Here is a 60,866-nt window from a genome sequence, read left to right on the forward strand (position 1 = left end):
GCTAACAGCTTTTCTGGTTGGTGTTTGGAGAGACCTCCTCCCCATGTGGAGATTCCTCTCAAGCGGTGATTTACAACCTTTTTCATCTCATGGGACACATAAACTAATTACTAAAATCCTGTGGCACACCAAAAAAATATATTTTTGCTGATCTGACCAAAAAAATAAGTATAATTTTGATTCACTCACAACAGACAACTATTGTATTGGCTGTTGTCATTTTTTATTTGACACATTAAGAGAAAATAGGTCAATGCTCCTGACTAAATAGTCAAGTACTGCATGTTTTTAAAATTCCTGTGGCACACCAGTTGAAAATCGCTGCTCTTGAGTAGTAACCTTCCTTGTCCTTGGGTTTCTTTTCTTTAAGGAAAACACTCCTTTACACATATCATCTCCCCTTAAAACCTGCAAAGTGTACATTTCCATCATCCCCATTTTTACAGATGAGAAACTGTGTCCTTGAGAGGCTAAAAAACACACCCACTGCCATGAGGTAGCAAATGGCAGGGCTGATGAATAAACTCATACTTTGTCCACACAGACTCTCTATAATAATTGTTATAGTAAAGGTGCAGACCAGTAATTTGTTTAAATGTGTAATGCACAGAGTAATTCATAGAAAACTATATTGTATTTCGTTATCTTGACCATCAGTTCTTCACTTCAAAGAGGCTGGACTTGTTCAGTGAATATAAAATGAGATCTCTCTTACGACTGCATCTAATAGAAATAGCTAATACCAAAGGCTTGTGGTAGCCTCGCAGCACAGGCTTTTACTTTGATTTGCTTTTTTAAAAACAGATATAATTTACATACCATAATGCCCACAATTTTAAAGTGTACAATTCAGTGGTTTTTAGTATTTTATCTTTGTGCAACCATCACCACTATCTAATTAAAGAACACTTTCATACTTTGATTCACTTTTGAAGCATCTTTTCTTACAAGTATAAGAGAACAACTAGGTATGTACATTTGAGAACTCTAAGAAAGATCTAGAAATCTCAAACACAACTGGAGCCAGCAAATGTAGTGCTGCTACTGTAGTCATAAAAAGGTAGTCATAAAAAGGGAACTGCATTGCATGTAGTAAGAATATGACATAGTTACCATCATACCAGTGGTCAGGTCATAGCGGACACTTGAATTTTGTCCAGTTTAAGAGCTGCTCTCTGAAAGTAGTAAGAGGAAAAGGGTTCAAGGAGGTAATTAAAGAGCTGGAAAGTCAGATTCAGGATGACAGCTTTAAAGAGTGGACAGTAATTTAGTCTAGAAAAGTTATTTCAGAACAAGCTTACAGTATATGAAAGTATTGGCATACAGAAAATGGTGATCTTTTCTTTCTCCTTCTTTCATTAAGGAAAAGACAAAGAAAATGGATTCGTTCTGCAATATGAAGGATTAGCGTAGAAAGTTGTGAGACAACCTTGTTAAATAACAGAATGATGGTGGCAGCAAAAGTCCTCTGATACTTTTTAAAAAACATTTAAAAGTTGCAAAGAAGAGGATAAAGAATTCCCTCCCTCACACTCCCCATTGTTAACATTTTACCACATTTGCTTTGTCCTACCTCTCTCTCCCCCCTCTTTACACACACACACACACACACACACACACACTCTTTTTTAAATCAGAATCACTGGAGTGTCATGGACATGATTCTCCCTTATTCCCAAATACTGGGTACTTCCTAAAACAAAGAACAGTCTCCTGCCAAATGACAATATTACAAAAATCTGGAAATTAATACTGTTATTTAATCTACAGATCTTCCTTATTCAAATTTTTCCTATCGTCCCAATAATGTCTTTTAAAGCAAGAAAAAAAATATTTTTTCTGGTCTAGAATCCACGTGGCCATGTTTAGTTGTGATGTCTCATAAATTCCTTTAATCTGAAATAGTTCTTCAGTCTTTGTCTTTCATGACCTTCAAAGTTTTAAGAATACAGGCCAGTTACTTCAGCAGCCTGTTCAGCAATTTGGATCTCTGTTACCAAAAAAAAAAAAAAGAAAAAAAAAAAAAAAGATTCACATTTGTTCTTGAAGTTTCAGGGGTGGTTTCCAGTGAAGACCACAGGTAGAATGAGCTTCTCTTTTCAAGGTTCCTCTCAGCCACCTCATGCTGATTATTCTTACTAAATTAGAATTTTTTAGACGGGATAGATAAAACATTTTTGTATTCAGAACTGATCTACTTGTACTACCTAGATTTTTTTCTTGGCATCCCTGCATCTTACAAGAGTTGAATTTCTTCAACAAAAGTAGGTTTGTCTCAAAGAATTAGCACCTACTCTTTTTAAGTATTTGAGATTTAAATTACCTGTAGACTCCCATTTTCAGAATCTCACCTTGGCAGTGATGAACTCTGCGCTAAATCAGGAGAGGAACTACAAAAACAGGTGGGTGTTATTCATTAAAATCAATATACAAATATTTGTCGAGTGCCTAGTGTACGGCCGGCTCTGTTCCAATCCCTGCGAATACCTTTGAGAACAGAGCAAGACAAAATCCTTGTCCTTGTGACCTAGTTGGGCAAATTAAAATTTAAATGAGAAAAATCAGAAACCAAGGATCAGACTTCCTTAAACAGGAAGAAGGCAAGCCTGTGTGAAAAGTGGCGGGGTGGGGTGGGGGGGAGCCCTGAGATCCGATTCTCGTATGGATAACGCTGTGGAATCCCTGGCAAGTGCGCTGATAATAAAGTTCTCGGTTTCTCCAAACAAGCTTTACAAATGATTAATCAGAGCACGAAAGGCTTGCGAGGAGCGGTGGGGCAGGTCTACCTGAGCTTTCTAATCACTTTCTCAGCCACAGTCGCAGAGCGGCGTTGGACCTCCGGGCCTCGCAGCACGCATTCGGGCGCCCCCAGCCAGTGCTTAGAACCGGGTTCTGCACCCCTAACCAGGCGGCACTTCCCAATCCAGGAGGGCCAAGCACCTGGGAACCGCGCACGGAGAAAGCCTACCAGGGAGGAGGTCGGGGAAACCGGCTCCTCCGGGCGGCCTCGCCCACTGCAATGCAATCTGGGGGGGTTTTCCAGGTCGCTCCCCTCCTTGTTCCACGCCCAGTCCCAGCCCCCGCGGACCCTGCGGGCCTCGGAGGGTGGCTCCGAGGTAAAAGGACTCGGCGGGGCGAGGCCACCGCTGGGAGCTAGCCTGGGACTGCAGGGACCTCTTCCGACCCCTCACCGCGCAGTCCAGGAGATGGAAGCACGCGCTGCTGGAAGTCAAACTGCAGAAGAGTGTGGTCCCGAGTACCCCCGCCGGCCCTCGGTCCCCGCATTCCGGGACGCGAGCTGCTACCTGCCCCGCAGGAGGCAGCGCCGCCGACCGCGCCGCCGCAGCCCAGAAACGCGGCGACTGGGCCCGGCTCTCAACCCCCCTCCTCCCCGCCCTCCCGGCCTAAGCGTCAGCCCCCCCTCTACTCGGACCGCGCTTCCTCCCCGTCGAGAAAGCTCGATCTGCAGCTTCCCCTGACTTGCGCCCTGAAAGGTTCTCGGTTTTATACCAGGAGTGGGTTACTGTAGCGATATCTCTGTTTCTTTCTCTCAGATTAATACATTTTTAAAGTAAAAAAACCAAAAAACAAAACCTGTCTGATTTCGTATCATTAATATAAAGGGATGGACACCTGGAGTCGAAATGGTACTACTTCAGACGGAACTGTGCTCCCTAGACAAGTTTGAAATATAAAACTCAAGGAAACTTCCCCTCTAGCAACTTTCTTTCTACACTGTCAGCAGGACCCGCCACATTCCCGTCCGACTTGGTGGCACTGGTGGGCGCACAGCCTCTGGGCAGAACTAGCCGAGCCAGAGTAGGGCAACTGCTTGGACACTCGGCCGAATCGACACCAGTACAAAGGCAAAGGTATGCGAAGAAGGCGTGGGGTCAGAGCCGGGACCTGATGAAAATGCTGCTTACCTGGAGTACTCGGCTTCATTCGGTACTCCAGGTAAAGCTGTATTTTCTTAAGGATCCAGAGCAAATCAAAGGAAGTGGGCCCCTGTCCTGGAGGAGGTTCCAGTCTGGAATTAGCAGCCAGGATCAAACAAAATACAGCAATTAAGAGAGTAGCTGAGAGAAAATGTTGTGGGGTCCATTGTGTCTGAATTTCCTGCCAGGGACCCCCTGCTGCCTTTGCGCACAGCGACTGCTTCCACGAGCGTCCGTGGTGGCTGGGCGTCCAGCCGCGGGAGCCCGGCTCTGCGGCGCGCGAGGGCTTCACTTCCGAAGGTGGGCAGCACCTCGGGGTTTGGAGGAGCTGGCGCCCAGGCTCCAGCCGGAGGCGGGCGGGGGCGGGGGGGAGATGGACCACAGGTCCAGCTGTTTGCACTTAAAGGTGTGCTGGGCTCCGGAGCAGCCTTTCCGGTGCTTGGCAATTGCCCCCGCCACCTCTCTGCCGCAGGAGGCTGTTCCTCCGCAGTTGTCCCTCTCGGGGCGCCGCGCCCTGGGAAGCTCCGCACCCAGGGCCTCACCTCTGGCCTCCTTTCGTCTCCCCGCGCCAGGCCTTTGCGCTCGGCCCTTTAGAACCTCCGGCTCCGTCCCCCCCAGCCGGCATTTCTCCAAGACCCCCACACCTCTCCGTTACTTCCAAAGGCGTGAGCCCCCCCGCCCCGCCCCTCACCGCCCCGCCCCGCCCCGCCCCGCGCCCTTTACCCCTCACCCTTTCCCCATCTGGCCTCCGCTACCTTTCGGGTAGCGACTGGCTCTTCCCCGCCCTGCGACTCTTCCCCCTCCTCCCTTCTCGCCCGCCCCTCTCCATTCATCCAGCCATTGTCTCCCGCCCCCTCCTCCTCCTTTCCCCAGGTGGCCTCCTCCCCCACCGCTGCCACGTCGTGGTTTAAAGGAGCCAATGGGCCGGCGCCGCCAGGTGTCTCTTACCTGCACCACGTGGGGGAGGGGGAAGGGGCGGGCAGGTAGAGCCACATCCCAAAACAGAAAAGCTTTCAGCCATTGCGCGCGCCTCCCGGGGGTGCAGCCCTGCTCCAGGCTTTTTGCATAGACTCTAGGGCCATTGAATAGAAAAAGGGCAGGTCTGCTGCGCCCTCCTTCCCACCCCCCTTCCCGCCCAGGGTGTGGAGCACTGGCCAGGTGTCGGCTTGGGTGGTTGGTTACCGCCTTTTGCACCAGCAGCGGCGAGGAGGAGGGGGGGTGGGCGCTCTTTCCTTTTCTTTTAGGAGAGGTTTTAGCACAGGTTTTCTCTTCTCACTTCCACTCCACCTCACCGCCTCCCGACCCCCCTTTCCCCCCTCCCCACCTATCGTCATGACGGCGTCTCCGGATTACTTGGTGGTGCTCTTTGGAATCACTGCTGGGGCCACTGGGGCCAAGCTGGGCTCGGATGAGAAAGAGCTGATCCTGCTGTTATGGAAAGTCGTGGATCTGGCCAACAAAAAGGTATTTCTCCACATTTCTGCCCAAATGATAGGGGTGGGGCAAGAAGTTTGTTGTAGAAGTTGGCGGGGGGGGGGGTCGGTAAACAAGTGCTCTAGTTTGTTCACTTGTGAGGAAGGACCTGGGGCCTAGAGAATCCAGAGTAAAACCAGACTTGTCGGCCAACAGCCTTGGAGCCATTTCAGCCCTCCAAAATCTGGCTCAGGTGGGGGGGCCGGGCGCCTCCGAGCCAGGTTCTCGGCCGGTCGGAGGACGCCCCGCGGAGACCGGCTGGAATCCCTGGGGCCCCAGTGTCCGCTTCCAGGACTTTTCCGTCCGGATCCTGGTGGGGGTGGGGTCGGAGGCAGGGCCGCGCGGACCACTCCGCCGGAGTCGCTGGCGAAGAGCGAGCTTTGATTTTTGCGACCAGACCCCTCCCGAGGCGTGGGCCGCTCCGGTAGGGGAGCGAGGGAGGAGGGTGTAAAAGAGGCCCCCAAATTGAGGAAGGGGGAAAATGACTCCTGTGTCTTTTCCTCGGAGGTGGGACAGTTGCACGAAGTACTAGTTAGACCGGATCAGTTGGAACTGACGGAGGATTGTAAAGAAGAAACTAAGATCGACGTCGAAAAGCTGTCCGCGGCACCGCAGCTAGACCAAGCACTCCGACAGGTGACAGCCCCGGGCCGCGCTGCCCTCCCCCAGCCCAGCCGCACTGGCGTCCCCGGCAGCGGGCCCAGCCTTACCAGGCCCCACGCCCTCGCCCCGCGGTCCACGTGCATTCCCGGGGTGGGAGACTGGACGTCCGGCCGCGTGGGTGGAAACCCAGCTCCGAGGGCCGGGTCGGAGGGAGGAGATCGCTATTTCTCTTCATCTCCCAAACTCCAGGGTTTTGGACCAAAATTCACTAGTTTTCGAATTGTTTCCTGAGTCATTCCCTGGGCCAGAGAATCAGCCGAGCTTTACCAATTGAGTGATGAGCGGAGCTGGAATCCTAGCGCCCCCATCCCCCGGCCCAGACCCCAGACGCCGCTGTGCTCTGCGGGGGTTTGGGTTTGTGGCTCAGACCCGGGGCAGGGGGCGCTGTGGTGTAGACCCGCGGGCGGGCGGACCGGGCACCGAGTGCCTGCTTTCAGGGGTCTGGAGTCCCAGAGGCTCGGTTCCGGTTCCCTTAGTACTTCTTTAAGTGGCCTTGGTCTTAGCGCCGGGGAGGGTTTGTAGGCCCGGACGTGCAGAGCTGCTAGCTGGGTCGCTGTGAAAGTGGTGGAATCCCCTTTTTGGAATCGAGGTGACCGGCTGCCTCGGGGTGCTGACCAAATGGGAGTTGGGAGGAGGTGCTAAACACCTGTGCACAGTGAGTTTCCGGCGCTCTCACAGTCCCTGCCCGAGCACACGAGTTGTGAATTACAGGGCAAAGTCATAATTTCTGAGGTGTGTTTCAGGGAACGCATTACCAGGCTTTCCAGAGGTCTGTATACCCATTACTTACGTCCCCCAACTGGCATCTTTCTTAATAAGCCTACAACAAAAAGTAACACCAGGGAATGATGTAATCTAAAGGCAACCTGCTGATGAAACGAGACCTTTGATTTAAAAGTTTTGTATTTTTCCCGGAAATGCAAGAATGGTAGAATGTATTTTTCTGAATTCTCCCGTTCTTTAACCGCGGTTTGATTGGAAAGCTTCCCCGTTTTAAAGGAAACTAGACAGTTTCTGGGAGTCTAGACTTTCTAATGTTGCCCCCAGCGCCTGTTTCCCTTTTCACAGTACTTTTCTCGGTTTTCTCTGGTTATCACCAAGTGGGGCCACTTTGCAGAGTTTGTAAATCCTGCGTCAATTGCATCCTGTGTCTTGTTCTTTTCAGTTTAACCAGTCAGTGAGCAATGAACTAAATATTGGTGTAGGAACCTCTTTCTGTCTCTGTACTGATGGGCAGCTTCATGTCAGGCAAATCCTGCATCCCGAGGCTTCCAAGAAGGTAAGCAAGCGTGCAGGTTTCCCAAAAACGATGGGATCTTTGGGATGACTGGAGGCTTTTTTTTTAATGGGTTATCTAAGTTTCTCGATTTTAAATAGATGCACATGGGAAGTTATTGTTTCATGGGTAACACAGAATTTCGGTTTCAGAAGATGACAAAGGAATAGTGGTGATGGTTTTGCAACAATACGAATGTACTTAATGCCTCTGAACTGTATACTTAATTTATTGAAGCATTAAATATTGTGTTATGTATATTTTACCACAATACAAAATGCATGACACTTCCATAGAAATGTTAGAGATTGCAGTAATTTTAGAGATAGCCCTTTGGTGACTTAATGAACTTTTTCTTGTTTATGTTAAGTTTTTGAAATGCATGGCATTCTCCCATTTCCAAAGCATATTAGCTGAATTTTTGACACTTAAAATAACTGCAAGGAGGAGAGAACTGTATTTTAATACAGTGTAATATTCCTATTTGAATGGAACATGCTTTATCCTAGAAAGGAAGGAGCAAAGAAAAAAAGTTCAATGAAACCTTTTAAATTGTAATTCTAATAATTCCATTTAAAAGCTTGTACTGGAAAAGTAAGACTTTACCATATAACTAGTGGAACATTGATTATGGTATACTGTGCTTTGTTTGACTTAAAGTAAATATTCAGAACTGATTGAATCCTGTATCAAAACAACAGGGTCAGCCCCATCTTTTACCTTTGCTTATCTTTCTGATACTGGAAAAGAGTATGGAGTGAGAAAAATAGAATCTTACTGTAGGTGTAATGTGATTTCTGTCCCTGGGAAGAATGAGGGAGGAGCAGTGGGAAAACCGAGAACATAGATAGCAGACCTAGTGTAGCCAATCATTGCTAATATAGTTCATTTGATCAGCCTAATTAGTTTGAGCTATAACTTGCAAGGATGGAAGTAAAATATTTTTAGGGAAACTGTATGAAGCAATTCTTGGAGTGAAAGGTTTAGACAGTTGAAGTCACAAGTGAGTAGTCATTGCAGATCTTTCTCTTTACTTCAGTAGGTAGAGGGGAAGAAATGAAATAAATGTATAATGATAATTTTAAAAGTTTGAAGGAGAACCTCAAGTTCCTAAATCGTGAGGGAGGAAACTCACTCCCTTTATAGGAACACTAGTAATTATTTGAATAAAGGGAGGAGTTTTGTTGTTTTCGTTTTTGTTGTTGTTGTTGTTGTTGTTAAATGCTAGACCACTTGCTATCCCCTTGATCTGGAAATAGATATATATGGGTATTTTTCCCCCCTCAAACTCATATGAGGAAGGATAAAACTTAATTCTTTCCCTGTTGAGCTGAAGGAAAACAGCTGGTTTTGTTATTTTAGATGGGCTGCCTTTGATATGGGAAAACCTCCAGAGAAAAATTGAGACATTTTCCTGAGTCATTTATATTAGGATTTTGGTTAAGAAAAGTGAAACAATTAATTTAGTATCATAAAACAAGAAACTAAAACAATTTATTATCATAATGAAAGCTACTCTATTCATTAAGGAAAAGTAGAGAAAATGGTAAAACAGAAAAGTAATCCTGCCACTCAGAAGATAAGAAAGTGTTTTTCTCTAATGTGAACATATTTGGATATCTTCTTTCAGATTTTTGTAGAAAAACTTTATTTTTACAAGGAGCATTCACACTACACAAACCTTTTAGCCTACTTAATAATTTAATATAACATCAGTATCTTCTGTAAGCACTAAAATATTCACTATTTTAAATGGATACAGCTATTTCAACCAGCCTTTATTGTTGAGCATGTGAGTTAACGTCATTATAAATGGCTTTCAAATTAACATTTTCATAAGTAAATGTGAGGATGCATGATTCTTTTGGTAACTATTGTGGAAACTGACTATGGTAAATTAACACCTATCTCAAATATAGCATGAGCAGGTTATATCTGACAGAATCCAATAGAGGAAATTTATATAGAGACATTATTGCATAAAGGTTGTGGGTTACAAACTTTAAAAAAGCCTTTATTTCCTTGACTTTCTAATGTACAAATGAGTAGAAATTCCCAGTAAGTGAATACAATGAAAGATTTTGAGGTTTTAAGAAGAATCTAAATTCAGTTTTAAAAAATCTTTGAAAGTTATTCAATAAGGGTTTTTTTTGTCCAGAAAAAATAAAAAGTGATAGTTTAATATTTGCCCAGACAGTTGCTTTGTTTAATAACTGTAAGAGTAGCACTAGTAGCTAAGAACAATAGCTAGCTATTTTTCCTTTGCCTTTGAGATTTTTGATTTTTTTTTTTTTTAATGAAGTCTAATTTGACTGCTCAGGTATAGCCAGAATAATGGTCAGAAAAACTAATGCAGGACTCTAATTTGGCGCAAAAATAAATCCTTTTCAGGTAATAAGGAATTCACTACCTTAGTCTGATTTTAGTAAGGAAAATATGCATTATTAGAACCTAGTATTTAAAAGTACTGTGTTTTATAACTGAATCCTATTTTTAGGTATACATTGTAAATGTATGCATCTATATGAGAACTGAGAGCTAATTTGCTGCTTGAAAATGCAGGTAGTGTAAAATGATGACAGCTAGAAAGAATGTAGTTTTATTAAACAAAATATAAAATACAAATGTATTTACAGCTTCAAGAAATGTTTTGAATGGAATGCGTAATGGAAAACAAACATTATAATCAATTGCCTTAAAATAAGATGAAATTTTTCCAATGAGACTTGTATACAGGATATAATACTATAGCAGAAAATAAAAACATCCTAACATTCAATTACAAAAAACATTAAAAAATTGTGGTAAAATATACTTACATTCAATTCTTAGATTCCTAATCATTAAGGAAACAGTGAACTAAATTCATCTAGTTAACAATGTATACCTTGTCCTCCCTCAGAATGTATTATTGCCTGAATGCTTCTATTCCTTTTTTGATCTTCGAAAAGAATTCAAGAAATGTTGCCCTGGTTCACCTGATATTGATAAACTGGATGTTGCAGCAATGACAGAGTGTATCCTTTAAGTGATGACTCTAGAAACATTTGAAAAGATAGCTGCAAAAAAAACCCCACGGTAATTCAAGAAAGATTTTTAACTTTGTCGGTATATGGATGAAAATGGCCTGTCTAAAACTTATGTATGTGCTATGAAGACCTAACAATACAATTATAAGCTTTTTTTTTTTTTTTTTTTTTTTTTGACAGAGATGGGGGGAGGAAGGGAGAAAGAGATGGGGAGAAACGTCTTAGTCTGTAGCCTCTTGCACGCCGGGACCTGGCTCTCAACTCAGGCATGTGCCCTGACCTGGAATCAAACTGACAACTTTCCTGTTTGCTGGACAACGCCCAACCCACTGAACCACACCAGTCAGGGCCAATTATAGGCATCTTTTAAAGTAGTTATAATTTGCTGAATTTTAATGGTGATTTAGTTAGATGAATTTTTGTGAGTTGAATAGATCTAGAATAGAATTCAATTTCACATTAAGAGAATGGGTTTGGGGGGGGGGTTTGTTGTTATTGATGAATGTGAAGACTAATTTATTTGATACCAATTCCAAGGCCACTTGTTCTTGATTATCTTGGTTTTAGGGTTTATTTTGGCTTTTGAATGGATAAGAATTTTTTTTTTAAGTAGTGGATATATTCTCTTTACAAACAGCTATTCATTGGTAATCCTTTTAATCTTCCCTGGGACTGTGGAATACACCAAAAATCGTGTTGGTTAAAATTGACAGTCTGCGAGATCAAGTGAGGTTGGGATTTTTCCCCCCTGTTTTTTATTACCAAGATAGTATATCTAGCGCATTGTGTATTTAAAAGTAAATTTAATAATCACAAATCTTGTAGTCATGAATGACCCATCATCTTTCATCCAGTGAGTCTTTAAAGTACTAATTAATAAGCAGTCATGTGCTAACGTATCAGATGGAATACTGAGTAATGGAAAGGTTAGGTGACACGCCCAAAGCCACTACGAGAATCGTCATGAAGTTGGATTCCAGTTGCTTTCAGGAACTTATGGGTAAGAGATGTTTATTCTTAAACATTCCCATTCTTTTTCAGGAGTGAAAGCCTGATTTTTGTTTTATTTCAAAATTTCGTTTCCTGATTGAAAAGGTTGCTCACATATTTTTCCTAACCACTTGTAAACAGGTAAAACCCATGTTAGTTGCTTTCTTATTGGAAGCAGTTAGCTGCAATTTTGGTTTAGCAGGTTTAGCAACTGGTTAGTTAGTGGTTTAGCTGCTAGTAGTGCTGGGAGAAGGGTGGAGTAAGTACATTTTGAGGGGATTCTTAATAAGAATTTCATTAGAAGTTTGGGATGGCAGAAGAATTCTTACTTTTTGCTTGGTTGGTTTGAATGCTGTATCAGTTAACTCAGGCTGCCATAACAAATATAGACTGGGTGACTTAAAGGACAAATTTATGTTCTCACAGTTCTGGAATCTGGGAAGTCTGAGATCAGGATGGGAGCACGATCAGTTTCTGCTGAGGGCTCTTCCTATCTCCTCACTGTATTTCCCATGGGCGAGGGGAGAAGTGGAGGAAATACCTTTCTTTTCCTCTCTCTGTCTGGCCCCTCCCTTGTGGTCTGAACCTCCTCCTGAATACTTTCTCCAGATACAGTCACATTGAGGGCTAGAGTTTCAACATGAATTTGTGGGAGGGACACAGATCAGTCCATAGCAAATGCTGAACTGTTAGATGCAGTGGTACAAAATAGAGAGCCAAAAATTCTAAAAAATGAATCAGAGGTAGTGGAGGGAAACTCTCATAAGTTATCTTAATCTAGAAAAAGACAATTTGAGCAGGGAAGGCAGTATTTTAAGAATTTTTTATCTCTGACTATTCAGTTTCCTCTTCTAGCAAAGAAAATCTTTCTATAGTGATTACAGGTCAGATTGTAGTAAAAATTTCAGCGTTTCATACATGTAAGATTTTGGGTTATTATTAAATATTTTCAAGGTGGTAAACTTGGCTTTTTACTCACTCCATGCTGTATTATCTATACGCCCCACTGTATGTTACTTTTTAAAATAAAAAGTTGCATTATCTGACCTTTAGGTGAATGGGTAGGATGCTACACTGATTATTTTTTGTCATTCCCTTTAATCCTAGTTCTAAAACTATTTGTTGGTAGTTCTTTTTGAAATGTCATGGAGATGAAAATTAAATATAACAGATGAATTGTGAATAAAGCTAAGTCAGGCTCCATTTCAGGTACATCACACCTGAAATTTTATGAAGCGTCTCATAGCCATTAAGTAAGGTGTTCATTGAAAAACTAGGGAATTTTATATTTCTTAAAAAATAGCCTAATTAATGCCTACTTTCTTTTTGGCTTACATAGGGAGAGTCTTAGATTTAGAGTTTTATTGCCATTCAAGAAGTGGATTTTACTCTTAAATGTTTTTATTGTGTGCATGTTTTTTTCCCATTTAGCATGTAAGAAATATTATTCAGCTTTCCTAGCAGTGGTTTTTGTTTTATACTGCTACTGTGATCAATTGTTTTATGACTTCTATTCAGGGGAATCATTATTTCCCTGAGTAAGCCACCAAACGAATTCCTCAGGTCAAAAGCAATTATACTAAATTTGATTATCAACTTGTGCTTATCTATGCAAAGGATTTCTACAGTGTGTCTGAACTGAAGAGTTGTCCTTTTCTTTCAGGCCACTAAACATTTTCCTTTGTAATATGGAATTGGCACTAAATTTGAAAACAGAAAGATGGTCATTACACATCCTTGGTGGTTTTGCCAAGTAGAAGGAGAGCCCCTTGCTCCTGAGGGGACTACTTGTTCCACCAGGTAAACCAGCAGGGGAAGGAGGCTCTTTGCCGACCCCTGGAAAGGGACAACGAAGAGAGTGTGCCGCTGTGCTTTCCTAGGAAAGTCACTTTACGCCTCAATTTTATCTCTGGTATTCCCAAATGGAAGCTTTGCGTCAGGTGCTATGTAACCGAAAAGTATGACCTCTTTAAGAAAAGAATGGGTTTTAGGAATTTCTTGAATGCAGTTCTGGTTGTTATTTTAGCACTTATTTCCCTCTCTTGTCATTGCGTTGGTTCTAAAACCTTTGTGGGGTCAGTGCCGGCCTGAGTTACGCCGCTGTCAGTGCTGCTGCCTGCGTTTTGAGTTGTGCAGTCCCAGTTGGAAAGAAGACCTCAGTCAGTAGGTGAGCCGTGGGTGGTGTTTTGTAAGCTTTTTACTTAACCAGGTGAGGTGGTGAGGGCGTGGTGACAGGGATCGGGGCCCCTGTGAGTTATTGTTGTTTGTTTTGAGAAAGAAGTTGTCTTGGATCCCTTGTAGAAATTAATACTAATTGTCTCCTGATGGAAGGACATTTTGATTATGGGACTATTTATATAAATGACTTAACCAGTTTTTAAATCGAGTATGTAATCCTTTTTATCCTTCTCAAGTTGGATGGAATTAGTTTTTTCTGCTTTCTTGACCTATTTTTGTTAGCTTTGTTATTTGGGAACTGATTTATTCTTTTTAATAAATCAGGACCTCTCGTATTTTAACTCCACTTTGCCACGCCTTTACTAAGGACTTATTTTTAATAAAGTATGGCCTTGTCAGGAGGGCAGGTGAAAGAACTGTCAGTTGAGTGCTGCCTCCACATATCCCGTCAGTACTCGCAAGAGCCTAGTGGAGGTGGTACCTCTTTTTACAGCTGGGGGAACTGAGGCGTGGAGGTTTCATCTCATGTTAGTTAGGAACACCAGCATTTGATCCTGTGTCCAATGTGAATGTAATGCTCATTAACTAGGGGGTAATATTCTAGAGCTATAAAGATTATTTGAGGGTGCGGCTGGCATTTAGCATAGATTATCGCCCTTATAAATTTACATTCTGTGTTTCCTCAGTGCATATTGAGTAAACTGTTGATCAGGAAAGGGAAGGTGATTTTGTAAAATTTCTAGCCAGTTATAGGGTATTGTATTGCATCTGTATGTACTGTTTGACATTAGCAAATACCATTTCTATCCTTTCCTTTATCAGGATAAAAAAAAAATCACTAAACCACTCTTGCCTGCCCATCTAAAGATTAGTAGTGGGAGGGGGGGTGCGTTTATGTGTTTCACCAGTTCTTTCATTGGCGAGGTAAAGGATATGTGGGTGTGTATGTGCTGCTAACAGTGATGTGTTACTGTGTGTGTGTGTGTGTTCTAAAGATGTTCATATATACTGAAGTGCTTAAGAACATAAGCTGCACTGTCAGATTTATTGGGGGTGAATTTACTGCACCTCTACCTCAATTTTCCTATCTTAAAATGGACATTACTATTGTAGGGAAAAACGAGACAGTATATGCAACCACTTAGCCAGTACCCAGCCTGCTGCACACTCTCCAAAGTTGATTGTGATTCTTCAAGCCTCACCAGGTTGTTGGGTGTCGCTCATGAAGGAAAACAGCTGCCAAGGACTTTGAAAAGGACTTCCTTATTGATTTAAGACACTATTTAAACTACTTTACACTTGAAATTCTTTTAACTTTGTGCAAGCCTGGATGTAGACCTTTTAAAGCATCAACTACGTGTTAGTACAGGTAAACATCAAGATTAATTTCACTTCTCCATTTGTAAAATATTGTGTGCTGTCAGTGTGGTTCATTCTGCTCTTACGTGCTTATTTGTTGTGATTAACTGAACTGGGCATTTGCAGTCTCGCAAAGCTTCATTGCCCTGCTTAAAGAGTGGAAGGAAGTGCTAAATTCTCTTTGGTACCTTTGTGCGTATGAAAGGGATTTTAAATATTACCAAGTGTACAGTAACGCTGGTTAGTGGTTGACCTTGTTAGCTAGAAGGGGGAAGAAATTATCTTTGGCATCACATCCATATAATGTGTGCCAAATCGGCAAATACTCTGGTTTGTGGTCTATAATAAGTTAAGGGACTAGAAATGCTGTATATTCTTGGCTAGTACTCAGATACGTTGATTATTTCGTGTGGTGTAATTATAATTTATTTTTAAAATATAAACTGGGAATTCCAGGATAATTTTTTACTTTAGAAGTCTTGTTTTATTGTCATGAAATCTCCCTTCCCTTATTTATCCCATATAAATGTTTTTTTCTAAAGTAAATTTGTCATCTCTTTTGTCACATTGGCCCCTACTTCCATCTTATTTCTTCTAGGGCAGTGGTCCGCAACCTTTTTGGCACCATGGACCAGTGACAGGTTTTCCACCAGGGGTGGGAGGGATGGTTTGGGGATGATTTCAGGATGATTCAAGCACATTGCATTCAAACTCACCTTCTGCTCTGCAGCCCTAACAGGCCCAGACCGGGTCTGGTCCGGTACTGGTCTGTGGCCTGGAGATTGGGAACCGCTGCTCTAGAGTATAGTTGACTTGTCAGTTTGTTAGACATTCATGTGGCGCTGCATTACAATATTTGTTAGAGTAGATTTTTTTTTCCTCTTGGAAAGAGTAAGTAAGCCTCTGAGGAATAGAATTAAAACTATGATTTTAGATGATTTTCCCAGCATGTATTATTGGTATAAAAATGTTTTTGTTGCCTTGGCTCCTGGTTATGTTCTTTTATGTAGGCATTCTTGATTGCTTCTTTCAAAGCTCACTTTAAAGTATAGCAGATCATTTATAGAACCTATTTTTAAATTATCAATTCATGTAAGGGTAATTTGTCACTTGTTTCATTTCTCTACATAATTGTAGGAAATTCAGTTCTTACGTGGAACACTAGTTCAGCTTTTCTCTTGCCATGTTTTGTTTGCTATTCCTTTGTTCATTACCATAGATATTTTTTTGTAAATAGATATTATGTGTAGCAATATAGGCAGATGTGTTATACTACAAATAAATGAGTGAATGGAATAGAAGGGGAAGAAGCAAACGTCATTTGAGGGGTCTTTGGCAGGAAAAAATGGCTTTGAGTTGAAATTGTGAATTGGGATGCAATAATAATATATGATATTTAAATTGTAATGTAGTATAAACTTATTTATTTGTTATTTCATATATGTGACCTTCTTAGGTATAAACTAAAAATCTGGTGTAAAAAGAGATGTAAAAATGGAAATTGGTTCTTCGGAACTAAAAGTGTCAATTTTCAGGCAGTTGGGAAAGCTAACTTTTTGAGTGGATAAGCTAATGAACTTTGTAAAATTTCTCTCTGTGAATTCTACTTACAGCTAGTAAAAGTGTGGGTTAAACCCTGAATCTGTTTTGCTAGAGGTGGCACTAAAGGAAACACTTATCTTGTTCTAATATAGACAGTCTCTGGAATTATAAACTCTGTAGCATTTTACTCATTTGTAACCTGAAATGTTAGTTACGTTCCCACCAGCCTGGCTTTACCCTTCTTCCTTTCCTCATGGCACTTCTCATTTATAAAGCTGGCTAAGCCTGTTGGTGCTGTTGTGGCTGCCTCAAGGGCAGGATGAGTAAGTTGCATGAGGAGCCATAAATCAGGAGGCACAGACTCATCTTGCCTTCCCTCAAGATCAGACGTGCAGCAAGTAATTCAATATATAATTATAAATTGATAGAGGAAAGAATTGGTACTAAGACTTGTTTTTTTCCTCACTTTCATTTGTTCATGTTAAATTCTGGTAAGGATTATGAATTGAACAAACCTTTTGGGGGGGGTGTGGGGGTATGTAACGGGGAGGTTTGGGTATGCAGGAGATTAGGTGATTTAAAGGTTGTTGGGAGCTTAGAACTGCTGATCCTTTTGGTGTGTGATGACATGAAGAGAAACATGTTGGGACTTGTTATGTGGAACCAAGTTAGCCAAATGTCTGGAACATACTCTTTTCAGAAAATTTTTTCCAATTACATTTTACTTCAATATTATTCTGTGTTAGTTTCAGATCTACAGCATAGTGGTTAGAAAATCATGTACTTTCCAGAGTGGTCGCCCTGATATTGCAACTACCCACCTGGCCCCATACATAGTTATTATGATGTTATTGACTGTATTCCCTATGCTGTAATTTACAGCTCTGTAGAACATATTCTTAATTAAAAAGTAGAATTCAGTAAAAATAATTCTTCCTCTACAAATCTATGTCTGCACAGACAGGATACTTTACGTTTTTACTTTTGATCTCTTTTACTTGGCTCTTATGTAGAAAGCTTCTCAGAAGTATCGCTCAAAATAAATTAAGGAAAGTTACTTGGAGCAGGAAATTATGCACACATCGTCAAATCAGAGCTGTATTAGAATTCCAGCTCCATTGCTTACAGCTGGGAAACTGAATGAGTTAATCGCACTTTTCTGAATTCAAGTTTCTTCATCTGTTTGGCTTTACTATTGACCGGGCTGTTGTGAAAATAGAAGGAAGTAGATGATGTTTGGCCAATTTTCTTTAAAAATCTATATCCAATAATAGTCTCTTACATGTAAGAGCTTTTTCTGACAGTCCTATAGATGGGTAAAGGGTGAAATCAAAGCTATAGGGAACTGTAAGCTTTCACCAGTGGTTTTCAACCTAGCGTGGTTTTTGCCCACCAAGGGATGTTTGGCAATGTCTGGAAACATATTAAATCACAATCAGGGTGGGTAGGGGCCAGCATGCTACAAAAAAAAAATCCTACCGTGTACAGGAAAACCCCTCCCAACAAAGACCCATTTGCCCTACATGCCAGTAGTGGCTTATACAGTAGGATTGTTTCCCATTTTTTGGATACGTTTCTCTCTACTCCATTTTCTTTGTTACTTGAATTGCCAGGCTCCAAACGATTATTCAGCAGTAACAGAGTTTGCACGATAAACTATGACTAGTCAGAGCTAATCTTCCTTAGTTTTGTAAGGATCCTTAAAGGGCTCTCTCCCCATTCCTCCACAGAAAATTTAGGGCAGTTGTCTCCCCGGAGTATCTTTATCCTTTGGTTCTGGTTTTCTGTCCTGTCACCATATTCTTTGAAAGTGGCACTGAATTAACAAATATGTCATAGTACAGCCTTCCCAGAGGTGACCATTTTAATGACCCCAACGTGTGGTAATTGCTCCGTTGTTTCAATATCTCCTGGGACTGATTTTTCTAATTCTTCAGTGAGCAGCACATTGCTTTCATCACTGGAAGATACAAAGGATGTGATATTGTGTATATGTTGCAGAAATTATCTACCATTTTAGCCTGGTGATTATCCTGTGAGTATGCAAATAGGCATCTGGTGAATTCAGGTTTTTTAGCCATAAATGTAACTCTCAGTGTGATTATCTAATGGGTTATGAAAGTTGGTCACTGGAGGATTCTAGGAAGATGGGGAAGGACATCACTTATTAAATACCTGTTTTGTGTGCCCTGGGCTTATTTTATCTTATTTAATCTTTATAAGAAAACACCCCAGGGAACTAAAGATGATCACCATTTAGGCTTTACAAATAAGCCTGAAATTTAGTGGGGTTAAGTAGTCTTCCAAGGAACACATGGCCACATTTGTACATATGGTATATTAACTGCAGAGACATGTAGCTGGTGAGGGACCATACAAAATGGATTTGACTAGTACGGTTGAAAAGTGATACAAAGTCTCTGCTGCAGGAAGGGAGGGGGCAGGGGGAGGGCTGAAACGGAAAGGAATTTTGACTTGAGAATGGAAAGGGGTATTACTCATTGACTTGACTCTTCCGATGATTGGCTGTAATGTTTGGTGGAAGGGAGCTCTCTGAAGTGTTTTAACATTGTATATCCTCCTCATTTGAGGTAAAACATTACTTACGAATGTTTTCTTAATATCTGCCTTCATTTTTTATCCTTATAAAAATACCAGTCAGAAAATTATAAAATAAGGCAAACATGCTTATAACCACCACCCAGATGGCTGTTCATTTTATTTTTTAAATTGTGGTAAAACTGGTACGCAAGCCTACATTTATTTCAGGGCACACCATTATAATTCAATATTTATATACACTACATAGTGTTTACCCCTGTAAGTCTAGTTACCATCCATCACAATACAATTGATCCCTTTCACCCCTTTTGCCCTCCTCCCAACCCTTTCCCCTACAGTCTGTTCTCTGAAACCTATGTATGAGGGGGGTTTTGTGCTCATTTATTTTGTTTTGTTTTTGTAAGATTCCACATATGAGTGAAATCATATCGTACTTGTCTTTTGTCATCTTATTTATTTCACTTAGCACGATACCCCAGTGTCCCTCCATGTTGCAGAGGGCAAGACTTCCTTCTTTGTTATGGCTGTGTAATATTCCATTGTATATACAGGGGTGGGCAAAGAAGGTTTATAGTTGTGAGTATGTGAAACATTTTTTATTAGTTATTATTCATAGTACAATTTTAAACCTACTTTGATCTACCCCTATATGTACTACTCTTGTTTATCCATTTACCTTGGTTGTTTCCAAATAATGCTGCAATAAAAACAGGGTTGCATGTATCTTTTTGAATTAAAGTTGAGAAACTGGAGTCCTATAGTATTATTTTTGCTGATTTTTAAGATATTTGTGTATTAAGGGCAAGAGGAGGCAAGCAATATAAAAATAAAAAACTTGCTCAGATTTAATTGGCTTTTCTTTCTCTCATCAAATGGGAGTGGGATTTCACTTGTATGTGTTCTAAGGGTCCCAATCTGTTCATGAAATCCTTCAGCAGGGGGAAGCTGTGGGGCAGATAGTCCCTAAGTGCCTCATTGGGAGAAATGTTAATCAGGGTGGGAGTAATTGCTCAGTGCTGCCTGCTTCTTTCCCTTCTGCTTCATGTGTATGACGAAGTAGGCACTGCAGGCAGTGATGAGTCCAGCAGCTAGAAGCTCCAGATGCCCACTTTGCCAGCTCGGCACCAGTCCAGCTCCATTATTTTGTTCACCACCTTTTTGATTTTCTAAAAAATCCAAGGAACTCTTTTTTTCCATGAGTCCTCTCAGGTCCTTTGTTAAGTAGCCTTTATCCTCAGCAAATCTGTGAAATGTGAACATCATGATTTCTATGGCGTGTTCCATTTGAGATAGCATTTTGGTGAGGCCTTGGCTGGAGGCGTGGCAGTATCAGTCGCTGGGCTGGCTGGAGTGTGGGGCCAGTCTGTATTGTTATATGCATTATACTACATTATAAAATTAATGCAAATTTATACAGAATACAAAACATGATTATAGCATTGAAACTTAAAATAAACACTTCAATGACTGTTAGCTTCTTAAGGTAACTATCCTGACAAAGATACACTCTTATTTTAGCGAAATTGCAAATTCATAAAACTTGATGAAAATTTCTTTTGGGTTTCACCCTCAAACCCAGTTTGCGCCATGCATTTCTTATGCCTGCTTAACAAACAGCGTATTCTCTTGATCAAGAGCTATGTAGGCCAGTGTTGGCTCCGTGTGCTTGAATTGTCTTACAAATTTACTCTCAAAGAGCAAGCATTTGTTGCCAGCCAAGATGGCCGGATTGTGGGGCTCTAAAAATCTAGAAGGGAAGTTCTGAGTTGAAGTGGCATCACAAAAATAGTGTCATCAGTAGTTTGAGGTGTCTTTTTCCAATATTAGGCTAAAAAAGGCCATTTACTACCTTATGGTCTTAACTGATGTTAACATTATCTTTAAGCCAGCATGGCCATTGCCTTGTGCATGCTGTAACAATATATCGAATAAAGGATTCTGTTAACTTTATGGACTACTTCATGGTTTGAAACAAAAGTCTCAGTATTCATGCATTTACTACTGCTCAACAAACAGAATTTTTATTGCTGGTAGAACCTCAGGACGCGGTTGATTTGGTCATTTTACCTAAGAGAGCGTTGGAGACCGTAGGAAATGTGGGTGAAGTCCAGACTGATGGGACACAGCCATGCTGAGATTTCACAGAATTGTCAGAGGTACATTTTACTTGGTTTCTTAGGCCTGTGTGAATTTAATTTGAGGTTATAAGCAATGTCGTTTTACTTTCCCGAAATGTTTCCTTGACTTAATCTCCCAGGTTTAAATTTAGAGAATAGTTCAGTCTCCCGGTATGGAGCCTCTCAAGTTGAAGATATGGGGAATATAATTTTAGCAATGATTTCAGAGCCTTATAGTAAGTATCACTGTTGTAACAATGCAGACCTAGAATTTGATCCCACCCTCTTTCCCTCACCTATACTTTTGAATTTCCTTCCACAGCTTTGTCTCCCTACGAGCAAAAATGATGATTTGTGTGTTCTCATTTTCAGATCACAGGTTTTCAGATCCAGAGAGAGTGAATTACAAATTTGAAAGTGGCACTTGGTAAGTACTTGCGTACTATTCCATTTGAGCTTTTTTATTTGTTTTATTCACTTTGTGATATTTAACTCCCTTTATATTGTGGCTATCCATTTTTCACTCTTAGGTCTTGTATAAAAGAATGTTATATCTTAAAGTGTGCTTGGATGCCACGATTAACATTTAATGAAATATTTGTATCCTTAGTCACTATGACCTTAATGAGTACATTATGTGTTTGTGTCTATGATTCTTATTTTAGCCTCTCTGAACTATCCGTCTTCTCACTGGAAAACTTCCAAGGAAAAATGATAGGCTTTAAAAGAGTTCACAAGATCTTTACTGAGATAGTTTAAAGTGTGCTCTATCAGCTTCTACTTCAAAGCAAAGGAAATAACTGGGGAGGAGTATGAAATGGTGGTATCTCTGTTTGTGATCACAGGTAGAACTGCATGAGTTTGTAAATCACTCTAGTGAACTCTGTAGAGATTGCCTGGTGCCTGATGTGAACAGAAACTTCTGACATCTTTGCCCACAGAGAGACTTTGAGGCCTATTTAGTTGTGGAGAAAGTGACTCATTAGGGAAGTGACCTAGGAGTACTGAAAATGTGAATATAGGAGGAATAGAACATCAAAAGGTGTCAAAATATATTATACGTGATTTGCAAATGACTCATTAAGGTGTGGGCACTCCCAAGCATTTCCATAAACACTCCCTGTGATGGCTCCGGTTTGATAGAGGAGATATTTGAATGGCAGACTGGTGAGCGTGAACACACATTCCTGATGTGGGTTAACTGCCAGCTTCACAGGTCTTAAACATTGCTGTCAAACTGGGTTTAAAACCTGCTGGTACTGCCCAGTTTGGAGAATGAATCTGAACCTATCCTTGGTTCTAGAACTTAACAGCCATCAGGATATTGGGAGAACTCTGCTTCCTATGAATTGGTACCGAGTCCTTTTGAGTTCATGGCAAGCAAGCAGCAACTCAGCAGATAGATGATTTGCTGGGTGTGTTGGATCTGCAGAGCCAGTTGTCTTTCTATAGTGAACCACTTAAAAATAACTTTAAATTGTGCCCAGATAATTTTTGAGGTTACAAAATAAAACAGGCAGTATTAAAAGTCTGTCTGAACTCCAAATAAATAATACCGCGTGTGTAAATAAGCAAATTGTCTTATGGGGGTAATAGGTTGGAGCCATTAGCATTAATCATGCAACCTGAAATTTTGCTCAATCCACAGCAGCAAGATGGAGCTTATTGATGACAACACAATAGTCAGGGCACGAGGTTTACCGTGGCAGTCTTCGGATCAAGATATTGCAAGATTCTTCAAAGGACTCAATATTGCCAAGTTGGTTTTCTTTCATCTCTCTTTTATGTAACAATCCCAAAGGGACAATGGGTTTCCTATCATTTTTTTCTCACTGTATTATTTTTCTTACTGCTCTCTGTTCTGTTCTTTTCAAAGGGGAGGTGCAGCACTTTGTCTGAATGCCCAGGGTCGAAGGAATGGAGAAGCTCTGGTTAGGTTTGTGAGCGAGGAGCACAGAGACTTAGCGCTACAGAGGCACAAACATCACATGGGAACCCGGTACATTGAGGTATATCTTCATAACCTGAGATCCTTGACATCTTGAGAATGAACATAAGAAGGCTCAGAAACTATTTTAATTTCCCTTTCTTTTCTTAGGTTTACAAAGCAACAGGTGAAGATTTTCTTAAAATTGCTGGTGGTGAGTGCCTTTTATTAAATGTGGCTATAATAAGATCCTAAAATTTTACTTAAATATCAAGGGTAGATAAATAGTCTTGAATGGTTTTTATTTCCCAATGAAATATAGGAATTGACCTTTTTTTTTTTTTTAAATAAGAGGAAGAAAATGTCCAATAGTATCAGTAAGTATAATGTGTAACACTTGCCCTAACACTTGAATCAATCAACTGTAGTTACATAGCCATTAAAAATAGTATTGTTCAAAGGTGAAAGGGTTATATAAAGTCATGTACAAAGAGAAAGAGTAGTTCTTGAAAGAAAGTAAACAGTCTGAAAACTGCTTTCAAACAGCAACATTAGAATGCCTGGAAGTGTTGCATATCTGCTTCTAGTTTTTCTCTAAATTTCCTTAATTCATCAATGGCCATCAATATGGTAACTTCCTGGCTTCTAGTATTTTAGGATAGGTAGTGTTTGGAGTAATATCGTCTGAAAGAAGCAGGAACATATAAAGTCTTTATTCAATTCTTGAGTGATTTATAACCTTAAAACCTAAAAATAACAGGTGCATAAAAAACTTAACTATGATTCGTCCAACAGATTTTTTTCTATACCTATAACTAAGTACTTTGTAAGTTTCTATTGGAAGTTTTCCCTTGCTCCTTTTAGTATAATGAACATCTTCCTATGTTACTCAATTTTCTTAAGTGTTAACTGCTGTTCAGTATTATATGTACCATAAATTTTTATTAAACATCGCTGATGGGCATTTTAGAGCTTATTTTCAACTCTTCACTCTAAGTATGTTGCAGTGAATATTTTTGTATCTCTGTATGTGCCGCTTATTAGGATAAATGGCTAAAAGTAGGATAGCTGAATCAAAGAACATGGATGGACCTTTTAAGAGACTGTTGATACCTGTTGCCAAAATATACTGTGGTGAATTGTGTACTACAAAGAACATTTTTATTCCTACATTATAGGATAGCCCTGATAAAAATCTTTGTAGTTGTAGAACTTGTAGTAACAGCACCCTGTTTACACAATTTTCTGGTATAATTCTGTTCTGGCTCTTATTTCTTGAGATAAACCAGGGCTTCCAAATTCATAGCTTCAAGTTTAATAGTGTTTCCAGAGTTCCCAAAGTCATGTTTGATATTGGTTGGGGATAAAATATATTTTGAATTGCCATATGATCCTGAGTGTCCATGATTGATAACATTGTAAATTGTAGGTGGCAAAGTTAATTAATGTTCAGATTAATGTTTGGGATTTCATGGTATGTGGGCAGTATGATTAAGAGAAAATGTTACTAGTGTATGAGCTTGAATGATATGCATTTGAATATTTGCTACATGGCCATACTGTACAAAATGCTTTGTGTTAGGCAGAATATTGATAAATGTTGGAACTAACTGCCAAATAGATTCATTACACTATTCTCTCTATTTGAGTATGTTTGTATCTTACTAAGAAGTAATAAGAAAAATAACTAAAATCACTAAAGTACTTCATATGTAATAACTTGTTCTCATAATTTATGAGGTAGGTAATTTTACCCTCATTTACAGGTCAGGAAACTAAGGCACAGAGGTTATACTTTATTAAAGTGGTACCCTAGTAAAATGGTAAAGCCAGGATTAGATCCAGGCATTCTAGCTTCAGCACCTGTGCCCTTAACCACCATGATGATTAATTGCTTCTCCATGAGAAGAATATGGTCTTTGGTCCATAATTTAATTGTCTGTTTACCCTTCTAATTGAGAAGTGTTTTATGAAAATGGTAGCAGAAGAGTTTTAAGTCTGTGGGAAGAGAATTCTTTTTTTCCCCTGGGATGTTACTATAAATTCAGTTGGGAGTATGGGTCTTACTTACGAATTCCAGGCATTGCCTAGAATTTTACCATTTTAAAGTTGGTAAAGTTGATGTCTTAATCATTTATCCCCATGCTTCCTAATATTTGTGTTCCTTAGGTACATCCAATGAGGTAGCCCAGTTTCTCTCCAAGGAAAATCAAGTCATTGTCCGCATGCGGGGGCTCCCATTCACAGCCACCGCTGATGAAGTGGTGGCCTTCTTTGGACAGCATTGCCCTATCACTGGGGGGAAGGAAGGCATCCTGTTTGTTACCTACCCAGACGGTAGGCCAACAGGGGATGCTTTCGTCCTCTTTGCTTGTGAGGAGTATGCACAGAATGCACTGAGAAAGCATAAGGATTTGTTGGGTAAAAGATACATTGAACTCTTCAGGAGCACAGCAGCTGAAGTTCAGCAGGTTGGTTTTTAATAGCATGTTGGTGATTTTGCATGATTTCTGTTTTCTATTTCTGAGAACAACCCTACACTATTCATTGTTAAAATGAAACTTGGAAAATACAGAAAGTGTAAGTGCATGAGAAAAATCTTACTCCTTAACCAAATAATAAAACCACTGTTAGCTTGTATACAGACAAAAAAAATACCATGTAGTTTTTGTATTGTTTCAAAACTGTATCTTGAAAGTTTACTCATGTCCATAAAAATTTATATTATAATATTTAATATAGTTCATAAAGGCACATAATTTATTTAGAAATTCTGTTGTATATTTGGATTTTTTTCTATCGTAAGGAATTTCTAGACAAACATAAGACTCTCAATTTCTCATTGATTTCTTTAGAACTGAATATAAAGCATCAGCTTATAAGGTTCTTAATTTTAATGTCTTGCCAAATTTATTTCCCAATAAGTTTGATCAGCTCTATACTGCTGGTGGCAAAGTTTTCTTTTGTCCTGTTACTTTCAGAATTCAGAGATGTTTTTGAGGCACAAATGGGATAATCATCTCCTAAAAACATTCTAAGATCTAGGCCTGGAACCCTTTCTAGGGTCTCGGGACTTTTGGCTTTTCTTCGTGATTTACCAGCTGAACATTTCTCTGCAACGTCAGTTAGTGTGTCCTTGGTAACTGAGAGCACGTAGACTGCTTCATAAGGCTCTTTCAACTTATTCTATTTGGGCCCTGTAGTAGAACATAGTTTTATGATTCCTTTGAACTTCTCTGCAAGCAGTTAGGACACTGACTCTACTATTATTTCTGTGAGTTTATGAAATGATTTTGTGTAGCATCTACAAAGCCCATTGTATATTATAATTTAGAATAAATAAGTCTGTACCTTGTTGAAAATGAGTATCAAATTCTGAATCTTTAAAATATGCTGCACGTGCTTTGGGCTTAAAACATTATAGACATCCTTCCCAAACTGGGGCGGTGGGGGATGAGATTTTTTTAATTAGATTTTTAATTGGAAGAACTGTTTCATGGAAATCATACCTCAGAATGGACTACCCCAAGGCCTTGGCTACTTTGTATTGATTGGTTTGGGTGTAGAGTATGCTGCCTTTATGTTACTTTACCATAAAGTAGTTTTGTGTGGGGGTGAGCTTCCTCTCCAGCCCTCTATTTCTAATGACTTGTGTAATAAGGTTCAAAGTAGTCATAGGCTCTGCACTGTCTTCTTTTTATTACTAATAATATTTCATTCAATAACGATTTGCTCACCTCCTATATGGCAGGTTCTATAGATGCTAGACCATTTCCTGCCCCAAGTTTGTCTATAACCTCACTTATTTTCTATTGTGTTCTTTCCCCTATGTTTGTGCTGTTTCTGTATTGTATAATTTTTTAAAGCCTTGCTGTCTTGTGGTAAAATTTTTTTGGCTGTGTTTATTCTTTGATTTGTTTGTTTGGTCACTTCTTACTCAGATAGCAGCTGGACAGGGTGGGCATAAGGAAATGAGGGCAAATTTTGGGGAGTTCCTCAAGTGTTCTATATTTTCAGTTTACGGGATGATAAAGTTTGCATTGGTAAATTGTTTAGAAAACCCAGGGATACCACACATGGCATTTGCACAAGGACTTCCTAGTATTATCAACTAGTGGCCATGTTCTAAACTAAGACAAAAATAAGCAAGAACTTTGAGTTGCCTGGGAGCAATTTTTTCTCCAAAGTGTACTTGACCTCATTCGTTCTCAAGATAGCTGAATTCTATTCTATTTAAAAGTCAAGATCCTGTGTCTTCCCAGTGTCTAAAGTTCACTTTGAAACTAAGTGATTATTTTTATGGTCACTTAGTTATTTTTTCAGTTTTACCTTATTCCACCATTCTTTTTTGCTTTGTATATTATTTGCCTTATAAATGTGGCATTTTATTTCAATATAACCAAAAGTCATTGTCGTTACCTGTGGTTCCATTACTGGATTATTGTCTTTATACTTCTTGGGTTTGAAGGTGGAATGTGAAGCAATATTAAGGGGAATATTGGACTTAGAAAAATGAAATCTAATAGATTGCTACAATAGCCCTTGATTAGCAATTCCAGATATTTACTTTAAGGATATTTGTCCCAAGGCAGATAGTGATGCATTTGTCTAGCAGACAAGGCCTTAATCTAAGGTGATTTGCGTTGTGTGTGGTATGTCCCTCAACATGCATTTGACAAAAGTGGGTATCGTGCTTATCCAGCTGAAAAGCATGAGTTCCTTTCTCCACAAGTGCTTCTCAAACTTTAATGTGCTATCAATCCCGGGGATCTTGTTACAATGCAGATTTATATTTGCTGTGTCTGGGATAGAGCTGAGATTATGCATTTCTAACAGGCTCCTTAGTAATGCCGGTGCAGACAGCGTTGTCATAGCAAGGCTCTAAATTACTTCTGTTTTGCTTTGAGTACAGGTGCTGAATCGATTCTCGTCGGCCCCTCTCATTCCACTTCCAACCCCTCCCATTATTCCAGTACTACCTCAGCAATTTGTGCCCCCTACCAATGTCAGAGACTGTATACGCCTTCGAGGTCTTCCCTATGCGGCCACAATTGAGGACATCCTGGACTTTCTAGGGGAGTTTTCCACAGATATTCGAACTCACGGGGTTCACATGGTATTGAATCACCAGGTAAGAAAATGGCTTACTGGGACCTGACTTGCTTATTCTTATTACCAAAGCATCTCTTCCAATAAAAGAGTACAGAGGTTTATCAGTTGAATAGTAAGTCTTGAAAGAATGATATAACTAAGATGAACTCCAGAAAGAATGCTATCATTGGTATGATAATTCAAATTTGGCTCTGATTCTGCCATCACATATATCCATCAAATTCTCAATAGCATCATAGTACATTATCAGTCTAATGCAACATTTCACTGTTGCAACCGCTGAACTCTGCAGCTCTGCTGCCATAGTGTGACAGCAACCGTGGACAAGATGTAAACCAATGACCTTGTCTGTGTTCCAGAGTATTTTGTATCCATAGACTGTTTAGAGACAGCATGTTTTATTTCATATATATGTTTACATATATATTTATATATAAGTTAGACATCAAATTACATGCAGTAAAATACAAACTCAATAAGGATTAGTATCTGCACCACCTAGAACACTATGTGTTCATGACAGGCACTCAAATGTATTATGAATTAATTGTTTAATAGAAACCTCTATAAAAATTTAACTTAATTCTATGGTATGCGGGTACATAAGCATTTTTAAAGTGGTTCCTGGCTTAGTGTCCCTTAATTTTGGTTAAATAAAATTAATCATCTTTGTTACTGGACAATATGCCAATGTTTTGTGCTATCATAGGCAGGACAGAATTCTAAAAACCTATAAACCCAGAATCTTAATTAAAAATTTGGAAATCTTTATTAAAAGCAAAATTGTATTAATTTTTGAAAATGAGATACTTTTGATGAATAATAGGTTAAATATAAGTTTGTATTGGAATACCAGTGTTTTTCTAAACTGCTAGTATTCCACTTTCTCTTTTCACGTGGAGATTTGGTCATATTCATAACCATAACCTTGTCTCACTGGAAAGTGCATGTCACTGGGTGCAGGTAATCAAAACATCCTGAACCCTGCTTGGTTTTCCCCTCCAGCATATGCTCATTCTAACTCTTAGGTCAATATTAAGCTGTGCAACTTGTTAATCTGAGTAGGTACCCTCTCAGCATGCTTCACTGGTGAGAATCCTTTTGAATAAAATTCCCCCAATACCTATCGTTGACCCACATGACCTATTGTGATTGCACTTGGGTGAAATGCTTCTTAGATGATGGACAAGCTCTTAGCTGTCTTAAAGATACTAGGTTTCCATCTTGGACTGGGTTTCCCTGGTATCCCTAATTTCCCTGGTATGGCAACTCGTATGGTAACTTGCATGGTAATAATTTGCATTAAATAGTCCCTTAGGGACTTTTAAAGGAATCCATAAATAAGAAAGTCTTATAAGCTGATTGTGTCTTTTTCTCCCCCATAAAATGTTGATGCTAAATAAAGCTATAGCATTTTGGTTCTGTGGAACAGAAATCTATCAGCTTGGTTTTAAATAGGAGATTTTTAGCCAGCTGTTAGTAATAAAAAATGACTAGCAACACCTGTTCGGCCAAGATTTAAGACAGAAGTGCGTGGGTGAAGGTGAGGGAAGGGCTTCCCTATAAGGCTGATGATAACAGCCAGCACTGACCTTCACTGTGCTTTGCAGCTGCCAGTTCCTGTCTCCCCTTCCCTATCCTCAAGCCACATTCCAACCTAGGCTGCAGGGAGAAGAGAAAGGGATGTTGCAGGGCAGTGATGGACAGAACTTGGAGCTCAAAGAGAACACTGGTTTATTCACTTTCCCATAGGAGGATACATAAAGCTCAAATACTGGCTCTGTTACCAGCTTTTCTCAATCAAGTACGTTTTAATTGGACTTTTCGAAATGCAAAACCCAATACACAGTCTTATACTTTGAAACTGCAGTTGCAAGGAGACTTTTTCAAAACCTTGTAAATCTAATGCTAATAGAAACCAAAAAGGATCACTTTCAGCTGTAAGCTCTCAAAATCGTTCCTTCCACTTTTTGTGGCCATTCTGGTGATTAGGTGATGAAATGCCAAGTCAGATTTCAGTAGATCACATGGTCACCCAGATTTTGTGGCTAAAATGTCTGTACTTTGGGTGATTGTCACTTTGCATGTTTTGAAAGCAACCATTTCCTTGTTGAAGGAGACAGTCTCCTTTTGTTTTTATTCTTCCCCCACACGCTCAGGGCCGCCCATCAGGAGATGCCTTTATCCAGATGAAGTCTGCGGACAGAGCATTTATGGCTGCACAGAAGTGTCATAAAAAAACCATGAAGGACAGATATGTTGAAGTCTTTCAGTGTTCAGCTGAGGAGATGAACTTTGTGTTAATGGGGGGCACTTTAAATCGAAATGGCTTATCCCCACCGCCATGTAAGTTACCATGTAAGTTTTTCTTGGGTCTTGGCGCTATTCTACGCTATGTGCTGGTAGGTGCTTAAGCTGCTTTCATAACTTTCTGTGTCCCTGGTTCTTTCTGAGGCAGGAAAGGTGGTTACATAAGGCTTTCCCATCTGAAATCGGTAGTGTCTGGTAATCGCTGAAGACTTTGGTTGTGGACATCCATAATTAGAGATGCTACAAATACCTCCTTTCAAATTATATTCTTGCTTTTCCAGTGATAAGCCCTTGATTTCTGAAGCTTAGTGTGCTCAAGATAAGCACTGACTCTGGGAGGCAACCTGGCTATGTAGCTATTTTAATACGCATTTAAAGGGAAAATAAGTATGGCTGGATGTTTTTTTTCCTCCTGTAACACATTTGATTCAATGCCCATTTTGCATTTTTAAGTTATTGAGCATTAAGTATTTTTTGGATAGGATAATCTGGGGAGCATTTGTCTTGCTCTCCGAGATATCTGGAATGAGCAAGTTAGTAAAAAATAAGAATGCGTAAATAAATTAGCCAAAGTTTCCATTGGATCGCAGGATCAGTGCTTAATTTCAAGCCATGCTGTTGCTCATTGGCACCTGGGTGCAAGCCATCTGGAATCTTGTTTGAGAGGAATAAGCCCTTTAGTCTGAAGACCAAGTTCTGGTTAGTGACTAGGGAACACTGGGGATCTAATGTTAAAAGTTGAATCTTTTCATACAACTTTCACTTTTTAATAAGTCATACCTTGTTAGGAGGCATGTTGGGTATGTTTAAACAATGTAGCACATGGAATACAGTCCAAAGATAACTGAAACAGTAAACTGGATTATCTGCTTGATTCCAGATAAAATGGTGAATGTTAGGATGTCACTTTCTAGTAAAGAGAAATCTATACCAATAGACCTATTTGAATAAGTATTTATAGAAGATTCATTGGGGCTTAATCCTTTTTTCCCTTGGAATTCCTAAACGCTAATATTCCATTTATCTGCTGCTTGCTATTGGTGAATATCTTAAGAGTTGGTCTCTAATAAGTATTGAGTTTTGAAAATATATGATTGGGTTTAAGTGGTTATCTTAAAGTAATCTTAGTCATATGTATTCTATCCATAAGCCATTGATAATGCCAGTAAGTTTTACAGTTTTCTTTAGTGATAATCTATCAAGTATTGTGAGATAAGAGAATGTCTCTGTGTGTAATGAAAATTCTGTTGTGATGTCATTTTACTTCTCTCTTCCTGGTACAAAACTGGTCAGTGTACTTTCTTCATAAGACTTTTCATTTCTTCTCTTTTCACCCTCACAAGCCCTAAAATAATAAATATTCAAAATACATTTTTCACATAGAAATATATTTCCATATCTGAACTTTTAATACCTTCCAAAAATTTTAACTAAAATTTGGCCATTTACCATTTTAATAGCATTTACTCATTTTTTTCATTCACATCAGAATTCCAATCAATGCATGGTAATATTATGCCTGTTCTACTGGACTATTGTTTCCTCCCAACTCACTTTAGGTGATTGCCTATTTATATAATAACCAAAAAATTTACAGAAATTGCATTGATTTTTATATAATCTCAAAGACTAATACAGTTAAAATATGACTAGTCATGACTCACTGAGGAACTTCTTCATTGAATTTGAGAAAGAAAGGCTGCTAAAGTCTCATTGTTTTAAAGTTGTAAACTTTTGTTTATTGAAATTTAACTGTACAAAAAGTTGATCATTTTTAAAGTCATCTCCATTTTTCTAGTCTATGAAGGTATTATCTTATTTTCTTTTAGGAATGTGAGAATAGCTGTACTTTCATTTGAATACACAAATCTAAGCTGCCTAATCTGTTATCAAAAATTTCTACTTTTCTTTGTATTGAGGCAGAATAGACTCATACCTACTATGTATGTCTGATTGGTATGAGATACTCTCGTTTGATGATGGTTTTGAAAGCAGGATATGGCACAGGCTTTATAATTTTTTATATGATTCTGATGCCTCAATGTGTCCTAATTGCCCATATTTGGACTCTTTAAAGGACAGGGATCATAATTTTAAAATTCATCTACATGATAGGTATCTATATGTAGCTCAATTTTCAGTGAGTGTGAACAAGTGAGTAACCAACCAGGTGACTATGAAGTCAATATGAGGTTTTTGCCCTGGGTACTCATACAGGTAACTGCCCTATTGCTCTCATGTAGACATGTAGAAACGCATAAAAATTGCAGAAGTCAATAGAGATTTTCATATGGGAAAATGAAAATTAATCCCTTGGCCTTCTGCTATTTGCAAAATAAATTAGGTTGTTCTAAGTATGAAAATTAAAGTTAGGAACCCCAAATTCAGACAATTCCTCAGTTACCTCTTTTGTTAGGCACTGATGGCCTGGATAGTTGTGTTCATCTCATGTGTCAAATGTAGAGACCATCAAATGGTCTGACTTAAGTTAGACAACCAGAAGACAAAGCAATTTCATTCTTTCTATTTTCTGTGTAATGTGAGTCCACAATTTCCTGACTTGACTCTCAGGAAGACTTGTGCTTCTATTTCTCAGTACTAATTCCCAGGTTGGATTTTATTTATTTTATTCAGGTTTGAAGGTGTAGATTAGCTTCAAGGCCATCTTCTAGAGGGAATATTGTAATCTACTTCTTTTATGTCATTTCACTCTGAAACCATCTATGCTTTGGCATAATACGCGGTGCGGGTGAAGAGTGTTTCATCATAACCATTTCATCTCATGCTGTACTAGAGGATAGATGAGATGGAATAACAGCTTTTGGTCTGAAGTTATACGAAATATCAGCCTTATGTTTATTTACTCATAGTGTTTATTTGTGGTAACTGGCACTCAGGCGTGGAAGAAAAATATCATATGTCATGAAATGTTTTGAGAAGACTTTTGATGAGTCTGGTTTTTCCAAATATCAGACCAAGAATATTTCTTTAGGTTGGAGCATGAAATCTGAGATTACTTCTAGGTTTTGTCTGTAATCAAAAGGAAGTTGCTAGGGGTAGTACAATGAATTGCTCTCTTACTTTGTATATATGTAATAACATGAGGGCTTTACTGCTGCACATACATGTCAGCTGTTAACCAATGTTTCAAAGTCTCTCTCTTTCTGCTTATTTAGGCCTGTCTCCTCCTTCCTACACATTTCCAGCTCCTGCAGCAGTTATTCCTACTGAAGCTGCCATTTATCAGCCCTCTCTGCTTTTGAATCCACGAGCACTGCAGCCCTCCACAGCATACTACCCAGCAGGCACGCAGCTCTTCATGAACTACACAGCGTACTATCCCAGGTAAGGCTCTGATGGCAGTGGAAAGGAGGGACAGAAACAAAGGCCTCCTTTGATAGCCAGTGCCTGAGTTCACAAAAGAATATTGTCTGCCACATTGAAGGTTAGAATGGTAGGCAACTGCTTCTGGTCATATCTCTAGGCAAGAAGGTTGTTTCAAGACAAACCAAAATATGTTTATTTTTTTAATGATGTATAAACAGAACCTTTTAGGCTATTTTTGTATACAACTTCACTTTTATAGCTTCTCCTGTCTTAAGACCATAAATGAGAGGAGCTGTAATTATTGCAATAAGGTGGCAATACCTTGTGAAGGAATTTAAAAACAGGAAAATCCTTAATGACAACAATTATATTTTTAAATGGCATTATTTCATGTTACTCCACAATAAATAAACACGGTTGTTTTAAATTGTACATGATTTATATTCTTTCTCCCCTAAGTCTTTACTAATGAATTCAGATAAAATTTAGTTAGAATTTTATTGGAATCAACTTTTTTTTACTGGTTTTATGGGAGAAAATTTTTTTGACTTACAGTTGACATACAGTATTATATTAGTTTCTTATGTACAACATAGTTAGGATTATTTGTTCAAGTCTTGTAAAAAATCCATTGATATTTTGCTAGGAATTCCATTGAATCTGTAGTTTGCCTTGGGTATTATAGACATTGGAACTATGTTAAGTCTTCCTGTCCATGAGCATGGCATATCACTTCTATTTATTTGTATCTTAATTTCTTTCTTCATTGTCTTATAATTTTTTGAGTATTGGTTTTTTTTTACCACTATGGTTAAATTTATTCTTAAGGGGTTTTTTTTCCCCCAGATGCAGTTATACTTGGGATTGTTTCCTTAATTTATCTTTCTGATAGTTATTGGTGTATACAAATGCATTTGATTTCAGAATATTAATTTTGTATCCTGCTATTTTACTAAATTCATTTATCATTTCTTTTTTTGAGGGGGGTGGAATCTTTTATTTATTTTTAGAAAGGGGAAGGAAGGGAGAAGATGTGAAGCAAAACACTGATATGAAGAGAAAAATCAGTGGGTTGCTTCTCGTAGGCGCCCCAAGGAGGGACTGAACCCACAACCTGGGTATGTGCCCTGACGAATAATCGAACCAGTGACCATTCACTTTGTGGGACAATGCCCAAAAAACTGATCCACACTAGTCAAGGTGGAATCCTTAGTTATCTATATAGAGTATAATGTCTGCAAATAATGACAATTTTACATCTTCCTGTCAGGTTTGGATAGCTATTTTTTTTTCTTGTCTCATTGCTGTGGCTGGACTTTCAATACTATATTGGATAAAAATAGTAGAAGTGAACATCATTGTGTTCCTGATTTTAAAAAGAAAGCGTTCAGCCCTGATCAGCATGGCTCAGTTTTGCCTGTTGAATATGATGCTGACAGTGGGTGTGTCATATATGGCCTTTATTATATTGAGATATGTTCCCTCTATTCCCACTTTGATGGGAATTTTTTATCATTAATGGGTATTGGATATTATTAAATGCTTATGCTTTTTCTGTATCTATTGATATGATCATGTGGGTTTTATCCTTCATTTTGTTTATGTGGTGAATCACGTTGATTTGCAAATGTTGTACCAACCTTGCATTCCCAGAATAAATCCCACGTGATCATGGTGTATGATCTTTTTGATGTGTTGCTATATTTGGTTTGCAATACTTTGTTGAGAATTTTAGCAACTGTGTTCATCAGTGATACTATAATTTTCCTTCTTTATAATGATTTTATCTGATTTTGGAACTAGGATAATGCTGACCTCATAAAATGAGTTTGGGAGCCTTCCCTCCTCTTGAATTTTATGAAATAGTTTGAGAAGAAGAGGTGTTAGTTCTTCTCAGAATGTTTGGTAAAGTTCACCTGTGGAGCTTTCCCGTCCAGGGCTTTTGTTTGTTGGGAGTATTTTTTTTTTTATTAGTACTTCAGTTTCATTAGGTGTATTTTGTCTATTCAGATACTCTGATTCCCCTGATTTAGTTTTGGAAGATTGTATGTTTCTAGGAATTTATCCATTTTGTCCAGGTTGTCCAGTTTGTTGGCACATAGTTCATAATATTTTCTTAAAATCCTTTGTATTTCTTTGGTGTCAGCTGTTGTTTCTCCTCTTTCATTTCTGATTTTATTTATTTGGGTCCTCTTTTTTTCATGATGAGTATGGTTAAAGGTTTGTCAATCTTGTTTATCTTTTCAAAGAACTAGCTTTTGATTCATTGATCTTTTGTATCTTTTTTTTTAGACTCTCATTTGTTTCTGCTCAAATCTTTATTATTTTTTTCCTTCTCACTTTGGGCTTTGTTTGTTGTTCTTTTTCAAGTTCCTTTAGGTGTAAAGACTGAGTGTTAGTATTTGAGCTTTTCCTTGTTTTTGAGGTAGGCCTGTATGCGATGAATTTCCCTCTTAGGATTGCTTTCCCTGTATCCCACAGATTTTGGATTGTTGTGTTCTTGTTTTCATTTGTTTCAAGGTATCTTTGGATTTCTTCTTTGACTCACTGTTGACCCCTTCATTGTTTAATAACATGTTATTTAGCTTCCATGCCTTCATATGATTTTCAGTGTTTTTTTTTTTTTTTTTTGATTGATTTCTAGTTTCATCATAGTGTGGTCATAATAGATACAATTATTATTTCAATCTCCTTAAATTTATTGAGACTTGTTTTGTGTCCTAACATGTGGTCTACCCTAGAAAACATTCCACATGAACTTGAAAAGTATGTATATTCTGTTTTGGGGTGAAATGTGCTGAAGATACCAATTAAGACCATTTGATGTAGTGTGTCATTTAAGGCTGCTGTCTCCTTGTTGATTTTCTGTCTGGAAGATCTATCCATTGAAGTCAATGGGGTGTTAAAATCCCCAACTATGACTGTATTTTTGTCGATCTCCTTTCGTGTCCATCAAGGTTTGCTTCACAAATTTAGATGCTCCTATGTTAAGTGCATAAATGTTTAGGAGGGTTATATCCTCTTGTTGGATCGTTCCCTTTATTGTTATATAGTGTCCTTCTTTGTCTCTCATGACAGTCTTGGTTTTTACAGTCTATTTTGTCAGATAGAAGTATTGCTGCCCAGCTTTTTTTCCCTTCTATTTGCATGAAATATCTTTTTCCATCCTTTTAGTCTGCGTGTATCTTTCGATCTGAAGTGGGTCTTTTGGAGGCAGGATGTGTATGAGTCTCCTTTTCTTATCCATTAAAAAGCTATCCTCTGTCTTTTGGTTAGAGCATTTAAACCGTTTACATTTAAGGTAATTATTGATATGTGTCTAGTATCATTTTATTGTTAGACTATTTTCCCTGTTTCTTTTTTCTTTCTCTTTTTTTTCTTCTTCTTCTTCTTAAAGCAAGTCCTTTAACATTTGTTGCAGTGCCGATTTGGTGTTAATAAACTTCTTTAGCCTTTTTGTGTCTGGGGAGCTCCCTATTTCTCCTTTGATTTTAAATGATAGCCTTGCTGGGTAAAGTACCTTGTTTGTAGGTCCTTGCTTTTCATCACCTTGGGTATTTCACGCCACTCCCTTCTGGCCTGAAATGTTTCTGTTGAGAAATCAGATGACAGTCTAATTGGTGCTATCTTGTATGTAAGTGCCTGCTCTTCTCTTGAGGCTTTTGGGATTCTCTCCTTGTCTTTAATCTTTGCCATTTTAATTATGATGTGTCTGGGTGTAGGCCTCTTTGGGTCCATCTTGTTTGAGACTATCAAAGCCTTCTGGACTTGTGTGTCTTTTTCCTTCACCAGATTAAGGAAGTTTTCAGTCATTATTTCTTTAAATAGGTTCTTGATCCCTTGCTCGCTTTCCTCTCCTTCTGTTATTGACATGAAGTGGATGTTGTTACACTTCACATTGTTCTAAAGTTCCTTAATTGTCCACATTTTTTAAAATTCTTTTTTCTTTCTGCTGCTCTTCTTGGGTGTTTTTTCCTACCTTGTCTTCCAAATCACTGATTTGATCCTCTGATTATCTAACCTACTGTTTATTCCTTTCAGTGTATTATTTATTTCAGATAATGCATTCTTTATTTCTGAGTGGTCCTTTTTTATGGTTTCTTTATCTTTTTTCATGCTGTTCCATATCCTTATAATCATTAATCTAAATTCTATTTGATAAATGTTTGCCTCCATTTTATTTAGTTCTTCTTTTTGGAGGATTCTCTTGTTCTTTCATTTGGGACGTATTTCTTTGTCTTCCCATTTTGGCTACCTCTTTGTGTTTGTTTATATATATTTGGTAGATCTGCAAAGACTCTGGTGCAGGCATATGTCAGATGCTGTGACTGGCCCTGGGCAACCTGTTTGGAGCTATCGGTGATCCACAGCATGTCGCTCCCTCTGCTGGGCCTGTTTGTGTACAGTAGGAACCAGGCTATACACCAAGACATCTGCCTCTGTCTGCAGACTTTCTGTAGGGTTAAGGAGTGAAAGTCTTCCAGCTATACTCCTCAGCAACAGGGCTTAAGCACGACAGGGCAGGGCAGAGTAATTCCTGCAGGCAGGGCTATTGATTCCTCTCAGACTGATGCCACTTCGAGGGGGGTGCTCTGCCTGAAAAAGATGGCCTCTGCAGTTTGGGGAATGACTCAGCACGGGGATCCTGGCAGCTGTTCCTTCAGTTCTCACTGCCTCAGACTTTCCTCATGTGTTACTACTCCACTCTTCCCTCCCTTTGCTGGAACTCAGGGCTAATGGCTACAAACAGAATTTTGTGTGTTGGCCCCTTAAGAGGCTCTCTGTGAATCTAGCCATCTATCCCTGTCAAACAGAAACCCCACAGCTTTTCACAGCTATATGTTATTTTGGTTCCTTTCCTGGTCTGGTGCTGTTGGCTGGGGAGCCCAGCTTGGAGTTTAGACTCCATACTTCTCGGGGTGACCCCCTCAGTAGCTGAAATATCCCTCCCTCACTTCACCTGCCACCTATGGGAGCCTAGTCAGCCCTCTCTGCCTCCTTCGCAGTCTCTACCAGTCATGTTGTAGTTGTGTGGCTTCTTTCATCTGTCTGTGGTTATAAGGCTTTACTTTAGCTAGTGTTCAGTTGGTTATTCAGGATAATTTTTTTATAATTTAGTTATAATTCCAGTTTAGTTCTGAGAGGAGGTTAGTGTAGCTTCCACTTACTCCTCTGCCACCTTGGGTCTCTGCTTATTGATTTTAGAGAGAAGGGAAAGGGAGGGAGAATGGGAGAGAGAAAAACATTGATATGAATGAGAAACATCAATTGATTGCCTCTTGCGCGCACTCTGACCGGAGACCAAACCCGCAAGCTAGACATACCCCGACTAGGAATTGAACCCATAACCTTTCAGTTTACAGAACAACATTCCAAGCAACTGCGCCACACTGGCTAGGGCTGTGTTTTTTCCTTTTTCTTTATTTGTTGTTGTTTCTGCTTAATCTTTTCACCTTTTTCACCCAGCACTATAACCCTCCTCACTGCTGGCAACTGTCAGACTGGTCTCTCTGTATGTAAGAGTCTGTTTCTATTTTGTTGTTAGTTTATTTTGTTTATTAGATTCTGCATGTAGTGAAATTATATGGTACTTGTCTTTCTCTGGTTGGCTTATTTCATTTAGCATAATATTCTCTAGATCCATCCATGCTGTTGCAAAAGGTAAGATTTCCTTCTTTTTTACAGCCAAGTAGTGTTCCACTTTGTAAATGTACCACAGCATTTTTATTTACTCATCTACTAATGGGCACTGGGCTACTTCGAAATTTTGGTTATTGTAAGTAATGGTGCAATGAACATGGGGGTGCATATATTCTTTCAAATTAGTGTTTTGGTTTTCTTCAGATATATTCCCAGAAATGGCATTTCAAGGTCATAAGGCAGCAGCTCCATTTTTAGTTTTTTGAGGTGTCTCTATACTGCTTTCCACAGTAGCTACACCAATTTGCATTCCCACCAATAGTGCATAAGGATTCCTTTTTCTCAACATGCTTACTAAGACTTGTTTGTTGATTTATTGATGATAGCCATTTGGACCAATGTAATGTGATATCACATGGTGGTTTTAATTTTTAATTTCTCTGATGATTAGTGACATTGAGCACCTTTTCATATGTCTTGGTCATCTGTATGTCTTCTTTGGAGAAGTGGTTTCCTTCCTTTGCTGTGCAAAAACTTTTTAGTTTGACAGAACTTCATTTGTTTGTTTATCTATTTATTTTTGTTTCCCTTGCCAGGGGAGAAATATCAGAAAAAATATTGCTAGGAGAAATGTCAGAGATTTACTGGCCTATATTTTCTTCTCTGAGTTTTATGGTTTTGAGTCTTACCTTTAAGGTTTTGTTTTTAAATTGTTAGTTTTCTTTGTTTGTTTAGAGAAGGTGAAGGTAGGGAGAAAGAAAGGGAGAGAAACATCCATGTGAGAGTGAAATATCGATTGGTTTCCCATCATACATGCCCCAGCCTGGGACAGAACCTGCAACCCAGGAGTGTTCCCTGATCTAGAATCAAAATAGCAGCTGTTTTACTTTGCAGGACAACACCCAACCAACTCAGCCACACTGGTCAGGGCTTACATCTAAGTTTTTAAATCCATTTTGAGTTTATTCTTGTATATGATGTTAGAAGGTGGTATAGGTTTTTGTTTTGTTTTGTTTGCATGTATCTGTCTCCATGTTTAACTTTTTGATAAACAACCTGACTTTCTTCTACCAGCAATGCACGAAGGTTCCGATTTTTCTACATTCTCTTCAACTCTTAACTGTCTTTCATTTTAACTGTTTTTATGAGTGGATTTGTTATCTCATTTTAGATTTATTTGCCTTTCTTAGTGACTATTAATTTTTAACATCTTTATATGTACTTATTAGCCATTCATTTATTTTCTTTGAAGAAACGTTTATTCAAATTCCTTACACATTTTTTAATTGGGTCGTTTTTCTCACTGTTTTTTAGTTGTAAAATTTCTTTATATTCTAGATAAAGAGACCTTATAAGATATGGTTTACAAATATTTTCTCCCAGCCTCTGGGTTGTCTTTTCATTTTCTTAGTAGTTCATTAAAATAGCAAATGTTTGTTCTTTAAATAAAGTCAAATTTATTTTTGTCCTTTTATCATTTATACTTTGTCACATACAATCCAATGTGGTGAAGATTTTCTACTACATATTGTTGTAAGAGTTTTGTAGTTTTAGCTCATATTTAGATATATTATCTAATTTTAATTAATTCTTTTATGTAGTTAAAGGTACAGGTCTAAATTCATCCTTTTGCATGTGGATATTCCATTGTTTCACCCACCATTTATTGAAGAGACTATTCTTTCCTCATCAGATTGCCTTAGAACCCTTGTCAAAATCATTTGACCTTAAATGTAAGGGTTTATTTCTGGCCTCTCTGTTCTACTTTATTGATCAGTGCCTACCATTAAGGGAGTACTACACCATCTCGATTACCGTAGTTTTGAAGTAAGTTTTGAATTTTTGCAATGTTAAGTCCTCCCACTTTGTTCTTTTTTAAGAGAGTTTGACTTTTATGGGCCCTTGGAATTTCCATGTGTGTTTTAGTGTCAGTTTCATCAATTCTGCAAAAAAGCCAGTTGGAATTGTGGTAGCTATTGCTTTGAATCTGAATGATTAGAGAGTTTGTAAACATGGGCTGCTTTTCCATTTATTTAGATGATCTTTATTTTTTAATAGTGTTTTGTGGTTTTCGGTGTACCATTGTTGCTCAGTTTTTTTCCTAAGTATTCTTTTTGATGTTATTGTGAATGGAATTGCTTTATTAATTTTATTTTTATTTAGTTCATTGTAATGCATAGAAATGCAATTGGTTTATTTTGTCTATTGATCTTGTGTTTTGCTGGACTCGTTTATTAGTTATAGTAGTTTTTTAGTAAATTCTTAATTTTCTGTATATACAAGTTTACCTTGTGTCTCTCCTGTCATTTTTATTCCATAAATTACTTCATTTTTGCTGAGTGTTATTTCAATAATATGAAAGGCAATGGAATTTAGATTGGTAGAAAATTCTTACTTTCATGCCCTGTCAGGTAGTTACACGGATTATTTAATTTTCCTTAAGATGCCTGCATATAGCAGGCAATCCTAATCTAAAGAATAAGGATATGATTCTAGGTTGTGTTGTATTTAGGTTTAATCAAAATATGTGTACCTTATAATTGTCATTTTATAACCTTAAATTTCCGGTTGGACAACTTTTATCTTTTTATTTTATCTCAGTTACAGTCTGAAGTCACTAGATACCTACATTTAATTTATAGGCAATCTTTAGCCAAAGGAATAGAATATACCAGGACAGAGCTATGGAAATAAGTTGTATATTGTGGAAATGAACTAACTTTCATATCCCATTTGTAATGTCTGAGTAACTCATAGTAAAACACACAAGGTCTTCATGGTTTGGAGAATTGTGTTTGAGTGAGTATTTCTCAGACATCTGACATGAGCATATGGTCTTTGGATGAATGGTGGTTGTATAGGGGAAAGCTTTGGACTAGAAGTTGAGAGATATAGGTGCCTTTTCTGGTTTAGCAAAGCACTTGACCTTTGAGAAATTATTTAACTCTTAGTTTCTGTTTCCACCTCTGTGAAAATGAGGAGGTGTGGCTGGATGATGACTAAAGTCCTTCACAGGCTTAAACAGCATTCCCTCTCAGTTGCACATAGATTGACTTTCAGTCTCTCCTCACAGGGAATTGTAAAAATGTCTCCATGTGACTCTAGTAGGCAAACAAGTTGAGGATCACTGCTGTAGAAACTGAAAAGGTTAAGAGCAGCTTGATGTCAAGAAATATTTTCAGATTCCCATGGTTTTAAAATGATTCAGTAGGAGGATGGTTATGGAAATAGCAAAAGTGAAATAACAAATTATTGTATTTTATGATTCATGGAATAATTTGCTATGTTTGGTCATTGAACCTGAAGAACAATTCTGTGAAACTTAGGTGCTATCATCTCCATTTACCAAATGATTTAATTGAAGTTCAAAGAAATTAAGTGACTTGCTCAAGTTTACAGTGCTAATAAAAAAAAAAAAAGCCTGGAACTAGATGCACAACTGGGACCACTCCTATTAACCCAGGATTATGTGGGATAGATAGCCTCTCAAAGATTTTTTTAGTCCTTTCCATTTTGTGTTTACTTATCTTTGAAATGGGATAATTACCTACTTAAAAAGATTTGTAAGGATTAATAATATATGCCCTTTTTTTAGGATTAATAATATAAAACTCCGGGTCTTCATTGCTCTTTAAGCTAATAGCTTGTTTAAAAATTTTTGTCTATATTTTTAGTTAATGGGTTTCTGGCCACTAATTGCAGTGGAAAACAGACTGGGTGGGGGACAGGGTGAGGCTAATTTTATAATATGGTGGGTAATTACTTGAGTTGCCATATAAAGAATAATTAGGAATTCAGTTGGTTTGTGCTCCTTGAGGGTAATAGTTGTAGGTATACCAAGAGGGACTTATGCATCAATTTTTCCCTCACATTAATGGTGATTGATTTTAATTTGTCATGAATCCTTTCCAATTTACCCACAACCTCCTCTTTCTTTTCAGTCAAATGGGAAGAAGTAACTCTCATTTGCTATAGTACCTGACTGTGTTATTGCGCTCTACTTACTGCGCTGTACCTTTGCTTGTGTATATGGGTAGAGCAGTCTGTTCCTTGGAGGAATCACTGCAAATACTTTTGGTCTATGTAGCTATGGTTCCTATTAGTCCTCTGTATTTATTCCTTTTCATGCTTTAGTATTCCAGATAACTAGCCAGTTAATCATCAATGAGCTGGGCTTTTGGAAGTGGTGCTTTGTGGTTGTGCAACCTTGAAGGCTAACTTTCTTCCTCCTGCCCCTTTAAGAATCTCTGCAAGAACTGGAGAAGTCCTGCATTTAACCCTCCTACCTTCCAGTGTTGGGCTTTCTGAAAATGTGGGGGCAGAACAGCTGTGATGTTCTGCCCTGGCTTGGGAGATACAACTCTGAGAATTCTTAAGATCACCTTGAGAAAGTCTGTTTCCTTAAGTAACTAATGTTTTTAGAATAATATTCGACATTGTCTATTCCTATTGGTTCACTGTACTTTCTCTCCCTTTAGCCCCCCAGGTTCGCCCAATAATCTTGGCTACTTCCCTACAGCTGCTAATCTTAGCGGTGTCCTTCCACAGCCTGGCGCGGTGGTCAGAATGCAGGGCCTGGCCTACAATACTGGAGTTAAGGAAATTCTTAACTTCTTCCAAGGTTACCAGGTCAGTAGCTTGAAGAAGAAAAATATTCAGTGCCCTTAATACCTAAGTTGATTTGCCTAAAGATTACAGCCAGGAAAGAAACCTATTCTCTGAAACTCGTGTTTGTACAAGTGCTACTATATTGCTTATGGAGGCAAAAAGAACCAGAGAGTCAGTCAGGAGGACCAGTGTGAGTGCTAACTTCAAACTCATCCCTTTGACAAGATTAGGGCTTTCTGTGCTCTTTTTATTGTTTCAACTTAATCTGTTGGTGCTTTTTGGAAAAGCTCTTTGGGGCACACAGCTGCGTGGGTCTTGCCGTCCAGAATAGGATTGGCTAAGGAGTTTTCCTCAAAGTCAAATTATTGACTAACAAAAAATATTTAAACATGGTGTTGAAGTTGAGTATTTAAAAAGTGGTTAGAGAGGTTCTCTGCGTGTCCTGGAAAAAAGCAGGAGATAGAAACTCCTTAAAATGAGCTGAAGTATCGTGGGCCTTCTATGTAATGGTCTACAGTTAATTCTTGTGAAACTGATATTTAGTCTTGTCATTTTTTTTCTACCACTACCTGTGTCCATCAGTTGTTTTCTAACTGAAACTTAAAAAAAAATGAGCTGTGTCTTGGTAAGAGCTCTTTAACAATGAACAAGATCTCCTCTTTGCCATATCATCTGAGCCGATACCTTTCCTTCCTCAAATCACCTAATACCTAAAACCCGAACTCTTCTTTCTTGCGGTATCTACAAATAATTATCATATGGCCTTTTAACTGCACTAATAACAAAAAATGTCTTTCTTCTTGGAGCTGAACTTTGAGTATTCAGAGTTGTGAAGCCTTTATAGGCATAATTGTCAAATGCTAAAGTAGCCCTTGATCAATTACAGCACGGCATTTTTTTATTTTCGCGATTAGAATGGGTTTATAAGCGTGGTGTTCATGAATCATGGAGGATTGTGTAGCTCAACTAAAATTACCTCCCTGGGAATGCCCCAAATCTACCAGGTTACCATAATGGTCTTTGAGGCTTTTAACATGCAAAGGATATTTTCTGACGAATGATCTATGTCTGATGGTGGAAAACTAAATGAAGGTGGACAGTCTTACCAGAAGTACGATTTTTTTTCCCCAGAGATCAGTAGATACTTTGCTTCTAGTCTAAACAAGCTATTTATTGGAAGCCCTTGCAGAGAATTTTTTTAAAAGTTACTTTCTAAACTTTGTCTGATTTATTAGATTATAAAAGAAATAGAAAATTTTATCAAACGCTATTTAAAAGGTTGCTTAATCTCATGGAGTAAGCATTTGAGTGTTGTATCTTTCCCCATTGTTTTTTAACTCTAGAAAGTACAAGCAAAGTTTTAGATTTTAGTGGTCGGCTTAATTAATTTCTTTTTTGACTAATCAGCTTTTACATTCACACTGAATACAATTAAGCAGTCACACATATAAGTTGGCTTTTGCAGGTATTTCTTCTACCACAAATAAATAATATTATTTCTAAATTTGTGGCTAAAAGATTGACATGCTTCTAAAATGAGATAAAATTACTTCAGTCTGCAGCAGTTTATCTTCCTGTAGCTTCTAGGAGTCATTCAAGGTTGGGGTAGAGTTATCTGGTCTCATCAGAAGCAGAAAGATTGTCCAAAAAGATTTTATCTTAGGGTATTTGGCCTTTATTTGTAAAGTGCTTGGAATTTACGAATTGACCCAATGAATTAGGATAATGTAGGAACCTCAGTTTTTCAATTCAGTATATTATTTTATTCCAGTCTCTTCAGTAATTTGAGCTTTAAATTAGTTACAATGCACGCATTCAGAATCATTTGTATCTAACGTAATTTCCTATCACTCTTACATTAAAGCTTATATTTTCTACTGTCTCTAAGACTTCATGCTTTCTTGATATCTAAAGAATAAGGAATCCCACCAGCTATGGGATTCCTTATTCTTTAGATATCATTTTGTCACAAGACCAAATAAGAGGATGAATTTTTTATCTTTAACTACTGCATATTTATTGCTGCTGCTGATTTAATGGGAGGTTTTCATTGATTTCTGGTTATCGTTCATTTTATTTAATTATATTATTTATATTAAGTAAATCCTTGGTAGTAATTGTTTGAGAGAATGAAATCTCTCAATAGTTTGATTCTGTGTTTATATATTTTGGCCCTGGTCGGGGAAGCTCAGTTGGTTAGATCAACCCTATAAGCCAGGGTTGCAGAATTCGCCGATCAGGGCACACGTAAAAGAGCAACCAATGAATGCATAAATGAATGAAACAGCAAATCAGTTTCTCTCTCTCTCTCTCTCTCCAAAATCAATTTAAGAATTGATAAATAAATAAAATTTAAAAAATATCTATATCTTGATATTATAACGGTACATGTCATTCTCTATATGTATTATCTTTAAAGACAAGGTTTGGATGTATGTTTCCCCTACACTCAGCAAAATTCCTTCTATAAAACGACTCTAATTTAAGTTTTTCATAATTGATTAGGGGTATGGTGGGTATAAAGCTGGAAAGGGCAGGATTTCCACAAAGTGAAGACTTCTGGTGGCCTAAGCAAGATGCTTGGGCTCTGCTACTGAATCTGTAGTCTTACAAAGTTAGAGTACCTGAGTTAGGCCTGTTTTGATAAATGAAATTAGCAGAATGAGGACTGAATTTATGAAGACAAAACTACCATGAGAATATTTGGTTATGAGAATGTCATTCTAGTAATGAAGGTAAACCTGTATTTATATTTTAGTTGATGGGTCTGTTGTTCTGAAATGGACTCTCAAGAATCCTTATATAGTTCTCAAGTTTTTCATTTGCTCTCTGCATTATCTTTTACTGTCAGTGATTTTGCAATTTCAGTAAATGCTAGTTTTTGTCTCTCCTCAAAGTAGTGACTTGAATCATCATCTCTTTGGGCCTTTCACTACTAAGATTTTTACTTGCTGTCCTACAGAGAGATTAGATTGGTATTACAAATAACAACTACACCATTTGCAGTTCACTGAGTTGTTTGGACCTATTCGGCTTATTTTACAATACCTTGCAAATAGTTGCGGCTCAAATATTTGATATGTAGCCATACCTGTGGTATCATGGAAACTACTTGTTAGCAGGATCTGAAGTTTTGGCGATGTTTATTGTGGTTTGGGAGGGTGGGGAGGGCTGCGTGCATGTGTGTGCGTGTGCGTGTGTGTGTGTGTGTGTGTGTGTGTGTATTTTAACCCATGCATTTGATCTAACTTCCCTCCTAGAGGGACTTTTTTAATGGTATTTTATCATGTTAAGTAACAAATGAAGACTTGGAATTAACAGTTATGTTTACGGCTTGTGCCAGTGTTAACTTGTTTTCTGTCATCTGAATGTCCTGTAATTCTGTTGGTAGATATATTCAGTTGAAATACTAACCATCCATAGTGACAGTTGTCCATCTTTTGATCCTGTTTGTTTTAACTTGCATTTTAGTATGCAACCGAGGATGGACTTGTACACACAAATGACCAGGCCAGGATTCTACCCAAAGAATGGGTTTGTATTTAAGGGCCCCACCAGTTAGACCCTCCTCATAAAAGAAGGTAAGGCTCTGTGATATGAAAGGTAAATTATAAAGGGCCAAACAAATAGAAGTCAAGAATCTAAAAGTGTTTTTAAGGAATTAGGTATGAGATTTCCTCTTTTCTTTAGTGTGAAGAGTGTCAGAAATCCTGAAAGGGATGGAGACTGCGGTTAAGGTTGTCATCTAAGTAGATAGTATCTAAGCAACATTTATGCATAATAGTATGTTGTTTGGGATTAATGGAAACCTTTTTATTTGGAAATTCACTTGCTTTAGCTCATGTGCACAATAGGTTAGGAATGTTATTTTTTTGTTTGTTTTTTTAAATTGAAGTGTATTATGCTAAGTGAAATAAGCTGGTCAGCCAAAGACAAACACCATGTGACCTCACTTATAATTAGAATCTAATGAACAAAATAAACTAACGAGAAAAATAGAACCAGAGCCATGGAAATATGGAACAGACTGATAGCTGGAGGAGAGGAAGGGAGGAGGAAAGAGGAATGGTGGAAGGAAGAGAAAGGGACTGGTCCAGGAACATGTATGAATGACCCATGGACATGGTAAACGGAGAGGGGATTGACTATGGGAGAGAGGTGGGCTGGGTGGAGGGGATAAAAGGGGAAAATAATGGGACAACTGTAAAAGAATAAACAATTTAAAAAATGAAAAAAATAAAAGTTTTTAAAAATTGAGGTAAAAATCAAGTAACATAAAATCAGTCATTTTAAATATATGATTCAGCGGTATTTAGTGTTTTCACAATATTGTACAGCAACTATCTCTGTGTAGTTCCAAAACATTTTTAGCTCTCTGTTTTCCCTGCTCACATCCTGTCAACTAATCTGCTTCATTTCCCTATGTATTTGCCTATTCTGGATATTTCATAGAAATGAAATTATGTTATATGTGACCTTTTTGTATCTAGCTTCTTTCACTTCATGTTTTTGAGGTTCATCTGTGTTATATCATTACTTTATTCCTTTTTTATGGCTGAATAATATTCCATTGTGCAGGTATAACACATTTTGTTTATGCATTTATCCACTGGTAGGCATTTGTGTTGCTTCCACCTCTGGCTATTGTGAATAGTACTGATACTAGCATTTATGTACAAATAAAATTAAGTACCTGTTTTTAACTTTCAGGAGTATGTATCTATCTATGAGTGGAATCACTGGGTCATATAGTAATTCTACTGAGTTGGCTATAGTCTTTTTTCCAGTTTCCTTTTTTAAAAAATTGCAGTAAAACATACATAACATAAAGTTTACCATTTTAAGTGTATAATTCAGTGGCATTAAGTATATTTCACATTGGGTTTTTTTGTTTTGTTTTGTTTTTGTTTCCCCTTTAACATAATCTTGAAAGCTTTATTCTTCCAGTAGACCTTTTTTTAAGTGTACTTTATTGATTATGCTATTACAGTTGTCCCATTCCTGTTTCCCCTTTATTCCCCTCCACCCTGCATCCCCCTGCCTTAGTTCCTATCCATAGGACATACATATAGCTCCTTTGGCTTCTCCATTTCCTATACTATGCTTAACCATCCCATCTATTCTGTACCTACTATTTACGCTTCATATTCCCTGTTCCTTTTCCCCCTTTCTTCCCCCTCTCCTTCCCCTCTCCCTCCCTGCTGATAACCCTCCATGTGATCTGCATTTCTTTGATTCTGTTCCTGTTCTCGTTTCCTTTTTTTGGGCTTTTTTTTTATTTGTTTGTTTTTTTATGTTCGGTTGTTGATAGTTGTGAGCTTGTTGTAATTTTACTGTTCATAGTTTCGATCTTCTTTTTCTTAGGTAAGTCCCTTTAACATTTCACATAATAAGAGCTTGGTAGTGATGAACTCCTTTAACTTTACCATATCTGGGAAGCACTTTATCTGCCCTTCCATTCTAAATGAGAGCTTTGCTGGATAGAGGAATTTTGGATGTAGGTCCTTGCCTTTCATGACCTTTGAATACTTCTTTCCAGCCCCTTCTTGCCTGTAAGTTTTCTTTTGAGAAATCAGCTGATAATCTTATGGGAAGTCCTTTGTAGGTAACTGTCTCCTTTTCTCTTTCTGTTTTTAAGATTTTTCTCCTTATCTTTATTCTTGGGTAATGTAATTATGATGTATCTTGGTGTGTTCCTCTTGGGTCCAATTTTTTGGGACTTTCTGACCCTCCAGGATATCCTGGGAGTCTATTTACTTTGCCAGATTGGGGGAAGTTCTCCTTCATTATTTTTTCAGAAAAGCTTTCAATTTTTTGCTCTTCCTTTTCTCCTACTTATGCCCCTATGATTCGAATGTTGGAACATTTAAAGTTGTCCCAGAGGTTCCCAAGCCTCTCCTCATTTTTTTTGAATTCTTGTTTCCTCGTTCTGCTCTTGTTGAATGTTTATTTCTTCCTTCTGTCTCAAATTGTTGATTTGAGTCTCGGTTTCCTTCCCTTCACTATTGGTACCCTATATATTTTGCTTTATTTCACTCTGCACAGCCTTCACTCTTTCCTCTATTTTGCGACCACACTCAATCATTTCTGTGAGCATCCTGATTACAAGTGTTTTGAACTGCATCTGATAGGCTGTCTCCGTGTTGGTTAGTTCTTTTTCTGGAGTTTTGATCTGTTCTTTCCTTTGGGCTATATTTCTTTGTCTCGGCGCACCTGTTATGTTGTAAGGGGTATAGTCTCGGGTATTTGTGAGGGTGGGGCAACCCACATAGCTGCTTTGTGACACTGTATGTGGCGAGGTGTCCAAGAGGGGAAAATGCCATTTGCACAGCTCTTGTCCGCTCTCAGTCACTTCACCAGCTATCCACAGGCAACTTGGGCCCTTCTGGCGCTGATTCCTGGGTGGGTGGGTTTGAGTACACTCTACGGCCCTGTTGGTCTCTCCAGTGAACTCTTCTGTAAGGCTAGGAGTTTCTACAGCTAGAGGTTTTGAGAGTTTAGTTCCTTCGCTGGAACCCTGGGTTGCAGTCTGTTTCGCTCCCCAGTTTTTCCTCCTGGCTTATGTGCACAAGAATGTGGGACCCCTGGTCTGCCAGCCACAGCCTCACCTGCTGCCATACAGCCCATCCTTTCTGACCTGGCTGCCCATCTCCTCCCCTCCTACTACTCTGGATGAATGTTTCTTCTTTACTCTTTAGTTGTAAGACTTCAATACAGTTTGGTTTTCTGGCAGTTCTGATTGTTTATTGTTTTTAAATTTGTTATTGTCCTAATTTTTGTTGTGCACTGAAGCAAAGCGTATCTACCTACTCTTCCATCTTGGCCGGAAGTCACACTTCACACTCTGTCTAGCTCTAGAACTTTTTTATCTTCTCAAACTGTATTTACATTAAACAATAAATTCCCATTTTCCTCTTCCCCCAGCCCCTGGCAACTACCATTCTTTCTGTTTTTATGAATTTGATAACCCTAGGTACCTCGTAAGTGGAATAACACAGTACTTGTCTCTTCTTTACTAGTTTTTCACTTTGATGTTTTTAAAGTTCACCTGGGTATAGTTTAAATGTGATTTATTCCAAAGTGATTGGAAGGTTTTTGTTTCATACCTTTTTCCTCTTATAAAACTCAATCAGGAGGAAAGGAACCATGATAAAGTTACTTTGAAATTGTTTTATTGTTTTCCTTTCTGTTAATCTATAGCCTTTTCTTAAAGAACACTGCATTCTGGGTGAGGCTCCTCAAGAGGTGGTGTTGTAGGGACATGTTCAGGAACTGGTGTGGCTTCTTTTTTGTTGTTTTATTGGATTTGCTGAAAGTGGATGGCTGGCATTTCATTTTCAAATTTTGTCAACATTTTCACAGTTGAGAACCCTGTGGACTTTAACCCTATGATTTCTAAATTGAAAACAGGTTTGTCAATACAGTGTTACCCTTGAGAAATGACAGTTGGGGTCCCATCCCCTCATTCTGAAGTTGTAGAAACTCCAGTTCTGGGTCTGATGATTTTCTGTGAGGTTTCAAGATATGTTGGTACTATCAGAGCATCAGGCCCAGACACTTAGCAGTGGGAATGGGGCATTTTCTAATGTAGTTCATAGTGTTGAGAATACATTACTCTAGCCTATTGGGACTTATTTTGGTTTACACTTTCTTTCCAAATATTCTTTATTCAAGCTCTTAATGATGTCTGTGAATCTGATAAGCATTACCATCAGTTGTAAAATGAGTATATTGAATAAGAAATTATTATTAAATGGAACCTTTTGTTATTACATCAGAAATGTCCTGCATTGACTTATAACCATTACTCAATACCTCTAATTCTATATTATGTTTATATATTTGGGGTCATAATAGAATAACAAATCTGATGCTTTGTTTTAAATCCAGATGTTTGCATTTTCTTATTCTAATATAATTAGGTGAATCTGCCTTTACATTAACATTATTAAAAAATTCACTCAGAGTACTGTGTGGAATACTTCGCTGGAGGTGATATCTAGTGAAAAGGGAGGATGGGCACAGGGGTCATGCCGTTTTCTGGCTAAAAACTGCTGAACACTCGGCTTGTTGTGGGCAGGTGCACTTGTAGATCACCCATCATGAAATGAGCAAATGGTCACCCTTGAAAGAGCCTTTAAAAAAATTCACTGAAGCGGAAGGCAGCCTCTCACAACATTGCTGGCTGGTACACTGATACAGATGGGTTCCTGAAACACTCACCTAGCCAGGGAAACCTGTACTACAAGCACCCCACCCTCTAGATGATAAATTTTTGGGTCCCCCCTGTATATTTATGTATTTTTTTCTATTCATTCATATCAATATCAAATTTATCACAATTCATACTTTGTAGCAACAGACTAGCTTCCGCTCGTAAAGCATTAAAGCACTTTTATATCTACAGCCTCATTTGAGTCTCACCATAGCCCTGTAAGGTATCAGGGCAGGTTCCCATACTCCACTGGATAGATGAGTCATACAGCTAATAACCAAGATGACCAAAAGATCCAGAACTTCTGGCTTTAGGCTTGGTGCTCTTTTCCATTGGCCAAATAAGAGTATGGCAGAGTAAGTGCCTGTAGTAAGCTGAATGGTGGCCTCAAATAGGTCCACATCCTAATCCCTGGAACCTGTGACTTTTATATGACAAAAGATATAAATAAAACATCTGGAGAAGAGGACCCTATTCTGGATTATCTAGATGGACCCTATATGGAATTACAAGAGAGAGGCAGAGGGAGCTCAGACAGACACATACAGGAGAGGAGGAGGCAGTGTAACTGACCATGGAAGCAGAGTCTGGAGTGATGCGGCCATAAGCCAAGGACCACCTGCGAAACCAGAAGCTGGAGGAGGCAAAAGATATTGTTCCCCTAGAGCCTTTGGTGGGTGTGCAGCCTGGCTAACAACTTGATTTCTGACTACGGGCCTCCAGAATCATGAGGGAATAAATTTCTATTGTTTTAAGCTACCAAATTTGTGGTAATTTGTTAAAAGCAACCACAGGAAACTATTGCCAGAATAATACAATGCTCTAAAATTCAGATAAAAGTAGCTTTTCACATTGTTCTGTCTTCTCTTGTAGCTTCCTCCCCTCAACTCAGCCAATATTAGTTGAGTACTCCAGGAACTACTGTAGATATGTCTCTTCTTTGTCATGAAATACCTCCAAGGGCATCTCCCAAGCCATTGAGGAGATAGGGGACCTCCAGGGAAGGGAGTTTGATAGCTAGTTAGGAAACTTCAGGGGGCCAGGGTTGTTGGTGTTTAACTACCACCGCCGGCACCACCACCCACACACTCCCTGTAAGCTTCAAGTCTCATATTGCTAGGATCTCAAGGGTCAGAGTTGGCCCATAAATTTAAATGTAAACAGGTGCTTGGATATAACCATATTTTATGTACATGTGGAGATAACAGTTCTTTAGAGGTGATGTTTCCCTGCTTAGTAAAATGGGCATAAATTTACTTCTACATGTGACTTTTCTTTTTTTTGTGGGAATCAGGTGAGTTAATGAGACTAAACAAATTTCAGAAACTATACAGTTCTTTATAATTACGAATAACTTTTGTTGGTGTATTAACAATAATTATAGGGGCAATGTTTTTGACTATTACCTATATCCCAGTTGCTATTCATATTTCACCAGTGTTTCCATCAATGTTGTTCATCTATTCCCGGATCCAGTCGTGGATTCCACATTGCATTTGGTTGACTCATCTCCTTAGTGTCCCCTGGTTTGTGTTGGTTTCTCATCTTTCTATGTTTTTCATAACCTTGACACTTTTGATTGATACTGCTTTCAGGTATTTTGTGAGCTGCCCTTTACTTTGAATTTGTTTGATGTTTTCCTTGTGATTGGCCTGGGGTAGTGGTGTTAGGAGAGAAAACCAGAGAAGTGAAGTGCCCTTTTCATCACATAATACTTGAAGTACTATACCCATATGACATCGCTGGTATTATTAACCTGGATCATTTGGTGAATGTATTAGTCCGTTTAGGCTATGATAACAAAAATTCCATGGACTGGGTGGGTTATGGACAACAAACATTTACTTTCCCATAGTTCTGGCAGTTAGGAAGTCTAAAACAAAGTGTTAATAGTTTCCTTTGCCTTTTGCAAAAACTATTGTCCATACTGCATATTTTTGGAGGCTCTTGTAATGTGTTAAGCCTAGTGTTGTCAAAACAGCTGCGTTTTATGCCCAAAACAAAACAAAACAAAAACCTCTGTGTAACTTCTATTGGAGAGTATTTTTTAAACCTGGCTTCTTAAGTGTATGGTTTGGATTACTTTGCAGATTGAAAATGATCACTGTCTTGTATAATAGAACAGATTTTGGGAATAGGGAATAATATAATAACAATATTTTACTTTCCAAGACATTTGTTATCCTTTGGATAAATAAACAGCTTTCAAAATTAGACAGGATTTCTCTCTCTTCCTTATCTAACTCGTACTTAATAACAGTGGGCAAGAACAGCTGAATAAAGGTAAGAGTCTATTGATTTAAATGACAAAAAGGATATCAAACAAACTTCCTTTGATTAAAAAACTGAATTACGGATTTTATTTTTTATATAAGGCAGAAGAAAATGTTCTTCTGTCCTAACAAATCTCACAAATGAATTTTCAGAAAAGATTTGTCAAAATTACTGTAAGGAAATAAAGTATTACAACTAATCAGGATTTCAGGCTTTTTAAGGGGCTTTGGCTCATTCCAAAGAACATAACAGCACTTGGTGAAATTCAGGTATCTTAAAAGACTTCCTTATACACAGTACTTTTAATGACAATTTAGTTCAAAATAAAACATGTTTTAAGACAGCTTACTGGAAAAGAAAAATTTATGAATGTTTGCAGTTATAACTTCAAAATTGTTTTTGCATAATAGTGTTTGCTTTCTTGCAGGTAAAAAAGGAATAGGAAACTTTTTCTCCTTAAAGGTTTGAGGGTTTTTTTGTTTTTATTTTTGTTTTTGCTGGCAGCTAGGAAACTGCCGTTTCATTGTTAAACACTAAAATTCCACTGGATACCACTGGGATTAAAGATCAGGTTTGGGAATGTTAAATTTTTTTTAGTTTCTTCTGGCCTTTTTCACATTTTCATAAAACGTGAAATGTAATTTTCAGCATCTGCAAGGGCGATGATTCCTACTAGAATAATAATAATACGGGCTGGCAATGTGGAAGGTGGACTTTATTGACTGGTAACTGAGACGCCCAGGGTTGACTGACTTGGCGGGATCTAAGGGATCACTTTCAGTCAGATTCTCTCCACGAGGTACCTCCAGCATTGCCTGGCATATACCCTTTCATTCAACTCCAGAAGCAATCCAGGAATGGAACTTCACTGGCCTGGCTTAAGTACTACTCTGAAACCACTATGACCAGGAACACACAGGGCTCTAACCGGTTATGTCTGTGTCTGTTGTTGTGCTCAGTGTTCAAGTTGCCTCTTAATGGGTTTGAGATAGGGCAAGGGGACAGGTGTTTTAGAAAAATTCAGGTAAAAATGCCAAAAGAAGTGTAAAAATAGGTATTGGGAAATAGTGTTATGGAGTCATTGGTAGAGCTTGTCTTATTTGTATTTAGTAAAAGAGAAGCTTTGAACCCACAGTATTTTATACTATATGCTAATAATGGTCACATTTAAAATTTAAACATTTTAAAAACCTCATTTTAAAAATGAATTCTAGTGGTAGCATTTCACTATGTTTTATTTTTATTATTTCTTTTCTGTTGGAAATGAAATTTTTATTTAAGTATATTTTATTGATTATGCTATTACAGTTGTACAGATTTTTCCCCCTGTGCCCTCCCCTCCACCTGGCACCCCCATTTCCTCTAGCAATCCCACCCGTTAGTTCTTTGGGGTGTCCATGTCCATGCATATAAACCCTTACTTATATGCATGTCCATGGTCATGCATATAAGTTCTTTGGCTACTTCATTTCCTATGCTGTTCTTAACATCCCCGTCAATTTTGTACCTACCAATTTGTACCTCTTAATCCCTGCCCGTTTTTCCCCATTCTCCCCCACCCCGTCCCAATTGATAACCCTCCAAATGATCTATGATTCTGTTTCTGTTTTGCTGGTTTGCTTCGTTTGTTTTTTAGATTCAGTTGTTGATAGTTGTGAATTTATTGCCATTTTAATGTTTGTAGTTTTGATCTTTTTCTTAAATAAGTTCCTTTAATATTTCATATAATAATGGCTTGGTGATGATGAACTCCTTTAGCTTTACCTTGTCTGGGAAGCTCTTTATCTGACCTTCAATTCTAAATGATTGCTTTGCTGGGTTCCTTGGTTTGCATCACTTTGAGTACTTCTTGCCAGTCCCTTCTAGCCTGCAGTTTTTTTTTGAGAAATCAGCTGACAGTCTTATGGGATCTCCTCTGTTGGTAACTTCTTTTCTCTTGATGTTTCTAAGATTTGCTCATTATCTTTTACCTTGACATTTTAATTATGATATGTTTTGATGTTGTCCTCTTTGGATCCAACTTGTTTGGGACTCTCCTATGCTTCCTGGACCCGTATCTATTTCCTTTACCAAATTATAGGAGTTTTCTTTCATTATTGTTTTAAATAAGTTTTCAATTTTTTGCTCTCTCTTCTCCTTCCTGCACCCCTATGATTCCAATGTTGATGCATTTGAAGATGTCCCAGAGGTTCCTTAGCCTATCCTCACGTTTTTGGATTCTTTTTTCTTTTTGCTGTTCTGATTAAATGTTTTATCCTTCCATATGGTCCAAATTATTGATTCGATTCTTGGCTTCATCCACTTCACTGTGGTCCTGTAAATTTTTCTTCATTTCATTTAGTGTAACCTTCATTTCTGCCTGAGTCTTTTTTGTGCTATTGAAGTACCCAGTAAGTCCCTGAGCATCCTAATAACCAGTGTTTTGAACTCTGCAACTGATAGATTGCTTATCTCCATTTTCTTTAGTTCTTTTTCTGGAATTTTGTTCTGTTCTTTCATTTGGGCCATATTTCTTTGTCACCTTTTATTGACAGACTCCCTGTGTTTGTTTCTCTGTATTAGGTAGAGCTGCTTTGGCTCCCTGTCTTAGTATCATGGCCTATTGTAGAGAAGTGTCCCAGTAAATTGGATGGGGTTGAACCTTAGGTAATTGCCAGGACAGGACAACCCAAATCACCCCTCTGTGGCTCTGTGTCAGGGAGGACTCAGAGAGGGGTCAGTGCCCGTGCCTGGACTCTTGCATGTTGCCCAGGAGGAAGCTGTCTCCCGGCACTCATCCTGATGCCAGATACTTCCAGTTTCTCCTCATATGCTACTGGTGCCCTTCCAGCTGTCAGCATTGGAGCTGAAGCCCAGAGGCAGGAAGTCTGCATAAGTCCTAAGTCCTTTGCAGGCTCTTAAAGAGGACACACCTGAGAATCCTGCAGTTTCTTCCACCACTCCAACCCCACTGATTTTTACAGCCAGAAGTTACGGGGACTTATCTTCCTGGTGCTGGAACCCTGCGCTGGGTGGTCTGGCGTGGGACCAGCCGTTCTGTGTCTCCACACTTCTTTCTCTGCCTCTCCGGACCTCCTACCCATCTGGGTAAATGTGACTTCTTTAATTCCTTGGTTGTTGGACTTCAGTACAGCTCGATTTTCTGACAGTCCTGGATGATAATTTGTTTCGTAGTCTAGTTGTAATTTTTGCTGTGGTTGTGCAAGGAGGCAAGCTGTGCTTACCTACATCTCCATCTTGACCAGAAGTCAGTATTTCACTGTTTTTAATTACCAGATTCTAAATTTGTACCAATTTTTGAATCTGTTATTAAAGCAAACCTAATCTTGACCACAATTCCAAACTGGCCACATGACCAGGCCTGAGCTCTAAAGAACTATTTTTATGTTGATTTTCATTCACATATGGAAGTATACACAATGTTTTTATTTTAAAGTTTTTGTGTGGTATATAAGTGAAATAGCATAGTGAAACCAATGCTGTGTTCAGGTTCTGAATCTGCTAATTATTGGTGTAATTGCTCTGTGCCTCAATTTTCTCATCTGTAAATAGGGAAAACATGGTAATCTAATAGGGCAATTGTGAGGGTGAAATAAATTAACCCAGCTAAAGGTTGCTAATCAAGTAGTCATTGGCATGTAGAGCTCATGTTTTCTACAATATCCTTAGCACTTCTTATTGATAAAAATATTTTTGTTTGAAATTATTTGAAATTTCTTGATACTCAATTTTAAATATTTTTCTTAATGGTTTCATTTTAGTAATGGTATTAAATGTCTAATATCAGAGGAGTGTTGTGATATCTTGGGGACCCAGACTTGAGGAATGAATAAAATAGTCAAGTGGGGAGGTAGAAACAAACACATTATCCTAATGCATGATAATACCAAGGGGTAGAAAGTTGTTGAAATGCAAATTATCACATAGCCTTCATTTGCCAACGCAGTACTCCCCAAGAATTTGCTGTGTAAATGCTAACTGTGTGTAAAATAAAAAATGTGGACTACCAGAAGGCTTTTTTAGCTCTTTTTAGAATTCAAAATCATTTATTTTTTATGGCTGTTAAGAATTGAAAACTTTAGAGACCATAATATTTTCTTTTATTCATTTTTTTCAGTGTTTGAAAGCCGTATGGTGATGCTGAAACCATCAGACACAAGACAATGTCTAGTAATGTCAGGGGAAGTTTGTCTACTCTCAGGCTGCAGTATTTTCAGCAAACGTGATTGGACAGGGGGCCTGGGCCCTAGCTTTTGGTGGAGTGAAAAATTTGAGCCAGTGAAGCCAAATCCTTATAGCAAGCAGCATGTCTGGCTCCTTGCTGGTTGCATGTAAAATGTGAATTGAAAATTGGATGTCTCTCTTACTTCCAGCCAACATGGCATCATAGGTATTTAAGTTTTACATGTTGGGGAAAAAAATACTCCACTTATGTCTACTATTTCCACTGGGAACTCTGTTATGGAAACTTCATTTTTGTGTGTTCCCACTACTCTTCCCCATCTCGCTACTTGCTACACAATCATGCCCTATTACTAAGTAATTCAAGAAGAAGGTCTTAGAATACTTAAATCTCAAACTTTAGAAATAAAACTAATATTTTCTTAGTCTCTTGGCCATGGTGATGTCTTAGAGTTAAAAAACAAAACAATTTTTAAAACTTGGGATAAATTAGAAATAGCGCACCCACCACAAAACATATATAGTTTAAAAGTTGGATCTTTTTTCTCAGCAGGTATGAGTTGTAAATAAGAATGAACTAGGGGCCAAAATGCGAAACCAAAAATGAAGCAGCTCCATGTAGTTAGTAATTTCTAGTTTGATCTCTAACTGAATGTTATGACATCATATGTATAATTTTATATTGTATTTTTTCCATTATTCACGGTTTGGACTTTAATAAGAGAAATTCCATAGTTTTAAATATGACAAAAGCAAGAATATTTGAACAGTGTATTCTAGAAAGCAATGTACTAACTGAAGTGACCTTGTATATATTAAGATAGCCTTAAACCTCCTCTAATGCCTTAAATGTCAGATAATTAAAACTTTTAAAGCGTAGAATTATAGTCAGCATGCTAGACTGAGAAGTAAACACTGATGCGGTTAGAGCAGGTACAGATGCCGTCAGTATTTAGCACTATGTGTTTAGCTGTGTTTATGCTTGCTACAAAAGTGCAATATTAGACACTAGCTAGCTAGTACAGCTGCCTCATGTTACTCCAAAGAGAAAAACAGGATTTGATTAACTAGTGTACATTTAAGTTACTCGTACTATCTTTTGCTTGAATGCAATGCCATGCAGATTTACGTGGATGTTAATGTTATTTACTTTGCATTATTTGGACCAACACTTTGGAAAACCAAACATCCCCTCTTCAGCTGACCAGGAGTGGCTCATTAACTGCAGTAGGAAAACAAAAAACGAAACCATTTTGTGCGAAAATTGGTGTTAACTGGCACTTAAGATGAGAAAAACGTTCTTTATACTTGATGCCTTAAGATGCTGTCTGCCCAAAGCTCTGAAAGACTTTGATAGGCAATAATACTACAATACTACTGAGTTTTTGTAGAATATTTACATTTGATAATAAAACTGGCCTGTTCAATCTCAATGTTTCATTCTTTTTTGTTAGAAGAGTTATCATAATGGTGAAAGGGCATAGGTAAGCCGTCTTTTCCTGAGGTGGTAAGATTTTCCCCCAAGTTTACCGTAAGTATAATATTTGTAAAAGCTATCATCCAGGTACAGTACAACCATCCTTAAGGGGTTAATTATTAAAACTTTGTGAAATGTTTAACTGTTATGCAGTCAGATTTTAATAGTTGGTCCTTGCATTTCCTGGAAATCTGTTTGCTTGACAACTTGAAAACATATTTAAGCCTTATAAAACTAATAAGGTCTAACAAGAGTGTCCAAACTTTTGGCATCTCTGGACCATACTGGAGAAGAAAAGTTTTCTTGGGCCACACATTAAATACACTAACACTAATGAAAACTGATGAGCAAAAAAAAGGGTGTTAAGTAGATTGACCATTGTGTGTTGGGCCGCATTCATAGCCATCCTGGGCCTAGTGCTGCCTATGGGCTGCAGGTTGGACATCTCTGGAACTTCAGTGTTTCTGAATTTCACATACTCTTTTTTTTTTTTTTTTTTTCCCCAATCACTCTCCTTCCTGAATTCTCCAGTATCATCTAGTCCAAATTCTACCCATTTTTTTGGACCATAGTTAAGTCTTGACTGACTTCTCCCATTTCAGAGCTGTATATATTGTCACTATCACTTATTTGACATGTATAATTTTGTTAAAGAGCTTAAATGTAT

At 38.4% G+C, this 60,866-nt stretch overlaps 1 protein-coding gene and 1 pseudogene across 5 annotated transcripts; one reads left to right on the top strand and one right to left on the bottom strand.

The window, feature by feature from the left end:
- The first annotated feature begins 4,981 nt into the window (after positions 1-4,981).
- Positions 4,982-60,135, top strand: ESRP1 (epithelial splicing regulatory protein 1). Of its 5 annotated transcripts, none has more exons than XR_008530571.1 (16): positions 4,982-5,402; positions 5,919-6,047; positions 7,240-7,353; positions 10,253-10,367; positions 21,268-21,363; positions 21,500-21,554; positions 22,776-22,886; positions 23,004-23,136; positions 23,226-23,268; positions 25,224-25,525; positions 27,967-28,185; positions 30,326-30,524; positions 33,653-33,821; positions 47,523-47,632; positions 58,658-58,930; positions 59,923-59,945. XR_008530571.1 is itself a non-coding variant. In XM_054590272.1 (16 exons), the coding sequence occupies exons 1-15, from the start codon at positions 5,271-5,273 to the stop codon at positions 47,595-47,597; spliced, it is 2,031 nt and encodes a 676-aa protein (XP_054446247.1). In that variant the 5' UTR covers positions 4,982-5,270; the 3' UTR covers positions 47,598-47,632; positions 58,658-60,135. The 5 variants fall into 5 exon arrangements, 4 of the variants coding, with proteins under 4 accessions (XP_054446247.1, XP_054446244.1, XP_054446246.1 ...); XM_054590272.1 differs by adding an exon at positions 43,922-44,072 and having other exon boundaries at positions 30,326-30,512; positions 58,658-60,135; XM_054590269.1 differs by having other exon boundaries at positions 58,658-60,135.
- On the bottom strand, positions 19,998-20,306 carry LOC129084106 (protein S100-A10-like; annotated as a pseudogene).
- Positions 60,136-60,866: the final 731 nt, after the last annotated feature.

Source organism: Pteronotus mesoamericanus, unplaced genomic scaffold (genome assembly GCF_021234165.1).
Source record: "Pteronotus mesoamericanus isolate MK-2021 breed Mesoamerican mustached bat unplaced genomic scaffold, CSHL_Meso_final scaffold_174, whole genome shotgun sequence".
NCBI classification, from domain to species: domain Eukaryota; kingdom Metazoa; phylum Chordata; class Mammalia; order Chiroptera; family Mormoopidae; genus Pteronotus; species Pteronotus mesoamericanus.

What these genes read in the sequence shown, in the direction of transcription:
- ESRP1 (XM_054590272.1), top strand. Translation starts at nt 5,271, where the DNA reads ATGACGGCGTCTCCGGATTACTTGGTGGTGCTCTTTGGAATCACTGCT. An exon ending in TGTTGCAGCAATGACAGAGT is followed by an intron (nt 10,368 to 21,267) that starts GTATCCTTTAAG and finishes TTAATCTCCCAG; the next exon opens with GTTTAAATTTAGAGAATAGT. An exon ending in CAGCAGCTGAAGTTCAGCAG is followed by an intron (nt 25,526 to 27,966) that starts GTTGGTTTTTAA and finishes CTTTGAGTACAG; the next exon opens with GTGCTGAATCGATTCTCGTC.